At 39.9% G+C, this 72089-nt stretch overlaps 3 protein-coding genes across 9 annotated transcripts in view; all 3 read right to left on the reverse strand.

Moving 5' to 3' along the window:
- Positions 1–2516: 2516 nt before the first annotated feature.
- Positions 2517–40072, reverse strand: arhgap21b (Rho GTPase activating protein 21b). Of its 3 annotated transcripts, none has more exons than XM_023404134.2 (24): positions 39856–40072; positions 38656–38858; positions 31090–31272; positions 30894–30915; positions 25305–25397; positions 24674–24752; positions 24532–24586; positions 18071–19655; positions 14264–14410; positions 13723–13825; positions 13538–13583; positions 12915–13040; positions 12511–12810; positions 11295–11356; positions 11019–11164; positions 10790–10932; positions 10322–10480; positions 10113–10191; positions 9946–10019; positions 9762–9851; positions 9475–9642; positions 8790–8895; positions 5701–5732; positions 2517–5581 (listed from the first exon to the last, which is right to left on the reverse strand). In XM_023404134.2, the coding sequence occupies exons 2-24, from the start codon at positions 38725–38727 to the stop codon at positions 3998–4000; spliced, it is 5454 nt and encodes a 1817-aa protein (XP_023259902.1). In that variant the 5' UTR covers positions 38728–38858; positions 39856–40072; the 3' UTR covers positions 2517–3997. The 3 variants fall into 3 exon arrangements, with proteins under 3 accessions (XP_023259902.1, XP_023259901.1, XP_023259903.1); XM_023404133.2 differs by having other exon boundaries at positions 2517–5584; XM_023404135.2 differs by lacking the exons at positions 24532–24586; positions 24674–24752; positions 25305–25397; ... (2 more) ...; positions 38656–38858; positions 39856–40072 and adding an exon at positions 20968–21350 and having other exon boundaries at positions 2517–5584.
- Positions 40073–41690: 1618 nt separating this feature from the next.
- On the reverse strand, positions 41691–49906 carry prtfdc1b (phosphoribosyl transferase domain containing 1b). Of its 2 annotated transcripts, XM_023404116.2 has the most exons (9): positions 49749–49906; positions 49397–49503; positions 48085–48268; positions 47415–47480; positions 44719–44736; positions 43041–43123; positions 42788–42834; positions 42566–42642; positions 41691–42408 (listed from the first exon to the last, which is right to left on the reverse strand). In XM_023404116.2, the coding sequence occupies exons 1-9, from the start codon at positions 49797–49799 to the stop codon at positions 42361–42363; spliced, it is 681 nt and encodes a 226-aa protein (XP_023259884.1). In that variant the 5' UTR covers positions 49800–49906; the 3' UTR covers positions 41691–42360. The 2 variants fall into 2 exon arrangements, with proteins under 2 accessions (XP_023259884.1, XP_023259885.1); XM_023404117.2 differs by lacking the exon at positions 49397–49503 and having other exon boundaries at positions 49749–49901.
- A 2764-nt stretch (positions 49907–52670) lies between these two features.
- The window catches only part of LOC111653533 (pre-B-cell leukemia transcription factor 1-like), a 48111-nt gene continuing 28692 nt past the window's right edge, over positions 52671–72089 (reverse strand). The window contains exons 3-9 of one of the 4 annotated variants that reach the window (XM_087173441.1): positions 64354–64598; positions 62063–62253; positions 61561–61696; positions 60455–60614; positions 59391–59503; positions 58036–58134; positions 52671–54597 (exon numbers count right to left, since the gene is read on the reverse strand). In XM_087173441.1, coding sequence (XP_087029567.1) covers positions 54505–54597; positions 58036–58134; positions 59391–59503; positions 60455–60614; positions 61561–61696; positions 62063–62253; positions 64354–64598 — 1037 coding nt within the window. In that variant the 3' untranslated portion in view covers positions 52671–54504. The remainder of the gene's footprint in view (positions 54598–58035; positions 58135–59390; positions 59504–60454; positions 60615–61560; positions 61697–62062; positions 62254–64353; positions 64599–72089) is intronic. The other 3 variants (XM_023404136.2, XM_023404137.2, XR_015437120.1) reach the window with 3 other exon arrangements.

Here is a 72089-nt window from a genome sequence, read left to right on the forward strand (position 1 = left end):
CCGTTTTCATGACTATTTATGCCTTACTATACTATGACTTTTTCTGCCTTAATATACTATGTCGTTTTTTATGATTTTTTATGCATTACTGTACTATTACTTATTATGCCTTAGTATACCGTGACTTTTTATGCCTTACTATACTATGACGTTTTTATAACTATTTATGCCTTACTATACTATGACTTTTTATGCCTTACTATACTATGACTTTTTCTGCCTTAATATACTATGTCGTTTTTATGACTTTTCATGCCTTGTTATACTGTGACGTTTTTATGACTATTTATGTCTTACTATACTATGACATTTTCTGCCTTACTATACTATGTCGTTTTTATGACTTTTTATGCATTACTATACTATGACTTTTTATACCTTACTATACTATGACTTTTTATGCCATACTAAACTATGTCGTTTTTATGATTTTTTATGCCTTACTATACTATGACTTTTTCTGCCTTAATATACTATGTCGCTTTTGACTTTTTATGCCTTACTGTACTATGACTTTTTATGCCTTACTATACTATGTCGTTTGTATGACTTTTTATGCCTTACTATACTATGTCGTCTTTATTACTATTTATGCCTTACTATACTATGCCGTTTTTTTGACTATTTATGCCTTACTAAACTATGACTTTTTATGCCTTACTATACCATTACTTTTTTTGACTTTTCATGCCTTACTATACTATGTCGTTTTTATGACTTTTTATGCCTTACTAAACTATGATGTTTTTATGCCTTACTATACTATGACTTTTATCACTTTTTATGCCTTACTATACTATGACGTTATTATGCCTTACTATACTATGACATTTTTATGACTATTTATGCCTTACTATACTATGAGTTTTTATGCCTTACTTTACTATGAGTTTTTATGCCTTACTATACTATGTCATTTTAATGACTTTTCATGCCTCAGTATATTATGATGTTTCTATGACTTTCCATGCTTTACTATACTATGATGTTTTTATGCCTTACTTTACTATGACATTTTTATGATCTTTCATGCTTTACTATACTATGTCGTTTTTCTGACTTTTTATGTCTTACTATAATATGTATATATATTTTTTTAAGCGAAACTTTACTTTCACTTTTATATGCTTTAGTATAGAATGTCTCTTTTAATGCCTAATGCTAGTTTGACTTTTCATGCCTTACTATGCTATGACTTTTATACTCCGTTAACTCGCTCGACAATATTCAAATACAATAAACAAACAGCAACCCACAGTCCATTTCACTTACATTTACATGTCACTATGCTCTTTTTGCGTCAAAACTTAAATGAAAATGCAATCTGTCAGTCTTTTCATCAAGGCAGGTCATTAGTTCAGATGCCACTTTACATTTGTTGCCTTTCCTGGGCAGAGGCAGCTGCTTGTTTTACCAGGGCAAAAATGAAACAAAGATCCACTGTGATATGCAATATTCACTGTTATTGGAAATTTTGTGGCTACGAGGACAAGTTCAACAGAAATCTTTCACAGCAGTTGAACAGCTTCCCCCCACTCTTTGTGATGTCACTCACTCTAGTTGTGAACATTTGCACATACACACTAATGTTAAAATCCTGAAATTTCCAGAAATGAATGGGATTTCTATAGAGGTAGAGTTATCTCAATTTTTGTCTCACAAATAGATTGAATGATTACAATAAATTCAATCGTAAAGAAATGACACCAGTTATCTCTTTACAGGTTGGATGAGTAAATAAATGCGATCTATTTACAATGTATCTTCATCATCATGACAATTTAAAAAATTCCAGCACCTGGCTTTCATTCCCAGTCTGCAACATGAATATTTACTGTACATATTAACAATTAACAATAAAATTGCAATATGTAATTTCTTAAAGCAAATACGAACACCAATAGCCATATTAACAAAGATGGTGACCAGGTCCTGTCACTTCATATCTTACAACCGTTAACGTATTGCACGTTACTTGTCGCCGATTATTTAAGGGAAAACACAACACATAGAAGACTACGTGCTCTTACTTTGAAAAGCGGAAATGGCGTCACCAGCAGGTGACCCAAGTCGATTTTGGTTCAGACTGGCGGAAAGTTTGTTTCAAAACTTCATGTGCGTAAAATTGAAATCCACAAGCATACAATTGAGATCCACAAATTCAAACTCTCTGTTTGAAAGTTGTAAATGTTAGGAAGATATTCACAAATGGTTTTCATTTAATGCTAAATGAATTGAATGTATTTACGGATCATTTTTTATTTGTGGAATTTGTTTGTGTATTTGGAAAATTCGTTTTATATTTGCAAGGTATTTTTTGTGATTTAGCAAATTAGTTTTTTGTATTTGTGGAAGGTGTTTTATATCCAGAGTTTACACATTTACGCATGGATTGTCGATCTGCTCACACAAACAATACTGAACAAATCTACCTCCGTAGTATACCAACAAAGTACAGTATGTAACTGGTATGTAGTGCTTCAACATTTTTGAGGAAGTGACAACATACATGAGAATTTGCCATTGACAAAATTTATTTCCAGTGTTTCAGGAGTCTGTGCACACCCCTCTCACAATTAGAGGAACACAGCATTGGTACAAATGGTCCAGCTCAATGAAGTGTTTCCTCCTGCAGGGACCTCTCTCCACAGAGAAGTACCCGGCTGCCCACACCCACATAGGCCTCACGAGCAACCTCATCTCACAATACTGTACTTAATCCTGCAATCTGATGGAAATGTAAAGCAGCTAAAACATGGCATTTGTATGTACATTTAACTTACTTATTTTACAAGGAATATTTAAAATTCAAGTTCTGTTAAAATCAAAAAAATGAAAAACAGGAGGAGAAAAAAAAAAAGTATAAAACATGTTAAGACCAGAGTGGAATGCCTAAGGAATGGAAGCTCGGCATTTTGTTACATTACCTGTAGAATGACTGAGAGTCGACAATAAAAATGTCATTCACAGTAACATCTTCGTGTATATAAACAAAGACAATATGGCACCCTTAACATTTCATTGTGAGGCACTTCCTATTGTGAAGAAACATGATTTTTTTCTGATGTGATTACCCATTTTCTTTTTCTTTCTCTTTGCCTAACAGATGTGTGAACCACAAACACTAAAACACAGCATAACACTTGCATCAGAGGGATGTTGTTCACTGCTCTTTAAACCACATAGCTGGGATGAATAATAACTCTTGGTTTCCATTTGCATAACTCCAGTGTCTCCTTGTCACCCTTGTACCTTTGGAAAGGCCCCTTTGACGGCAGAGCGCTTGTAAGCAGTCCACACACAGGCTGTACCAAAAACACAATTCAAGTACACAGAAAAATAGGGATATGTACACTTTAGAATGAAACACAAGCATCTAAAGCTTTTAGTCAGTATTACAGCAAGCATGTCTGTACATTCTTCATTTGGTTACTGAGAGACTCACTGACTTTGAACATCATAACTTTCTTTACACAAAAATAATTCCTCTGCAATACTAAAAATCTTTTTTACTACTTCCTATTCATCCTAGAAGTCAGTTCATCCTTAAAGCCACTTAGCTAAACCTTTATAACAATCTTAACTGTGTTCACACCTTCTTGCACATACTTCACAGACTCATTGTTTCATGAGCAACAGGTCCTCTCAATCTTCAGCATAACAGGGATTTGTAGGAGGGAGGAAGTCCTCCTGCTGACCCATCCCAAAGTCATTTGTCATTAAAAAAAAAAGAAAAAAGAATGAAATTAAAAATGGTATAAACAATATTTTGTTCCATGCCTTATATGTGAGCAAGATCAACGATCCCTGTGTGCAGTAATCTTCTTTTCACAAGCACACACACCACTTACAGACACACACTCCAGACATTTTTTTTTTGTGCAACATGCTCATTCACTAACATTGGTCACACAACAGACATTACACTGACAGACTCCCACGTAAGTACACATCTCACAGATGAATAACACACACAGTCACACACGTCCAATACTTCTCACAGGTACTGATAGAATCGTGAATGGACCACCTGGGAACCAGTGAGTTTATGTGGGTGAGCGGTGGCCGAAAGGCTCAGATTTTTGCTTGGGGGGGTGTCCCCATTCAACACCTCAGCTGGACGATGTGGGAGTTCAGAAGAGGACGAGGCTCCGAAGTTTTGGGAGTTTGGGCTGCACAGCCCCCCCTGCTGTTCAGGAAAGTCCAGGCTGACCTCAGGATTGCTTGTGCGGTGGCGCTCGCGGGCAATCCAGTCCCCGATGGAGAAGTCCTGAGAGCTGCACTTCGGCTTCAGTCGGTCCACAGCTGACAGCTCCGACCGAGAGCCTGAACCAATGCCAATCTGCTGCGGCCAGTCTCCCAAAACAGACAGCTCTGCAAAGTCCCTCTGACCGCCCATCGTGTGTCTGCGTCTGATGTTCTTCTTCTTACTGCGGCCCTCTGGGGACCGGCTCCTCTGGCTGCCCACGCCGAACATGTCATCCACAGACATTCGCAGACGCACCTTCAGTCGGTCAGTGATCTTCAGCTTCCATGCAGGCTCCGTCTTATCCAGCTCACTACGAGACGAGGAGCTGAGGCTGCCAGTTGAACGGCCTTTAACTGACCCCAAAACACGTGACAGTCTGTTGGAATCTTTATCGCTCCGAGCTCCATCCAGCGAGGACTCACTGTCGGTTTTCTGTTGGGCAGCTTTCTTTCTGGAGAGTGTATCACATTCGATGAGTCTGTGGGAGGGGAGAGGTCGTGGAGCGTCTTGCAGTTCTCTCTGATCAGCTTTCCCGACAGTAAACACAGACAGGTCGCTCTCGCTGTCCGTCTCCATTGGCCTTCCCTCGCTGATGAGTTCACTTCTCTCATCGTCTGCATCATCTCCACCCCGGCTTTCGGCCACAGACTGCACTTCAGGACTGAGGGTGCTGAGCTCAGCTCCAGTCAGGAACGTCATGGAGGAGGTGGTGGAGTAGTCGGAGGTGATGGAGCAAACCTCTGCTCCCAGCCCGCAGGGGCCCGCTTCTGGCCCCAGAGCCACCATCCTGCCGCGCCTCACTCTGGGCACCGAAGCCTGAGAGCTGGTGCTGTTCATCGTACCGAGGTCGGACACTGTGTCGTCGTAGTTGGAGGGCGGGTCTGACAGAGAGGACTGGTGAGCCATCGGCATGCGGTAGCTGAGATTTGGGGAATGTGTGGGTGAGGCATAGGGGGAGCCAGTTTGAAGGGTGGAGGAAATGTGCTCTGGAGGCAGGGGGGGAGAGGGCTGCGACATCAGGCTGCTGGAGAGAGACTCTTTCCTGTTGGTTTTGTCCAGCTGCTCCTCTGAGCTGTTTCTATGCTTCTCTTTCTCACTGGCTTCATCCGTCTCCTCCTCCTCCTCCTCCTCCTCGGTCCGGCTGTCTGGGGACCAAAGAGGCTGCTGCTGAGTCTCCTCCGGGAGCTCCTTCTTGGGGAACACAGCGTCCAGGTCATCGTCTGAACTGCTTGGATGAGCTTTGTCCTTGGGCTTCTTACGTTTACGGCTTGCAAAGAAGGAGGAGCGCAGCATCTCTTTGCTACACTGATCCTTCCCTGACCCCCACAAGCCCTGCTGAGACAGAACGAAAATAGCTTTAAAAGACTCATCAACGCAAAACGGAAGAATTAAAAAAAAACAGCAAAGACAGAGGAATGAATGTGACCCTTAATGAAACAAGAGGACCATACCTTTGATTTGGAGGAGTCACTACATGCTGAATCTGCATTAAAGAGAAGAGAATCATTAGTAAAAGTCTGTCACCTCTGCAACTTGTTGAAAATAGTCAACAAGATAAAGAAACAATAGAGGCAGATTAAAGGTTTCTTCAGAGTGAAACTGACGGACACGATGATAGTAATGAGAGCAGCTTGATGAGAGCAGATGACACATTTTCGGCTCAGAGAGAGAGAGAGAGAGAGAGAGAGAGAGAGAGAGAGAGAGAGAGAGAGAAACAGGACAACGAGTAACCACACTAAGCAGTATATGGAAAAGTGGACAAAGCAGCAGAAGAGGCCTGAGATGAAGGATGATGAGAGGAAAGGAAGTGAAAACCCGGCAGTAAACCAAGACACAAAAAGCAGCTCATGCTCATGTATCGATGGAACGACGGCACATCACAGACAAACACGCCAGTCACAGAGCATCACATGTAGCCACCAACCAGCTGTGGGCATTCTTTCCCAACTCAAAGACGTCACAGAGGAGAGGGAGTGATGACTGACTGAGAGGGGCCTGAGCTGAACAGATCAGTGAGTGTGTCGTGGTAGATACAGCTGCCGCAGGCAAGCCGTAGTATGACAGACAGATTGCTCTTACTCCAAGCTAGATAAACTCCTGTGGTGCCCTTTAACTTGTAGCCCGTCATTCTCAGCAACATAAAAGGCAAAACAAAGAGTTCACAAAATTTTCTTTTCTCACTTTTCAAAAGAAGAAAACACTCAACCTGCAGCTAATAAAAACAAGCAGACAAATAGCCCTTTTCAACCAAATAGTTTCAGGAACTATGGAACCACAGGAACTAAATTCAGGAACTCAAAGTCCCCTTTGGCCACTTGTGTTTACTTTCCACAGCATCTGAGGATCTGTGAAGATTAGGCAAATCAGATGGATGACGAATTACAATATGACAGCAGTGTTTGAGGAGCAATTTTCACACTTGACAAAACAACACTGAGTCATTGTGTTCTTTGAGTTTACTGAGGCTCTGATATTTAAATGGATGTAATGAAGACCTGCAGAGATGAAAAAAGAGACTGAAAACTCCAGACCATCTCTTCTAAAAGTAGGTGATCTGTTGAGTGTTTAATGGTTGTATATTTGTGCTTCAAAATGTGACCATGATAAACATTCAGCAAACTTTTTTGTTGGGAAATCGCAACATTTGTTTGGAACGTCAGACAAATGTCCAAACTTCATCCTTATACTGTTACAAGTGGGATCCAGAGCTTGCCTATTGTGTGAATGAAGCTGTAAGGCAAGTTGCATGAGCTGTGAGGTTGGCCAATCAACGATCTTAAGCACTGGTAACTCGCTCTGTTGTTCCTGGCCCATTAGAAAGTACTACTCTTGGAAGAAGAAACTGAATTTAGTCGAATCAAATTGTAGGTAAAATTCCTGAAGTTCCTGGGCTCCTGAAAGAGTTCCTGTAGTGGAAATGGGCTATTGAAGATATAATTTAGGTTCAAAATGTGTGTATCAGTGTATATAGCTCTGAGTTGGGTAGGGAGACTGTGATAGACATGTCAGTGATTGATGTAGGTGCTGTACATTATGTGACAGTAGGAGATGAGGAGGTATGTGGCAGTGTTTGTGTGTAGCTGACAATGTGACGTATTTTAATGTTGAATGACAACAAAGATTTTGAAATAAGGACATCACGGACGACAAACCAAACAAAAACACACAAGAGGAGGCACTTGAAAGTTAAAAAAAACTACCTGTTGCGGCAAATACTAGCACAGCTACCTGCTTGGAGCCCCGTCCTCTGCTATGTGTGCCCCTGCATCAGTCACTACATAACTTATCGGTCTGGGACGTGGTTGTATGTGTGGTATTGCTGTTGTGTAAACGGATGTGTGCTGGGGAACATCCAGCTCAGTCCCACCACTACGACCCCACCCTCAGACATCATGACACATTATGCCACATGACCGGGAGAGAACCTGAGGTTGACCGTACCATGCTACTTGTCCTTGCGATCAGCTTAAGAGACAACAAGAGACAGCAGAAGGGCTTTCAGAGAAAGTACAGCAGCATCGCTCTGTATCCCCTCAATTTAGGGTATTGGTTTAAATATGAGACGTGCACACCACAGGAAAAATGACAAACATCGACTTCTCTTTCTTTCTTTTTTATCTTTTTTCCTCCTTTCGCCCAAATTTAAAAGAGCTGCGGGTTTCTGCAGACTAGGCAGCTACACTGGGCACAACACTCGTCCTTCTTCCTACAGTCCCAGCTGTCCATCACTGACAAAACAGAGTCCATCAGTGACATCATCGAGTGATAGACGCCGCCCACTTGGCCTGTGTCAAGATTGGGTAATGTGTGAGTGCTGGACAGGGATAAGGGAGAAAAACAACACACTACACACAGAAGGGCAGAGGTCAGAAGGGTTAAAACTTCCATCGTTTTTTTTTGTTTGTTAGATTTTCTTTGGGAAAGAACATGCCGGGATTATGTGAGAGACGAGGAGGAGGGGAAGAAAAGAACTGAAAGAAAAGGAGTCGTCGTCTCAACACAGGTAAAGCACAGGGAGAAAAAATGACTTGAGCAAGAGAAAATAAAGAGTAAAGCAAAGAAATGAACAAAAATAAAACTTGAGGACAATTTTATCTCTTTGGGCAAAAAAACGTCAACATCCAAACAAAACAGACTTTTATCCAAAAATAGATAAATTAATAAAAAAAAAAAAAAAAAAAAAAAGGCTGAACATACTACAAGGTATTTTTCAACAATTTTCCAATGGTTAAAAAGTATTGATTGAAAAATTACTGAAAAAGCTTGCTTTAACAGAAACACAAATAAAACTCGGCAGACTTGTTTTTGCTCAAAGCATCTAAAATTAAGGAAAACAGGCATGATGCTCTTCATCTTAGCATAAACGACTGAGACACAGCTAACATTTAATTTTATAAGTAAATAAGTCTATACAACACATTTTTTTCACTTTTATCTACTGTGTTAATGACAATTATATACAGTATTGCTGTCATGGTAAAATATTTTCTGTGGTGATGGTGGAGGACTGAGTCCTTAGAGAAAAATCCCAGTTTGTTACCTGAGACTTCGCCTGGTGATGGTGCCGTCCGTCCAATGTTGGAGAGCAGGTGGTCGATATTGGGCACAGGCTGAGACTGCACTGTGCTTTCCTGCTCAGCTGTGGTCTGGAGCAACACATGCAGGGAATAACAGAGAGACCAGAAGGAAGATAAATGACTGCACACAATACATATTTGGGGGGAAAGAGAGAATAACCACAAATAGGGCATAAAGTTGCAATTTATTAAAAGCTGCACTAATCGATCAACTGGACAGATTCATTAAATGATTTAGCTGTCAAAGGGAAAAATATCTGGCTGTCTGGCGGTCTAGTTGCTAAATGTATATGTCTGCCGTTTGGTGCTACATAGGCAGCGTACACTGGGTTCATTAGAGCTTCGTCACTGAAAGGATGGAAGCTAAGAGGGAACCAAAAGTTGTGAGGTGGAAATCCAAAAACAATGAGCTTAACAATGCTAAAATGCTCTGGACTCTGCAGAGTTTGTGATATTTGTCTGAGAGTTAAGAAATACAAGCAACGCCTTTCACCTCATTCACATTACACATAGTCATTTGAGCCATTGCTCATTCAAAAATACTGATTAGTGCAGCTTTGAATAGCCATATGTATAAACTAAACGTCTAGAGATTAGGCATCTATGATAAACATGAATGAAAATGGAAGAAAATGAATTGCCACATACAACAGGGTCCTCATCACCGTCATCAGTGAAGAACCAGTCGTATTGCTGGATTAGATTCTCAACTATCTTGCACTGGTCCGGCATGTGATTGACCATGTTGGTCATGTTGTCCTCAGAGGTTCTGACCAGCGTAGGACCAAACACTATTGCCAGGTTACGAGGCTCCATCTAAACAGATGAGTTTAAAAGAAATCAGACGTAATGAAATAATCCTCAAAGGGATACTGGATTTACATGGGAGAGGAGGTAATGATATTAACACAGACAGATCCTGTTAACAGTTGTACCTTGTTCTTTTCACAGTTGTCAGAAACCTTCTTGAGATGAGCACAGAGGAATTTCAGAGTTTCATAGTGATGAACAGGTAATTCATGGATCTGCAAGAATTGACATTAATGAACAGAGTTTCAGAGTTAATGGTATGCCTAACTGTAATGCTATAAATGCTTCTCATTTTAGATTTTTACTCACCAGCTTCTTAAGCTCCTTTAATCTCTCCACTGAGTCTTCGGTTCTGTTGGCTTCAATGAAATCAGCATACTTTTCTGTTAAATAAAACAGAATAGTTTTTTTTACATACTGTAGTCTTTGTTGGGAAGTTTATTGTACTAATTTTCAGCAACATTACAAGATTTTACCATTTGTAAACAGAGGGTCTGGAAGTTTTCGGAAAAAGGACTTTAGTAAGCTACTGATGACATTAAGGTCCCGCCATTTCTGCAGAGAAGTAAAAGATCGAGACAGCATTATAAGCAGTCCTTACTGTACAAATCAATCACTGCTAAAACATGCTGTCAGTCAATAAAGTGGCACACTGTACTGTGCATCCCAACTGTCAGTCACTCACGTCTTCCTGGATGTCGATGTCAGTCATGCCTTTGCTGTTGAGCTCCTCCTGCATGCTGGAGATGGCGGCATTGTTCCCAGGGACCCTGTATATCCCTGTGTACTCCAGACCTCGCTCCTCCACCACTTTACAGCACACCTCCACGATCAGAGGAACAAACTGCACAGCACACAGCAGAAACACATTACATATGACAAATCAATATGTTAAATCTGAAATTTTTACAGGAACCTACATACTGTGTGAACAAGCACTGATGTGAAGTGCATGGAGTTATGTGTCATATACCTCACTGTCTCCTACAGTTAAAGTGAGCTACCCTTGCAAGAAATAACAACCACTGTCGCTGACAAGTTGATGCAAAAATCTATATTTCATGTGTTTGGAAACAACATGCTACTCACATCATCTGAATGCTAAACTACACAGCATTTTCTCTAAAATACATAAAGAAAGATGGAGACTCACCCTGTTTATCAGGGCAGGTGGACAGTCATCAAGCCGCACCCCGAATGTGACGCCAGCTGGGGTCTTTTTTTCAAAGGGCTTCCTCATGATCCCTGCGATACCAATTTTCCAAGCACCTCTGTCCCTCGGTGGACTGGAGTCATCTAACAAGGTATACATTTACATATATAACTTAGCCAAATGAGACTAGAAAGGTCATCTAACCACACTAAAAGGAACTGGTATCTACCTTTCAGCACCTTCCGCTCCTCTCCTGTTTTGGGTGAATGGGGGCTGTGAATCTTGCCGTCTGTTTTACCTCCCAGGAAGGCTTGTTTGATGCTAAGGGACTGGCGGGAGGTTTTGGGGGAAGGTTCAGACCTGCTGCTGGGCGCACTGATCCACACAAATGGCAAAAATACACATAAAGAAATATCAACATTGGGTTGGCATCAAATTAAACTAGGTAGATATGTGGCTGAGTACTGCGGATAAGCCCTGGGGAACAATGTGTAATCCAGCATACCTCATCATATTGTATTCTCTGATCTTTCGACTGATCAGGTCCTGGCTTGTTACAGTATCATTCTGTAATGACAGAAATATATAGTTAGGAAAGTCTAAGACATAAAGTTCAAATGAATTGCAGGTTAATTGGGATTTTTATTTCTAATATAACTTTCTAAATTATTACTTGACATTCCCTGTAAATCTAACAAAATAGTTTTCTTGAGATACATGAACACAAATCCTTAAACATTTCAGTAATCACTGCAGATCTAAAAACAATCAGGCAATCACGAAGTAGTCACTTGTTTGACATACTGGCTGACAAACAGACCAGGACCAAGCCCAAAGATAAAAACAAAAGGCAAACTGCAGACAGGCCAATAATTTTAGAAATTACATCAGTTTGCCTTCAGGGCTAGGCATCCAGCTATCTTCTTCACCCAAGAGAGAATATAAAACATGATCAACTTTACCAATATGTCCAAAGACAAGTCTGCCTATACTGTATAGCCTTGCAGCAGTATGACTCACAGCATGGTCTGATGTTAAGAGGTATATTATCAGTGAAGTCTTAATATGTACACTAAATTTCCAAAACATTTTGAATCTTACCTAATCGCATGCTGCCAGACATCTATCTCAGATACCAGAGTGAATTATTGCCAGAAGATATCAGCTAACGAGGCCTTGCTGAAAGGCAGCTCACTGATAGGCTCTCTGTCTAAAATGGAATTTCCCCCTCACACCCCAAGAAGTGCCACCTGCTTTTTTGTTCTGCCAGAATAGAGCAAGTTTCCAATGACACCTTATTTCACCTTTTGTTAGGCATTTTTATAAATAAAGGCTATAATCCTCTCCACATCACTGACACAGTCATTGTATTTAACTCAAAAACAGACTTTGGTTCTCTTTGTTATTAACCTGATGGGAGTGCCTGTTTTTTCTTTCAAAACTATAGTGAAGTCTGGTTTAAATGTTCTTGTTTTTCCTGTCACTGTAAGCAACTGACCACAAGTGCTAAGCTCTGCCCTGATGACAATTTACTGGATGGAATGATGACAAAACCCAGAGGGGTTACAGTCCTTTTGAGATTTTAGGACTTCTGACAAATGTCTTCAAATATCTGCAGTCCCTATTCATTTGAGTTGGGGGAGAGCTGGAGGTGATGTGCAGTAGTAATCTTGACTTGGATACTCAGGTAAGCAGACAACGTGAGTCTTACTAAAACTCACCTCTTCATCTGGGTTACTGTTTTCCTGAATGACTCTGATCCAGGTCAGCATGTCGTCCCTCCCTTCTGCCTGGAACAAATACTCGCAGTCTGAAGTGGTTAGTCGCAGCACATTCTTGCGTCTTGTATCGCTATAGGAGATGTCAATCAGACAGGCCTTGATGCTGATTCGTAGTGGGTCCTCGTCAGATTGTGACGAAGCATGAGACAGAGCATCCTTCCTGTCTCTGTAGAGGGTCAGGGTGTGACCTTGTAAAACACCATACATCTGCTTCCATGATCTCATTCCTCCACTAACACGCTGCAGAGACAGAGAGAGACAGAGGAAGAGAAATACTTATATACACATCAAAACATTAATGATATGTATGGCTGGTAAATGGAGACATGACTGTACATGCATACCTTATTTTTATCTGTACTAAGCTGCCTAAAGTGCAGCAACCCTTCTTTGGAAGAATCAGCAAAGATGTCTGAAGAAGAATCCCTTCGAGATCCAGAATCCCCCGATGATTTATGTCCGTCCAGAGCCTGCAAGTGTGACAGATTGTGACGTGAAAAGTGGGGAGATTGAGAGACAAAGACAACAGGAAACAAAGATCTCTCCAAGTGGACTCAGGTGGATTTCACGGTTACATGGTCACCAAGAAACCCTAATATCTAAAATTTTTATCATTTGTGTCTCAAAACACTTCCCAAGGAAGCCAGTGAAGGTAAATTTGAGAGAGGAAAAGAAAGTTGGGATGTTCAGATTGTTCATAAAATATTTCAATTTACAGTTGGCTATCTTCTGGCTTCTATATTTAGGACAATCTTCTAGTGTTACAGACAGATTTTTATTTACACACATGTGAAGAGGTGGCTATGTGGTCAATACACATGCATTTCAATGCCAGGTAAAACAATACTACTGTCACAAAGTACAAAAAACAATGGCATCAATATATGTGAAGACTAGAAAGGAATTCTGAGCTCTATAATGACATAAGAAAAGGGGACACGTTGTGAATAATCCTATAGTTTCTCACCTTTCTCAGGCCCCTGAGACTGGGCATATGCTTACTGGAAGATCTCCTAAAGATGTAGAAGAACAACAGAGAAAAGCTGATTTCAAGTCAGAAAGACAAGACCACACAGACTCATAACTCGATAAAAAGGATAAAAGATTTAAAAAAAAGAGAGCACTGATCTAGTACTGGACATATGCACTCACCCTCTGCCCTCCTCCTGGTAGTTATCTAGACCTTCATCGTAGGATTTTGACCGCTCTGTTTTGCTACCTGATTCAGACTCCAGCAAAGCACTTCTCAGGGACTCTATACAGGGTTAAGAAATAGGAAATTATGCCAAGTTATGAGTGTAAATGAGGGTCACATTAAGCTCCCAGAGGTGGCTTGCCTGTTTAGCTGTGGTCTAAAGAACAATTAAAGAAAACCGGTCAAATATAATATTTCAACAATAACACCATACAGTGAGTTAAGATGATTCATCTCTATTTACTGAGCGTATGAAGGTGGGAGTGCCCAAATAAATGAATTTAAAGACTACATAACACTAAACCCAAAATTCCAAAAGCTACAGGTAAAATTATTAGTTGATTGAAAGATAATCTGTGACAATTTTTTGTGTAATCATTTAGGCAGTTTCATGGAACAAAATAAAACAACCAAAAATGCCAATGACTTGTATAGTGTTCACTCTGTGCCAAGCCTTGACTCACATATCCTTCACCCAACCAACCCAATAATGTTTACCTTGGTCATGTGATAGCTGACGTCGAATGGTGGGGCAAGGTGAGCCTGGACTGGAGGGACCTGTAGCTATGGATGGTGCAACAGATATCACGGCAGAGGGTGGAATAGGAGCGGCCTCCCGGTCGACGCTGGGGCTGACTGGCTCATCTAATGATAATAAAACATTCAGTCTGAGCACAGAGTTGATATATAACTTGTGTCAAAGACGTAACTATATTACATTTGTGACGGGTGTGTTTGTCAAACTATGCAATATTATATTTCCATATAGAGTGTCTCATTAAGAGAAGAAAATTCAGGCCTGCTGTTTTAGGACATCTTTATATCATCTATCATCTGTGAGAACAATTAAAAAACAGTCTTTCTGTGACTCCCATGGCTAACATGCCACAACACAGCTGAGAGTGGGAACAGATCATTTTATGACATGATTTTTTGAGAGAGGGAAGTTCTTTACTCTTGAGTACCGCCCACTCCTGGCACTTCAAGCCAGAAACAGCTCAGAGTACAAAGCTGCTCTCTGCAGCCGAAGGGCATTTGGAGCTAAATTTGAAAGCAACTGTCCTAATTCCAGCCTGTACCCAACTTTGAAATGGGGCAAGGCAAAAGGATGTCACCAATTCCCTAAAAGGCGTGTTTGGCTACCTTACTTAAATTATGTCCATCACTCACAAACATTATTTAGTGGTAACAACTTCAAAGTCTTCCATCTCTATCGACTCTCTCCAAAAATACAAGATGACCAGTTTCCTCCGCTGTAGTCAGCACACATCCAAGTCAATAACATACCCAAAGGGTTTAAACTCAAATACATGCAGTGAACTTTTACGTAAGAGGCACAAGTATATCACAAAGAAAAACACTGGTTTCTTCAGCTGCAGGTTTGACGCTCACACTGACAGGCCTTACATCAGGCAGCCTGGTACAGCAACACCTAAAGGGTACTATCCCAGGCCCAGACTGTTTGTCAGTAACATTCGTTCAAGTGTTCAAGACATGCTCACTTTCTTCATCTGTGAAATGAATCTAAAAAGAGACTGTAAAGCTATAAACATGTATCATAATTAACAAGCAAGGGCCAAATCCCAGGTACACAGCAAAATAGAGCAAGATCATGTCTGTAGATTAGATAAATAAAATGATGATTTGGGTTAAAGGACCAAATGACCTCACGCGACTAAGGCCCAGACCAGTGGGCTTTCAAACAGGTCATTGATGGAGGCCCAGCGATGGTGCTCAATCAGGGCACTGTTCTCCTGGGACAGGGCACCAGTCCCAGAATGGTGGTGTTGCGGCATCATCGCTGTCACTGCATGCTTTGTCTGCACCTGGACTGTTCGGCCTCCTTAACAACCAACATTACACAGACTTCTGAAGGAACAACAGAAACACTGTTGGGAAACCACAAGTGTGGTGACCTCACTGATACTAAATATACTGTACATCTAAGTTGAAACTGTCATTTCCTAAATTCAAGACCATAAACTCAGATCATAAATTTAGTATTTTGTTTAGAGACTTACATGACCTAGAGTTAGGAAAGGTGCAATAAGCATAACTTCAAAAAGCTTAATAAATCCTTGATGAGCACATGGGCACTGACAAGGCTCAGCTTAACAAGATGTTCACACAAAAACACCTGCACTGGCTCACAACTGAGGGTATTCCTCCAGTCTACTCCCATTTAAATGAACAAATGGTAATTCAAATATTGAAAAACAACTCTTAGTATAATGCAATACAAATCAACATCACAGCCTCCAGGACACCGCAAACACAGGTACAATTTCAGAAAATGACGAAGTGATTAGCCGCAGCACCTCCACAGGAACTCCAGAAGACTACTGATTAGAGTAGCAAGTCCTTTGAGCTGGAGTTCAAAAGAATCGAATCATAATCTTCTAGCTGAATTCTCTCTGGGAGGGAGAGCTTGTTGTTAGTCATTGCTACCTGCAGATCCTGTCTCATTGTTCCTGTATTATTGTGAAATATCCCTAATTTTCTTGAAATTTCTTGCCAGTTAAAACCCTAATTCATAAATACTTCAAGTAATGCTGATTCTGCAGGTTTAAGTTGTCCTTAAGCTCAAGACCATACCTCGATTTAAGAAAGTACAATATGCAGTAAGGCCATTTCCAATCCAGCCTCTAAACCTGCTGTCATATTTACAGGGTATGAAGCCAGGGTCACAGGCAAACCATTTGAAGATTTCGACCTCGCCCTTCAGGTGGTGCCATTTAATTATCTCTTTCCATATCTTTTGGGAGTTACTCATCATAGGGTTGTTGGGATCTGAAAGACAGACTGTATAACTTTTAGCTGGTGTACCTATTATAAACTGGCAACTGAGTATAGATTGAAAGTCTAAGATTTATAGAAGTGAACCGGTCTCTGAAGATCTACCTCTGAGATTGTGAATTAATTATCTTGCAACATATGTGAGATTTATCTTACATTGAACCAATACTGAACGGCTATAAAAAAGACCCAAATTTAACTCGAAAACAAACTTCTCTCCCATGGGTCAAACTAAAAGCTTCCAGATCTGATGCTGCCTGTGACCTAGTTCCTCCATACAGTCTACCTGCAAAGTACAAAATGTTTCCTTTATGTCCTTTCCAAAACAAAAGTAGATCAGCTATCAGAGACGGGTTACCTAAGTTAGAACCAAAGCAATATGCTGACTTGGGGCTTTAAGTTTCTTTGTGCAATCAGGAACTGACCATGTCTCTGAAGAATCAGGCTAACATTACAGAAGTAACGCTAAGACTACAAAAAATTAACAAACAAAAATGAACTATGAATAACAGGATATCAACTCTTACAAAGCCCACAGTTTTTCTACATTAATTGGTATCATGGAGAGATTGGTAGTGATAGACACCCAAACATATATAATACATATATGAAAAGTGGCAGATCGCGTAGGAGTGAGACGATACAGAGACATATGTACATAAAATATTTCACACATTTTCTGACAGTAAATCTCAAACAAGAAATCTAAAGAGCCTACCCCCCCATCTGATACGCAGTTTAGCCTCCAGCAATGTAACTATAGCAATGTTCTCATCAAGGCACGCCAATAAACAGAGTTCCTATTAATTATGAATATTTCTCACTGCTGAACTGATTACAACAGATTCTCTATAACAAGCCTGAACATACTGAAAATCTTGGCAGTAAAAGTCCGACCACATTTAGAAATGTGTCTGGTGCCGTTTCCAAAAATCTGACACAAAGCAACTAAAAGCAAAAACATTCTGATAACCTCTCAAAGGTATGAGTTAAAACATTTTTTGGATTCTGCTCTGCAAAACACTTTTTATGTAGATGGTGAGACAGTCGTTTTTGAGATGACAACTAATTAATCACCAGGAAATGCATTATGGGACTACTGAAGCATAATGCAATCCATTCAGAATTCAATGTATTCCAAAAGGCTTAAGCCATCCTTTACTCTGCCCCAATTAAGCCAAACATCCCACACAACCTCTCTGAATGCCACATAACCCAATTAATAATATCTTCCCAGGAAGATTAGTTTATTTGTGAACATCTTCCCAGCACTATATACACACACCAATGATATGCTGAATCAAATTAACAATGAAACTATGAGATCTACAGGCTCCACAGTCAGTTTTTCATCCATCTATTTTAAACTGATTTCCATTAGCATCTATGGTGGAAGCCCTTTAATTAGCTACAGTGGTAGCTCTACCAGTCTGCCTCATGTTACTACTGCCTGCTGTCATTGCCATGGCAACGTGGGCCGACAAGGCTTACAACTGATTATTCTCTTACCGATGAATGGAATGGAGTCCAGAGACTCATCCAGGTTGCTGGAGCAGGAGGTGTGACGTTGTTCCCCAAGGCGGCGTATGTGTATCTCTCGACGTGCATCGTTGGGAAGCCAGCATGCCACCACATCTGCTGTGGAATCTGTTCCTTCGTCGTTTACAGCTAGGATGTAGGAAGGGTGTCGCAGGGGGCTGGGGTTCTTTCCAGAGGGGGGCTTCTCCCTTAGAACCACTCCCGTCTCTGTTGGGCTTCGCCCATTGACCTGACTCTGGGAGTCTGGGTGAGGAGGTTTGAGGATGATAGGCCTCTGCGGCATCTGTTTTGGGGTGGAGCATGAAGATGACCTGTGTCCTACCAATGCTGCATCTCTGCTTGCCTCTACAGGCAGCATGGTTTCTGCCCACATCCTGCTCTGGCCTTGTTGGGTAGTGTGGCCTGAGAGGTTTCCTTTGACTGAAACTCTTGGATCAGCAAACGAATGTTCAGCACTTGTGCTCTTTCCAAAATGTGAGGGTCTGTCTGAGAGCATGGGTGAGGAGCGGGTCTGAAGAGAGTCTGGTCCTTTAGAGTAGAGAGGAGGGTTAGGTGCCCCCCTCATCCCACCGCTGTATCCAACAGAAGGCCTGTGGAGCATGGCGTGTCTGGGGATAGACTGTCTGCTGGGCCTTGTACCTTGGTCTGCCCTTCCATATCCTCCTCTCCTTTCACTGATTCGAGCGAGCTCTGCAGTTTCAACATAGTCTATGGAGTGTGCCCGGGCTTTTTGCACTAGGCCGTCTTGGGATACGCTTCGAGGGGCCCAGTTCCTGGCATGACCCATCCTCTCTGCACCGCTCATGCGGTCCTGCGAGGCACTGCGTGGAGCAATCTGAAAGTGCGGTGGAGGTCCTTGGTATGACCGTTCGTGGGAGGTACTCCTTCGCCGTATCCCCTTAGGGCCCCAGTCTCCCCGGGGAATGTGATGAGTAGCACTAAAGGTGGTCTGACTGGCAGCTCGCAAACTGTCCAGTCTCTCCTGGATAGTCCGACTACCATGGGAATGGATTCCTTTGTTGTCAATGTACTCCCTGTATGTCTGGTAAGTGCGCCAATCAATGTTTTGATGGTTGCCTGGGTAGTGAGGTGCCTGACCTCCATATGGAACTATCCCTGGACCACTGTGGTAGACATCAGCCTTTCGAGGGTGAGGGTACTGGGCCAGTGACCCAGGTCTCCCCCTGACAAAGACAGGGTCCATGTAATCTATCCTGTGAGATGGACCCATGCGCCCCAGATGGGCTGCATCAGGAGGAACCACCACAGTCCTCACACTGTCGTTGCGCATGCACACTGCCATCTGGCTTTTTGGATATGACTGAGGAGGAGGAGGAGGAGGAGGAGACGGGGGCACGGTGATCTCCTTGCGGTATCCATGGTCAGGAGCTGATGTTGGCCCTCGGCAGACCTGCCCCGCTGAGTCTGTCGCCTGGGCCATGCCCGTAGGCTTACAGTCTACTCTGGGGTAGCATACTGGGGGTGGATCAGGAATGTGACAGGCATTTCCGCTGTAGCTGCTTTCGCCACGGAGGTAGGCATCCTGGGAGTAGGCCTAAGGACAGAGCAACAAAGCAGTGTTATAATAGATATAGTACAAACTGCATTTGCAAGCGTGTGTAAAATTCAGCATTGTGCTACTAGATGCTTACAGAGAAGTCAAGCGTGATATTACAAATGCTACTGGATGCATGTGTGTGGGCAGCGCATGTTGCAATATGAGTGTGCGGAGGCGTTAGCAGTTCAGGGGTGTCAGTGGTCTTCATCTGCTCCTTATCTAGAGTTCTCATGGCTATGTTCACTGATCCATTGCTGATGATAGTACACCTTATAAACCAAAAAATATTTTCACTAACACAGACTTAAGATGGTCCTTCATGATAAGATTTTTGTGGTACAGTCTTTCTCAAATATTGCTGCTGTGTTCTCCAAACAGTTTTATGCTATTAAACAACTGTGATTTTGAATATGAAGGAAAAAAAGATTAATCTACAGAAGACAAATACCTACTACAACGGCAAAGACCGTTGACCATAGATAAATGTGGAAAGGTGTTTATTAGTACCAAACTCAATATGTAGCCTGTACTGTGACAGTCTCAGCAAAGATTGTGTAACAATCATTACACAGGTTAGAAATGGCAATCAAGTAATTAACAATCAACATATCTGAACAAACATGATAACATAAAAATGGACATAAATGCGGACCGGTACTCAGTGTTTCCATTTACCCACCTCAGACTGACGGACTGTTACCATCTCTCTGTAGGGTACTCATAAAATCCTTTTTGATGAATACAAAATTAAGGCTAGAGCTTCTTCCAATCCATAAGATATGTGTTTGTAAGGCTCACTACATGTATCGGCTTTGCTCATAACAGACTGTACATACAACAAGTAAGAAACGTGTAAAGGTATGAGGACTTTGATCCTCTCTACAACCTGGTGTCAAATTACAATCTTACATAAAACTGTGTGCAGCTGTGATTAGTGCCAGGCTCTGTCCCTCCCTTTGTAAGCATGAGGAGAGTTCAGAGGTCACTGCCCTTTATCATACTAATAACATATGGCACGGAGGATGAAGAGGGGCGAGGCTTCACTGAGATGCCAGCGGGATGCCAGCTCGAGTGCTCAATCTAACAGGTACCGCAGACACAGTGCATCGGCCATTTCTAGTCTACACATTTGATCCACCAACACAGAGCTCACCATTAAACAGTCATCCAAGGCAACTAAATGGCAATAATATAAAACCTGAAGACCACATCTTATAATGACGATGCTGACATGCATGACATATACAAAATGAGACAGCAAGCACGACATGTCAACGTCAAGTGGCTACACAGTCTGCTGTTTGCTTACCAGATTAGTAGTTTCCCGAGAAAAAGGCTGCCGTTACAGCATGTGAAAACAAGAGCGTTTAGAAATCATGGGAGACAGGGTGAAAGAGAAAAAGATGCCAGCAGAGCAAAATCCAAACATTGCAAAAAAACAGAACAGATTCAGAGAGGACAGAACGTTTAACAGCCACAGCATTGCCTGGGCTTGACATGCTAAAAATATACTAGAGCTGCAGCAGCAGTACAGCGGGATGAAGAAGCAGAGATGTAGCAGGGGTTGCCACGTTACGACCTGCCAGTGACAGTCTGTCCTGGGCGAGGTGGCAGGAGCAGAAGCTTGCCTTTCTTACTGCTGTTATATCTCCATGGTTCTATCCATCTTCAGCCAGAATATTACGCTAACTGAACAAGGTGCCTCCAGTCTATGTCTCTCTCTCTCCCTCCCTCTGCTATTGCTCACATGACAGAAGCAGCAGCTGCTGATTATACATTCAGCTGTGATGGTACAGCTCCCCCTCCCACTCCTTCCTCCTCTCTCCCTTTCCCTCAGCATCAACCTGTTCTAGACACAGGGCAGTCAGCTGATTTTATCTACCGGTTTCAGCCCATCATTCATGCTGTTCCCTCGTTTTTCCCTGCTCAGTATTTCCCTCTGCTTTCCACACGCAGTTCCCTCCCTTTTCTGCTCCCTGAATGTACCCTCTCTCCCATCTCTTTGCCAAGCAACTGCTGCCTGTCTCCAGGCAGTCAGTGTGTGCTGCCTCCTACAGTGTAAAGTCATCTTGCTAGTATCTCTCATAATCCTCTTGTTCTTATGGACAGCCTTCATCAGTCTCCCTGCCTATATTAATATATATTTTTGTGTGGCTGCTGACCATTTACTGTGCAATACTGTAACCAGTGCTATCACAACACACGTGTAAGATACAGTGGATGGGTACAGAGTGAAAAACAGAGTCAGAGAAAGGGAGGACCTAACAGGGCAGAGAGGTGGAGTAACAGTCAATTGGTAATCACAAAGCAGAAAATTAACTGATATTAGATGTAAGAAGAGGGTTAAGTGGATGTGAACAATACTTTATTTTTCTGTGAAATTACAAGTCCAATTTAAATAAACTAAAGAAACTGAGCTAAATAATGCAGAGCATTGGCATTGTTTTAAAAAAAACCACTGCTTGTATATTTTCAGAAGGATGTGCTATTTAAACAGAGAGATGACTGTTTGTTATGACAAAACACATTGATATTGTAGTTCTGGATGCCATACTTAGTGTTTAATTTAATCAAGTTAATTGTGAGGATTCAATGCAGCCAAAAATAATTCACAAGGGAAAATTTCAGGTAAAGCAAACAGCCCGGCTCTTTCATTATACAATTCATAAATAGGCTGTCAAATAACAAGAAGCCCTTGTGAGAGGATTCCTGAGCATCCTGACAAAGCACTTACTGTGATTTTCTATAGATATGGAACAGATGAGTGCACCCTTGCTTTGTCCTGAATGTGCAGAATACATAGTAGCTGCCAACGGCTGCCAGCTGCGTGCATTAAAGGTTAATGATGAGATGTTAAGTGCACACATATATGAAGGCTTATCCCTGCACCTATAATAGTTTTGGGAACATGCAATACTCACAATATTTTATGAAGACACAGCAAAGGAAAAGGTCAAGGAAAGACAAAGCCAATACATGAAGCCTACATTAACCTACTACTATAAGTGCCAAATATCTGAATACTAATTTGTAGGGATGAACACATTGACATTTGTAATTTGACACTTAAGACGCTTTGACATTTAAGGCTAATAATTGAAAAAACACTATACGTTTTACAAAATTCTTTATTGTGCCATAATCATACTAAGACTATTATCTAAGAAAATATTGGACAAGCCAAATTAGACAGAAAACATTTGTGTGAGCTCCAGACTAGAATCTGAAGCTGAATGTTGCATTGTAATGACTTCTGAAGATAAACAGTTAATATGCAGGAAGCCTAAGCCTACATAATTCAGCCTAAAATTTGAAATACAAATTTTCTTCTATAAAGACTCAACTTCAGTACACCTTTTCATATCCCCAAGGACCTCAGTCCATGGTATTTAGACATACTTGACAATTAGCTTCCACCTAAAATGGTGCTTTCTTTTTTATGAAATATATATTTCTTCTGATAAATAATCTATAGCCCTTAGCTTAATAATTTAACTTTCTGTATTTTATGTGCAGATCTTAAGCTATTTTTAAACTGCCATGACATTTAAGTATCATGGCCACTTTTCTTAAACCATTTACTCTACATTACGATATATTACGAACAGCAACTGTATTAGCAAACGGCTTTCTTGAAAGTAGTCACAGTTGCTGCAGTCATAGTGGAAAGAGCACGTCACTACAATATCAACTTACCAAAACATTTGTTTTAAGAAAAGATATCTTTGTTTAATTAAATTCCTAGTTGGGTTTCCATTTAATTAGGTGTGGTAACGGAGATCCATTTAGGGACTTACTGTCTCTGAAAACACATCCAAAAATCAAACAAATGCATATGAACATGACCACACAAATCTGACTCCCTTCAAATTCTGTTGCTTTTTTAATAGTAGTCAACAACCTGCTGCAGGTAACAAACCACCAAGGCTGTCATGTGTAGCGTGTGTGGCAGCGATCTATATTGCCTAAGCATGTTGAGGATGTTTGTCCCTTTTGTTAGTCAAAACATATAATCTATCTGGATGGGGTTGGGTACAAGGTGTTTAAGGTGTGATACTTTTCTTACACCTGATATGCAATGTTAATTGTTTTCTTTGACATTAAATATGTAATTAAGGAGAATTGGGTGCCAGTTGCTGCAATACTGAACCAACACTATTACAAACAGGTTTTGGAAACATTGCAAGAAAGGGTCACTTGAAAGAGGCCACAGCAGTCGGAAAATGGTTTCATCCTTCATCAAAGACAATCCGCCAGCACACTCAGTTTTTTGCTTGAGAAAAGCATTGCAGTAGTTTACCACCCTCCCTATTCACCTGACCTAGCACCATGTGACTTTTTTCTCTTTTGCCCAAAATCAAGCCTGCCCTCAAGGGAACCCGTTTCAAGTCTGTTCCAGAAGAGAAGAAAGTGACAGAGCTTCTGAGACAGCTAACAGACCTGCTGCACTGCTTTGATCAGTGAAAGACCAGAACACAGTGTTGTGTAGTTGCAGAGGGGGAATATATTGAGGGGGAAAGAAATGTAACTTTTCTTCAACAAAATGAATGAATTACAGCATTTGTCTCATTATTTAATAGCCACACCTCATATATTACTCCATAAAATGTTTGTATATGAAATTTTAGGTCATTTTTACTACTTCAATTAGGCCATTTCAGCAGCGGTGTCAGCAGCAGTTTTGGAGGACAGAAATGCTGCTCTGGCCTGATTAGGAGGCCTAGATAGAGAGCTCTGATGGGAAAGGCAGGCTGCCTGCATCTTATGACTACTGTCCCAACATGTACACCTTAAACTAGAGCAGCTCAGCATGGGTGGTAAAAGTATTTAGTTGAATCCCATTTATAAAACGGGATAGTAAAGGGAAACTTACCAGCTGAAGTATATCCTCATCTTTTGGCATCACACAAAGTTCAAGAAAGTCACCGCTGTTGGGGAACAAAGAATGGACTTAAAGTAGAAAAAAATCACCAATTGACCAAGAATGAACAATAAAAATTCTGATTAAATCTCACCTGTCTTGGATCAAGGATATAACCTCACAATAGGCTTTCCCAATGATGCTTGCTCCATTCACCTTCACTATGCGATCACCTAATAGGCAATAAAAAAGCAGTAGTAATGACATCAGTAACAGAGAGGGGTAGTAAAACACTATAAGCTATTTGTCTTTACAAAAAAAGATCCTATGCTAATGACAAAAAAAGGAAGTGTGCCTTCAGACAGATGGTGAAAAAAGCAAATAGCCCAAAGTCAATCACCTGATGTTGAGGTTTCCAGTAACTATATTGAAGGTTCCCGCTAGTCACCAGACCATAAAATCACTACGCTAGCGACTAAATAAAAAAGCAGAAAAAACGAGAACTTCCCTACAACTACATGTCCTTGCTAATGTTTTGCGTCACATCAAGAATACTGTCAGGCCACTGGTGAAAACTGCACTCCTTGGATTTTCCCCTTTCGCTTGCAACACTCATAACATCAGTGCAGCAGTTTAGAGGAAGTTTTCTGCTCTGTATCATATCACTTACAGGATTATGCCTCCTTTGTTGTAATGTTATTACTTCCGAGTTCTTATGCTCCCAAGCGATCACAGATAGGTTTTGGTTAAAGAAGGAGACTGATTGATTGATGATTGATTATTACCTGTGCAAAGCCCAGCTCCATGAGCAGGGCCACCTTCCTTGACTTGCTTCACGAAAATGGTGTCCATTGGTTCTAGCCTATTCCGTTGTCTCCCTGATGATAGTAAAGAAAGAAATATAAATTACACAAACAAGACAAAATGTAAACACATAAAAGCATATCAACTGCAATGTAGGTCAGTTTTATACATGTTCATCTGGTTTCCAAAAGGTTAACCAACTAAAGACTTCCCATGACAAAGTGTCATTGCTAAATTCTTAAAATGTAACAAAACCAAAAAACTCCAAAAACCTAACATCGATTACCAGACATCAAATTGTTTCATGACATTTATGTGAGAGGAGAGAATGGCTATGTATGAGAATGAAAGAGAAACTGGGAGGTTTGGCACAAGATTTGGAGGCAAAGTGAATCAACATTATGACAGCAGAACAGGATGTGTTCTGGCCAGTGCTTGCCCACATTACAACAGTTTTGAATAGTCTTGATCATTAATTGGTTCAGAGAAAAAAAATCTCAATAGAGGGAAATTGTGTGGCTTTGGAGAAGAGGATAAAAGCAGCTAAAGAAAGGAAAACCTGTTTGCTCATGCTGCTCTTGTCTCCTAGCAGCTGCATGGCTGCAGAAAAAAAGAAGGAAAGAAAAGAAAGAGGGAGGGTGTGAGAGAAAAAGAGACTAAGAGAAGGTAGAGTGACAGTGTGCTCAGCTGCACAACTCCCACTCTTTCCTTATAAACTGAGAAATAGCTCTGGGCATAGCCAAAGAGCAGCTGAAACGCTTCCCCAGTAGTTAACATTCTGGTTGTGAGTCAGTGCACGATGGCTCACAATCCACACTGGGCAGCATGAGAACAGGCATGATAGTTTAAAAAAAAAAAAATGTAGTACAAGTTGTTAAAAATCCTGGCTTGGTCAATGAAAGAGGTTAAATACTCTTACTATCACCAAAACATGTGAATTAATGAGAAACATGACTTTTGGCCCTATGAAAGTCACAATATTACCAGTTACTTTAAAAAGTTTTGTATTGGTACTGGAAAAAAAGGACACAGGAAAACAAGTGGTTTAATATCACTTAATGGTCAATTAATCTCTTGAACCAATCATTTAAAAAACCTTTTGAGAACCGAAAACCTCATGAACACAGACACACTTAAGCCTCCATTTTTCTTTCTTCCACAATTAAAAATTACTCATGCAGAATCACATTCTGGAGACTCGCATTTACGTAACACTGCAACAGGAGTCCCATATAACTACAGCCCTGAGACAAGCTCCCTCTGGTGGTATACTGTGGTACGCTACATCTCCATTTTCACAATGAAGCTGTTCATGAAGTCATATGAGCCACCTTATAAATCTAAATGTATGGTGAAGTTTAGTTATTTTCCTCTGAAGTAGATAACTCACTGTTTTTGCCTTGGCCACCTTATAGGACATGAGATAATATACAGAGAGACTCAAATGTCTGTGCATTAATAATTTGTATTCTTAAACGTATACTTATTAACTTAACAAGAAATAACTGTACATTGCGTTTTGGGAAATGCGTTTTGTTTTCTGTATTACCAAAGTTTTGACATATAGATTAATATCAACTTCACCTCTGTGCATTCAGCACAGAGCCAAAACATGTTCCTTTTAAAACACAGAAAATCCTCTCTGAAAAAATGAAACATTGCCAGGTTTCATTTGAACCATTTTATTCACTTGGTGAATGGAGGGAGAGATGTTTGGTGGAGAACATGATTTGCCTGAATTGCCTACAGTTGGCTCATGTTTATTCTCATTCACTGTAAAGTTAATGAACACTATTTCAAAAAATATATATCGCAGAACGATTTCTAAGTAAAAAAAACAACAAAAAACTAAATGACAGCTGTGATTGTGGTAAAAGATTTTCTAAATGTGGAGAAAAAAAAAAAAAAAAAAAAAAAGAGTTGAGAGTTGACAAAGGAACATTAGATCACAAGTTCACCCAAACTTGACCCAGGCGTTGTGACAGAAGAGCTTAGTCTTGGGAAGCACCAGACTCTAATACAATAAGTGAATTGATGGTGGTTTGGCACTGTGGAGGGACGAGAGCAGTTTATGTGATGCAATGTTTTCATGCTTAAATCCATATTTTAGCGCATATTACGTCAAAGCCAACTACACTTCTTTTGAATGATCAGTTGATTCAGTGGGCAATCGGAACAATGACATCACTGATCTTTGCAGCAACCAATGGTCAAAGCAGGAGGTCAAGATTTTGTTCCCAATTTTGTTGGCTAAGACTGTAGATTATATAATACAGATAAAGCTGTTCAAAGTTGTTTAGTGGATACAATAATTTTTCTATTAAATAAATTCTATATTTCCTTTGGGAAACTTGTTGAGAGTGTTTTTTATATGATAAACACCTACTAATTCTTGTTTTCCCCACAAGTGGCTATGAGTTTATAACAATCCCCAAATACCACCTGGGGATCGTATAGGCACTGCTATTGACCATTTGAAAATCTGACTCATCATATGAAAAAGATTTAGATGATTTTTTCAAGCCTTCAGTCTTCCAAATGTTCAATTTCCAAGAGGTATATCAAAGATACCCATGTATCCATGTTTTTGTTTATTCATTTTAAGATGCTTTGTAAAGTATACTTTTATTCTGAAGAGGGCTTTAGGTGGCAAAAGATTTACTTTATGAATAAACAAAACGGCATTAGAGGCACAACAGTGCAGCTCACTCCTTCCCCTTTTTGCTGTCCGCCTGTTGCTAGCCAGTATTTCTGTTTTTTTGGTGTGGTATTGTGACCAGGCTAGCCCAGCCTGGACTGAAATCATACCAGGTTGTCTTTTCTTTTTCTTCAGTTCTGGCCTCATGCCTTCAAGCTCCTGCCAGCATTATGCAACTGCCAGGATTCTTTAATATTCTCTTTGCTTACACAGTCCGGCAAGGCTCCTCACAAAAAAGTCTGTCTTTTACAGTATTTCTGTTTTTGGGTGAAACATAAATCATGACTACTTTAATGGGAGCTGGCTCTTCTATACAGTTATATGACATTTAAACAGTGACAGTGAGCAAGCTCTGTGTAGGCTTTCCAGCACTTCTTTGTTGATGTAGAAATCACAAAGGGGATCACAGAAAGAGTAGTAGAAACAATAAATTTAAGTCATCTGCAATTTAGACCAGTCTCTGTCAAGAGAGCCCGGTATGTTTATGCAGTGATATTTAACTGCATGTCTGTGCACATCTACATGATTCAATGTGTACATGCATCACATACAGTCCATTCAGGATTTCAATTGGATGAAAGCATAATTATCATTTGTACAGGACTGCAAACTAATTCAAGCATGTGTGCGATTATGTCCAGATGACCATGTGACTGTGTATTCTGCTTTCTAATGAATGGTGTCTCCATGTCATATTACATGATCAGCTGCACCATAGAGTTCATTAACCTACATCTATAGCTGGGTAATACAGTGTTACAACATCAATACTGTGCTATGACACAAAATAAAATCATGTTTAGTCATTGTAATACTTCTTAGCGTTCATTATTAAAAGGTAAAGGTTCCGAATTGTTCAGTTGCCCATATGATCATTAAATCTGGTTTTGCTTGCTTTAATCTTTCTTCCTGTTCATTCTGGCCATTAAAATATCAATTCCTAACCTAATGCTAATATAAATGATGGTAGACAGTACCCACAGTCCTGTCTGTGAAAAAAAGTTTATATCAAGTTACAATAGGCCTCAGCAGTCTGAGTTAATTAAATCAAGTGGGTATTTTCCAAAATTAAAGCCTTTTTAGTATGAAATTCACTCTTTTTGTTTCGCTAGACTGTTTCCTTGATGAGCTGCAGTAACACAAAGGGAAAATTTTGTATTAAAAAGACTAACTTTAGAAGATACAGACTTTATTTGATCTTAGTCTGCTGAGATCTCATTTTAACTTAAGATAAACTTTGGAATGTATTTTTTACAAAGAACAAGGACTGTGTGTCTCCCATCACTTTCATTGGAAGCACATAAAGAAGGGATCTTTGAATGGCCAATATGAGCAAGAGGAATGATTACAGCTAGCTAAAACTGTTTCAGTGTAGATGCACACACCTGACTATAGTTTTAAGACAAACTTGAAAAACTGTATAGCCATCCCTTAAAAGGATGCTTTATAATCATGTGACATAAATATTTGAGCTTGACAGATTGTCGCATTGTGTATGAGACCTATGACAAAATTATGTCAGGTATATAGATGTTGTTGTATTAGGTTAAACATATTGCGATACTAGGCAAACACTTTCACAAGCAGACAAGCGCTGAGGAATGTTGAAAACAGGTTCATGGGGTATTTAGTAGTGCCTATTTTAATTACTTCTCAAAATGTGCAAGATGAATTACCATGTTGGTTTTCTACAATAACTATTCTCTCTGGCGAATATACTTTTCAAATGGAAATCCTGATGTCCACCTGTACGAATTCCAGTCACAGCAACCTCTTCATGGGCAACACATGGCAGCAGACTAAACAGAGAGCCCAGAAACAAGCTACTGGGATATCAACTCACAGTGATCACAACAGGATGGGACAGGCAGTCACACAGCTAACTCAATCAAAGAGAATTCCTATCAGGAAATTATAAATGAAATATAGTCTAGTTGGGGAATCCCAAACAAGTACAGTACATCTTTTTTCTCATGTAAAATTTCAAAGGTTTTAATTGCCTTCTTGGCAACCCTACAGGGTTAAAAATTAAATTCAGACTTTCAAATGAGTTACATGTGAGTGAATGCTTGCATGATAAAATTCAGAGAGTTAAATTGTATTGTTTTGGCTTAAGACATGACACTGGTCAAAAACATGATGTAAACTGCTTAAAATGAAACTGGAGAGTCGAGATGTCTTCAGCAAAAGCAAAGGCATGATAAATGCAGGTGTTATTTTTATCTTCAATGTTCAGTATTTGATTTCAAAACCCATTAGGGACATACTATTTTTTTTCCAAAATCTACAAACTTTAACGTGTTTTCTCTGCACCTGCAAATAACAGCTGGCTCCCACCTTTGCATGTGTTTTTGATTAAAAATGACAAGGGAGTAATGACGAAAATTTTGCTTTAAATTCATGACCATAAGATTTAGGAACTATGTTGGAGTTAAGTTGGATAAGGTATGAGAAGTAATAAATCAACACTCATGCCACAGATTTGATATCAGTTGTCTACCTTCTACCCTCTACAGAAGGTAAGTATTGATGCTAACATGAAGAAAGAGGGCCAGACTGACATAACCCAGTAAAAAATTGAGGCCATCTCTTTCTGACAGCCTTTTTATGGTGAGACTGAAAATCAGCAAGTACAACAAAGTGAAACAATATGAAGAGGTGGGTCAGTGCAGGACAGAAACAGGTGGTGCTGACCAAACCTTTCATGCCTCCACAAAGGTCAGTGACACACAGGCACTACATTGTTCTCATCACATAAGGAAGCAAAAAGAGCCAAAGAGTGAATGGATTAAGAGTCATTAGGAGTCAGAGGCACTGCTTTGACTCAGCAGTGTTGAAGGGCAGACATGAAGAAGAAAAATTTTCTGCTTACCTCTGCGGCCATAATCTTCCTCCTGTAAAAACATAGAAATACTCAAGTGACTTTGTTGCTTATGGTCGCAGAAATTAGGTATCAGGCTTTTAGTTGACTCAGTGTTATCTTACAAGATAAGCAAACAATACTCAGGTGCATGAAACTCATGAAAGCTTCTGACAAGTTTAATAATAGCAACAATACTGAAATTTACCGGGAACAAGTGCATGGTTGATTCCGGTGGGTATACAATGAAGTGCCGCAGGGTGAAGCCAAACCCTTGGGAAGTGCGACGTAAGCGCACGGTTTTAGGTCTTGGCCATGAGAACGGCTCTTCCTCTGTTGGGTTTTGCACTGCAGGAGAATCAGCCAAGCTTCTCCAATCTGGACAGTCATTCTGCAAGAACAGAAGGGTGGAGGACAAATTTAAAATGAATTAGTCCTAATTTCACTTTGACACACACAAAGATATCAAATAGATTTTTGCAAAAAAAAAAAAAAACATTTAGCTATGAAATCCCCCAAATGCTACAATCCAAAAACAATGTTACTAAAAGTACAATTCATTTGAAAGCCATCCCCAATTTAGACATATCAACAGATTACCTTTTCAGTCAAGTTACTGCACATTAACACTAAGTGTCAATCAATCATTCATTAAAGTTACACATGGTTTCAAGGAGAATGAGGTTTTGAAAAACATTAGTGGCTTTCCTGTGTTTACAGTCAAGTTGTCGTATCCCATTTTCACAGCTGGAGTAGAGCATGTCAGGCTTCAGGGCTTTGGACACCCACTCCTGTGTTTACTGACTATTTATAGCCTGACACCTTTGTGGTATCATGTGTGCAGCAACACCCCCGCTTTACTCAGATCTCCCCATATCACATTTCCTTGTCCCAGTGCAAATTTCAGGAATGCCTCTTTTCAAACAATCTTGTATTTCCACACCGAAAAACGTATTTTTCTGCATCCTGTCTCAAACAAACCCTCCCCTTTCCCCCGAAGCATAGACTTTCCCCCACAACATGAGGAATTTGATGAGCATGCATTTGCACTATCTCTGCCTGGACAAATATGTTGAGTAAAATGTCAGAAAATCAGAGTGAATTATCTGTAAGTTATCACAATAACATGAGTAACATAATAACATAAGTATTTATACGAGGTTTGTCTACTTGTGTAGGTAAAAATTCTGCATATCAGAATTGTGTTTTAAACAAAAGAGAAATAAATAAATCTGAACAGCTTGTTTACTTGGTCCAGCTGTTGAAGGGAGTAGTGAAAGAGCCAAACCATATTTCAAAGAACAAACATAAGCAACAGTTTGTTCACACCAACTTAAAACCACCACCATCCCATTCAACTGCTTAGAGTATTTCACAGTATGAACATACAGCCTTGTACTCAATGGCTCATTAGAAATATATTGTGTGCCTGGAGGTGTGTACCAAGTCAAAGCATGTTTCACTGTGCTCTTTGTAGAATCTTTTGCCGCTTCTCTGCAACCAAGCTTCTCTGCTTTTCAACCATATATTTTATTTTTGAAAGATACAATAACATAAACCACTCCAATCTAAGCATATTTCAAGTGGAAACCTGAGTTGATGAACCCATAAAAGGAGTTTAAATGATCTTACTATAGAGAGTAAGGACCCAAAGCACTACTTTGGCTGGCTGGGAAACAGAGCTGCAGGTGCAGCTGACACGCATGTATTTTGATGAAACTAGCAAAACAGGTTTTACTGTGTATAACCAAGCTTTGGCTGTTCTCTGATACCTGCACTTTCATGTTGAAGTCTGTGTCTGTATGAGCCTTGGGTGCCTTCACACAACTAGAAAACATGCAAATCCATACCCAGAGAAGCGCTTGTGGTGATGACAATAGATCAACTGAATGTTTGAAATGCCTGCATTGCTCCCATCATGTCTCCAGAGCAAGGCAAATCCAGTCTACTGGCTCTGATTTAGCAGCCAGTGCACAGGGCAATTTCCAAGCCTCTGATCTTTAGATGTAGACGACAGAAGGGGGTGTGGGCCTCCTGACAGACACATGCCAAGCAGTGTTATCATTGCCACTTGCATAGTTAATACTGCTGTGACATTCCAAGTCAATAAATTCCAGACCCACATTTGCCCCCAAGGTTTCCTTTTCCTCTTATTTAAAGGAGCTATGTGTAAGTTTTGCTATTGCTACACAGCGAACGTTAGCATTAACAGCTGTTTACTTGCCAGTCTAGAAGAAATGTTGCAAGTTCAGCATCAAACTTCATTCCTTTGTTTGCCAACAGCTGTCTCCAGCGGTAGGAAGCAGTGCCAATGTTAACTCTTGTTTTGCTTCTACTCCCATCACTTATGTTAGCATGCTAATCAGCTAGGCGGACCGTCTCGTCACTTTCTGATAGCGAGTCACAGTAGCGTCCAGGCTACCCTGAAGAAGTAGCGCTGCTCAGAGGGTGTATTAAATAACCTCTTGTATTGTGAACACAATAATGGCTAAAGCTCTTGGCAAGACTGGTAAGTAAACAACTGTTAATGTTAACAGTGGCTATGTATCGATAGCAAAACTTAAAAAATAGCTTGTTTAATGAAAATTTTAAAAAGCTATTATTAAGAACAGAGAAAAAAGCAAGACTCTGGTGCAAACCTGATAGATCAGATGATTTATGCATTCAAATAACCATTACAAGAGGTCAAAAGAGAATCAGCATAAAAGGAACAAATTATGAGATTACTTGTCATAAAAAGAGGCTACCACATGACAAAAACACCCACATCATGCCTGTCCTCTCCCGCCCACAAATGAATGACTGTCACCTATTTATGAATCACTAGAATGCCAAACTGATATTTGTACTGGGTGAGGCAGCTGGGAGAGAGTTTTCAGCAGGTATTTGGTATTTGAGCAATGACTATGCCTGTGTCTCAGAGCAGGAATACTGATTTCAACCACTAGATTACAGTTAGCCTAGTTATTGTAAAATAATCCCATATAAACACCCAAACCAAAAATAAACAGATCTTTCTAACAAGTACTGCCTGCATAAAGCTTATTCCTCTGTGGCATGGACCTCAATTGTTGTCCAATAGTTAGTAAAAACACATCAATTAGCCACAATGTTGCACTGGCTGAAATTTTCCTTCATTATGATGAACAAGGGCACTGTCATTTATTTTGAGTAGTTCCCCAAGAGAGTAACATACTGTTTGTTTTGGTCTTTTCCTGGGTATTTGTTTAGCATCCTTCTTTCAATAAAGCCCAAAATCATGAATGAACAATTAAAAACATCAGTACAACAAAAAAAAAAAAAACCTTTTTCAATTTCTGTTGCTCTATATTCATAGATACCATACATAAGGCAAAAGATGCCAGTCATGGAGCTTTGGTTATTTCACTGAAATAACCATGGAAAGCTCCTCAAATTTCTTTTCTTGCTTAACAAATGGTACACTTTGTATCTGTGTGCATGTGGTCATTTTCAGAGATGCTGTAAAGTGAGACTACATCAGTGGTTCCACTACCACAGAGATTAGAGGGCAGTCCTACCAATACCACCCACTAACATCAGAAACTTTAGCGGAAACACTGTACATGCACAGCTGTTTACACACCACAAAGGCTCGAATCTGCAGGCTAGTAACACACTGAAAAAGAAACTGGAATTTCCACCTTGTTCATTTTTAACAAATATTATGAAACCACACTGCATGGCCTGTAAGTTTAAAAACCTCTGCTGACATCACTAAATGACACATTTCAAGCACCAAATGACATCAGCTCTAAAAACATCAGACAAGTACACAGGCTTAAAATGTGAAGAAACCTCGTTCTCTGTGGGCTGCTAAATTCTACACCACATCCCGTCCAAACCAAGCACTTAACTGTGAAAAGCCTAAGATAATGATACAGAGGGCCACTGGTGAGCCCTGGGCGTTACAGTCTTATGGTGCAGGGCAAAGTTAGAAGTATCATTACTCAGCCTATATAGACACGTGATGTGTTTTGTGCATGCCACACTTCTAGCTGTGACATACACATGGCCCTGGTATAGTCTTGTGGGCTACTGTTCATACTGGATGGCTCTAAATTATCGGTAATTTCTTATTACAATATTTCTAATATCATTGTCTAAAAAGGGCAAAAACATGACTGTTAAACATAGTTAGTTATTCTGTAACACTGGAGAGTGTGGCATGTATTTTGCCACTTGGGCTGAGCAATAAACACATTTCATACTATAACTAATATTTACATTCATAAATTGTATATCACAAATGTTGGTACAGAAAGTAAACCTCAATACCTTTGGTGAATGAAGCTAATAAGATTAACACCTGCCCAACATTGTGTAATCATATGCATTCGCCCTGAGATATTACCTTTGTGAAGCTAGTAATGTACCTTTATAATATTATAAACACTGATTCAACTGTATAAATATTTTTAGGTAGTACATTGTGGAGATGCTGTACTGGACAAAAACTTACCTCCAAACTGCGCATCCAAACAGTCAAATATGGAAAGTACACTTCCTAGACTAACCAGGAAAGACACACCAGAAGCTAATGAATAAAACATATGGATGCCACATGGTATGTCTTGGATGAAGTATCACTGAAACAATTTAGGCTGTGCATCACCCTTGCAAAAGTCTAAACGCAGAGTAAAAAACAACAACAAAAAACAGGCCAACAACTATGCCTTCTTAAAGAGCATTAATGTTGTAGACGAGTCAGTTGTCTGTAACAGCATTTAGCAATCAGACTGGACTGCTTATACATCCCACTCTCATCTGTGGGATAAAATAACTGTTTCCTGTGGGAACTGATTTCAAAAATACAGTTGTCAAGCTATTTCTCTCACAAAGCTTTGCCAAAGCTGTACACTGAACACATACATTTTTGTCAATATGTTATAATTATATATATGTTAATATGTTTTGCTTGTGTGAAATGATGATGATGATGAAAATGTATGAATAAAATCATTGGGACTGTTGTTTTTGCCTACAGCACATATCTCTAACCTGCCATTTGCTTGTAAAAAACAGATTAAGTTTGTACTTGCTCTTACAAAAAGGAAAACAGCTGTCAGCTCACTAAAATATGGTGAGCTATTTAAACAAGACATAAAAAATGTCACAGGCTTTTCCACCTAATATGACATGGATCTTTTCACCAAACACTGCACAGAAATCGGGAAAAACTGAATCACATAGCCAATCTCTTATGTTTTCCCCTGAGACACCGCAGACCCAACTATAAGGCAACAGGAAGTAACAGACTTCTTCTATCCAATTTAAGGCCAATTTTCCCTTCCGATTGCCATCAGTTAGCCATATGATGCCTGTGCATGGTTCTGTAAAAGGCAGCCAGGCTAAATCAGATAGACACTGAGCTTTAATGAAGACTGTGGGAACAGGGGGGTCTGTTTGTCAATAGCTCCCTACAGTGCTAAATATGGATCATGCTTCAGCATCAATAATACATTTCACCCCACTGTAATTTCTGTTGTTCTACTGGAGCATAAAAAGCAGAAATGCAGGTAGTAAGAATCATGAAAAAAGCTACAAGTCTACTCATCAAAGCTATGGTATAGTTTGATACAATAAAGACCCTAGGCTCACATAGAAAATCCTACCACAGACACACAAGAATGATCAGCACCCAATCTAAAAACTCAATATCTAACCAGAGGAATCCAAGTAGAGAAAGGAGACATTAAGCCAACTCTGTCTGTCATTTAGATTCAGATACAATGTTTGAATATCATGCAGTATTCAGCTGATAAAGCAGACAAACACGCCAGTGTGCAAGAAATAAAGACAAAAATCTTGATTCAAATAACAAATTATTCCTCTATTAAGTTATTAAGTTATTTCCACCTCAAGAACAAGCTCCTTGGGTTATGGTCATAATGGTTGTGAAAAGGTCAGACAAAGAGCAAAGAGAAGAGAAAAAATAACATGAAACATATTCACTAAGTCTTATGTTCTGTGATACAGCACAATGAGGTTGTGATTATTGTAAGATCTCTGTTTCATTTGTTTAAGCAATTAAGGTAATTGCTAAGAGTCTAGAAATGTGCTTCACTTTGCCTGTCTGGGATAGTAATCCATCCTCTTTTTTTATAATCCCTACTGCTTGTTTACAGCAGCAACAGGGCTATGCTCTCTCTGAATAAAAACAAAAGGCACACAACCATTTATCATCTACATCCTTTGACCAATCTTTGTCAGCGGAGACAATCACAAGTTGCTTTTGTGCAAATTACACATTTAGAAAGAGATTTTAAAACATTCATTGAATCCACAGTGTCATCATTTCCAGAAAATCCCAGGACCAGAGACTCCAGGGGGTTTCCGGCTCAAAATTAGCACATGAATTGGTTTGTGTGGTAGCCTTATTAGAAGGACTGGTAAAAGAAGGATTTCCACTGACTGCACTTTACTGAGGCTTACCCTCACCCCCAACCAACATTTTTGGCACTATAAAATACTTAAACATGTTTTTTTTTACATATAATGTAATAATTGTATTTTGTGAAAATGTGAAAATTGAACATGTCTCACAATATATATTGGCACCTCTATATTGCCTGTAGAGATTTTCTGTACCAGAATTGTTATGTGACATCAGATTCACTCATTAAACTCATTTAGAAGTGTGCAGAAGTCAGACGGTGTATCCAGATGGTCATAATGACAAAGGTAAGCACATCATCTCAGTTTGTTTTTTAGCTGTGACAGTGAAAAAGAGAGGGATGCAACACAAGCTGTGTGTGCTTTAGTGTGTTGTTTGCATAGAGTTAACTGGTATATGGTAAAATATAATTTTGCTTGTTTTTTTCAGTTTCAATGAAAATTAGTTATTTTCGTTTTATGCTCTTCTAGACCTCCCCAAATATTATTTTCAGGGTTATTAAACATTTATCATTAAAAAACATATGACACGAAATAAATTAAGAATAAACTGTGCACCATTATGCCTGTTACTGGCTTACTAAAGGGTCCTTTACTCCCATGTGCTTTGTCTAATGATCTAAAAATCAAATTCAGTACATCTAGCCTGTTAAAGATGACAACATAAGGGGCTTTACAGCCCTCATTTACAGACTATTCACATAGAAGCAGGGAGTTTTAAGTGAGGAATGAATATTAAATTAAAGGCAGTGGAACAAATGAAAGAAAACTACAGATTCTATAAATAGGTGCCCTTTCATTTCAAAGAGTACAAGGTTGCTACTTCATTTACCATGAAGGTCTTCATTCAGGCACCAAGCTTTCAGAGGAGCAGATGGTGTCCTGTCTGGTATTATAGGGGTCACAGCTTAAAAATCTAAGAGACAGGGCTTGAATAAACTACTTCAATGCCAATGCCTCCTCCCACTTCCACCAGTGAAGAGTTTGATTAAATTTCAAATCTAATTATATGCTGTTTTGCAACCAAAACCTGTCTTTCTGTCTCTGTCTCTCATCTACAATGATCAACCCTAGCCCTCACAAGAAAAAATAGGAAGCACTCAGACAACCTTGTGACATAAATCTGATGGCGGTAATTACCAAAACAACCAAAATAATAAAGCACTGGTGAGATAAAGAGCAAAACAACCCCACAAGAGCTGTTACAAGCACAAACAGCTGGGCCAAAGTGTCAAACACATTACTCCCCCTCCACACCAGGTTGAATGTGGGGGAGGGGGGCATTGAAACCAGAGTCAGCCAAAACCACTTTCATGATCACCATTTAAAAAAATCTAAGGTTTGATGTGGTTGTCTTTACCTCACAGAAAGAAGATCTTGCTTGTTGTCTCTCATCATCTTCACAAGAATTAACCCAACGTGATGCCATCATTCAACTTCACTTAAAATCGTGTTATCTGTGAACGCCCACATCGAACACACAGCTCCAGCAGGATGCAACAAAATGTTATGCTCCACTTTGTCCAATTTATACCTCCATTCTTGCTTGATTATTTAGTCCATCTGTAGGAGAGAGGAGGGTAGAGACGTTATTACATCATATTTTATTGTTTGATAACAGGCACATTTGTGAATTAACTGCTTAGATATGGCATCTCACACTGTTCAAGAGTCTGTCAAACAACATGACTCAATACCTCAGTTGTTTAAGGCACATAATAGTAGACCATCCGTGTTTAATTTTGGACCACCAACATTATGCAACAGGTCCTAATGCTATTTTCTACCTGGTGTTTTTGTGCCTTGTCTTAACAAAGTTTTACACTCAGACAAGCTGACTTGGTATAATAATACATATAACATATAGCACAGTTTGATCAATTGTTAGTTAGAAAAGTTTGCGAACTGTTGCAAAAGTAGTCCAAGCAAAATGTTCACAGAACTGAGTAAGTTTTTCACACATGTAGGAGACAGTGATGTGACACATGACATCATCGCCGCATTATTCATGCAACAACAATTTGGGCTTGTTGTCATCAGCTTGAAACAACAACGTGGATAGTCAACACTGCATAATGAATGACCAGCAACAAGTGGACTACAGACGGAAGGCAGGGCAAAATAAACGTCCGTCCATTTGAAATTATGTTATAACAAACCCTTTGAACCGGGGTTACACAGTTCATTTCGCTTAAGTTCACTATATTGTTTGTATTTCGATAATGAAACCACAGGGTTTGTGACTTCGAGAGGGTGAATTTAAATTCCTCTTTTTAGAGATCGATGGTCAACTGAGGCACGAACAGAGCGTGGCGAGCTGTTGTTCTCCACCGACAAAATAAAGTAGCTTTTTTCTTTGTTATTTTAATGAAACACCAGCACAAAAAAGTCGAAAGGGGGACATGGGACGTTGTAGGCACTCTCCACGTCATATACTTTGTGAACGTCGCCTGTAAAGCATGTAAAGTAGGCAAAAGCAACAACCAAACCAACTGCGGCAACAGGCTGCTAACACTGCGGTTAGCATCCATGCTAACGGCTAGAGTTTAAACAAAGTTACCTGTGTAGTTGAGAAGCGTCAGTACAGGCGGGCAACGGGTGCGACAGTTGTCCATAAAAGCGAATAGACAAAGTAAAAACATAGCGTGGGAGCTTCGAGATAGTCAGGCGTTGTCATAATTTAATATATTTTGAGTACAAACGGCTTCCCGGTGATTATTCCGATCCCACTCAGGGGTGGCGCATGGTGCAGTTTGGTAGCTGGAATTTTTTGCTTCCAGCGTTCCCAACGCTCTGGGAGTCCACCTTCGGGCAACAGGACACTCTGAGCCAATCAGAGGCGGCGTTGTATTTGACGGGACCAATCAGTTGCCAGTTTACAAAAAGTCGCCGCTGCTCTGGTAAAAGGTGGGTTTTTTTTTTTTTTACGTTCAACGTTAGAGAGCACCGAGTCAATCTCAGAAGGAGCAAGTAGAGGAAACATATACTCACCGGCTACGGTTTTCAGTTCCTTGTTTTCACAATCCTACCCACTTTCGTTTCACATACACAACAACGCTGAACTGGGGGTCACATGTCCTGGTTCAATGTGAGGTCGAGCAGGGCTGGCATGTGGATGGCGGTGGATGAGGAATGTGAGTTCACACATACCACACGGCATATAATCTTTGCTCTCATCGTGCTGCCATTATATACTCATCAGAGCAGATAATTCATATTACATGATTCACGCCGATACACCTGTACTATACACGCAGTCTGAAACAGACTGGGGCATTAGACTAAGATAAATGCTTAGATTCTCAGGCCCCCGACAAATGTCCCCTTTATTCCTCTCCAACATAAGGGGCCACCTGTTCTTGGGATTGGCAGCTTTTGTTGCAGAGGTCAGTTTAGGGAGGAGACTTTCACAAAGCTGTCCTGTCCTGCCAGTTCTACTTTCAGTGTCTGGACTGTGGATATAAGCCTAGAAAAATAAACAAAGTAGCCAACATTTAACCACTGTACCTTTTTGTACAATTTTGAGATACTTGTACTTTACTTGAGTGTTTCGATTTGTGCTACTTTACAGCTATTTGCAGGGTAAGATTTCATTTTTTGTGATCAGCTAATAAAAATGCAGGATTTTTACATTTAATGTAGTACTTTTATACTGTTGTAGTGTTTACTTTAGTAAAAGATCTGAATACTTCTTCCTTTCCTGTCAGAAAGTATTGACTAAAATGGTAATAATGTAATCCTTTTGTAGTTTTTCATGACATTATTGTTGGAGCTAAGTTCTGTTAAAGGTCATAGAGTCAAGTCACTGTGATCCCCAGCAGACCTCAGAGCCAAGAGAAAAACGGTTTTGCCTCACAGAAAGACTTGGAGTCATATGTCAGGTGTGTACAAAGAGCACAGCAGCTCAACACAACAAACTCTCTTTTGTTCCTTTTACTAGTTCATTTACACATAACCAAGTTCTTTTTTAACCTAACAATGGTAACCTGATGTTTCAGGATGCGGCTTTGGCCTTAAATTCAGATAGAAACAATCACAAACCAGTTAAGAAAAGAGTTTTTGTGGGACAATTGAGAAGTCTATGAAGGAGCCAGTTTTCTGTAACAACAGGATCATCAATACAAAGTCCCAGCAGCGTAACACCCGGTAATTCCATAAAACATGCTGTACATAAAAACAAATGATTATAACACACTATTCAACATGCTTCAATAACCCAAAGCCCTCCTTTGTATATCATAGGCCTGAGAAAAACATTATGTACACAAGGTTTTTTTTTTATCTTGTGAACTGCAAAGAAACCACTTTAAACAAATTCTAAACTAAATGCATTTTGTGAATCAACAGAGAATGTGAGAATAATGCAGTGATAGATAATACTTATAGAACACATAACAATGTTAAAAATACTTTATTGTATGTTAAATAAAAAAAACTAACTGACCAGAGCACCCTTCTACACCTCAAATGCTACAGAGACAGAGGTAGTTAATGCACTTAGTGTTTCAAGCTCTACTTTGTTTGCCCCTGAGCATTAAAAGTGACAGCAGGAGACCTACCCAATGAAAGGTCAAAATGGCAATGCGAAGAAAATTGTCACTAATTTCCAAACAAAAGACAACTCCTTTGATTTTAAAAGGAGGTAACACCTTGTTTCCACGGTTAACTCATCACACAGTGGCCTAAAATAAATCTATCGCATTCGTACATGTCATGATTATCAAGTCCTTTGCATTGAATACAAAAAGAAGGTGAGACTGTGATGGCATTTGCATTGGAAACAAGCACACTAACCATAGCATTGAACGTATTACATGCGAGTCAGTGTTGTAAACCTAAAATATGAGGCTGCAGCTTTAAAAAGTACTTGCTTTGCTAAAACCAGTTAAATGTCATTGTCTAAAACTGATAAACATTTCAGAGGAGGAATGTTATAACAAAACAGGGATGTTTGAGATCAAATGTCACCGATAGCAGCTGTAAGTGTGTGGCATCTCGAGGAAAATGTTTAGGGTTGCTCCGTGATGACATCTGTGTGACAGTCGCCTCTTTTGCAGTCCTCTCTTTAAATCTTGTATTTCATCTTCCCGCTTTCGCTGATCACACAGATATGCTAAAAATGGGGAAGACAACCAACAGTCAAAATGGAGGATAAGAGAGAATTGTACAATATTCAATGCAAAAAGAAATAAATGATTTGAGGCATGACAGTCAGTGCATTCAGACACTTATTGTGAGTCACTGAGTCACTCAAAAAGGCACTGACTTACATTGAGGTCTCTAAAATACTCATTGTAGTCTAAGGCATACCCGACCACAAAACGATTGGGTATCTCAAAGCCAACATCTGAAATCAAAGACAAAGAGCAACATTACTTGCAAGTTTTTTTTTCCACAGCCCACTGACTCTCTGACTAACAAGCTGCAACAATTGTTTTAAATGTGAACCAACTACTGACTCATAAACATAAATGGGGTGGTCAAGTACATACAGTCAGGAAGACACGCTGAGTTGTGTGGCACTCTCTTCACAAGCAATCTGGGGAAAACACAAGCAGACATTATTATATGATATCCATTCCTACATGTCGTGTTGTGTCAAAGGGCAGTATTCATTTTAAAAGAATAGCACCTGAAACCTTTTTCTCTTTGTCTCTCTTTCTCTGTCTAGACTGGAAAGTGGAAATAGTGATCACAAAGCAAGACAACTGGGCTGGTTTTGATGCCTGTACAGCCATAACTTACCCTGCTACTTTGATCATTTTGGGCCTGAAGGCTTCAACATGCTTGAGGAGAGTTTTCATTGTCTTTCCAGTGCCTACAATGGCCTGTAAAGGAAAGATAGAAAAACTGGACTGAGAAAGCAGGAGAATGCCAATGAGGAAATGGGGACAAATAAAAAAAAAAATTAAAAAAAAGACATTCATATTTGACTGGAGAAGTGAAAAGGAAGAAGTTGGTCACACTGCACTCACATTACATAACTGTTTGAGTGTTCTCTAAAAAATACTTAAAGTGAAAAAGGAATCTTAAAAACCAACATGTGAAGTTTTACCCAAAATGACTTTTTGCGTCGGGAAGAGGGAAAACTTGGTGGTGGATTGAAACCACAGAAATATGCTCTATCATGTTTGTCACATAGATAAAGGTCAACTTGCCCTACATACAGAATGGACTGTCCTTACGCACTTACACATAACATTTTTCAGGAGTGAATGGATATGAACCGTGTAAAAATAGGTTTGATTTTGCCTTTCATTTTAAATTCTGTTCTCAGCAATTCCTTTGCCTCAAGTAGAGAACTGTAAATTAATAAAAATTTAAAGATATTCCACACATAAACCTGCCTTATATATATGGGAACCATTTTAGAACCAGTTAGTAATCCTGTGCTCTACCCTATGTCCCACTGAAACATTGTTGCTCTCTTTTTTTTACATTTACATTATGCGGAGAAAATGTTTTGATAAAAAGCACCCCAATTTTGACGTGTAGTTCTTGCCCATTCAAATACAGATAAGTTTAATACCTCCATCAAAAAAAAATAAAATTTAATATTATTTTGGAGTGGGGTCTTTGTCATCTGATGAAATATTCACTCTCTACTTTGGTTTCCTGAGAGATATATCTGGCTCTTTGGCTGCTCCGACCAGCTAGTCACTCCTGTTTGGTGCTGGGCATGTATCATAGAGTGGGTTTATCAGAGCTCTTTTAGCCGAAATCCGCCGCTTCCTGCTGTCAAGAATGATGTAGAGAGAATGAACCGAAACAGTCCTGGTGCAAGGCTGTGGAACCAAAACAATGAGCTGAAAGATGCTAAAGAGCTCCATAGCAGTGTCGAGTGAAAATTATCTGTGGGTTCATATACTATGAGCAACTGCTTTCACATTATATGTAGTAATTGTTATCATAAAAGCTACTATCAAATCCTTGGTAAAAGACATCTGTGATACTGACTAACTAAATAAAGAATCAAAGAAACACTATAGTCACTTGAAAATACAAACTTTCTTATTGCAATAGTGGCCACAGTCAAAAATGACTACAAGGACATATTCACTGATATTTGAGCACTGACTAATGACTGCAGTTTCAAAATGTTAAATCATGCAATATCTACATACAGTAAGTAATTGTTACTCACTGGCCAATTTCCTTTCCTGTAAATGTCATTTTTTCCCCAGTGCACCTATTCCCTCAACAGGACTAAAGTTTATGATCATATTCGAAAAAACGGCTCTCTTATTTCCCAAATATAGGTCAGCCAATTAAGTTTCATCATGTTGAACTCAGGTCCTCTACAAGAAAAATGAAAAACTTTAAATGGCTCCTCCTGACCTGGATAACCAACCACGGCAAGAAATATAATAGGCCCATTTGGTGGAGAGGGAAAAATAGAGAAGCAAAAACATGTTTGACTCACCTCCACAATCAGTACGTTCTTATGAGAGTAATGTTGGGGCGGGAAAAGAGGAGAAGAAAACAATCATTCTTGGTTAGAAACATAACAAAGCTACAGTGTCTTCTGTAGTCTTACACACTACACACATTTCACCACAATATGCACAATGTAAAAAATCTATGTAGTTTATGATCTGAACAGCGACAAATTATACATCCGAAGTAAAAATAAATACATGTACTGCAAGCTTTATGTTGTAGAGCAACAGAGAAGTAAATGAAAAACAAATGAAAATCTATGAGCATCTTACTTTGGAGATATGTAAAGGGAGGATTGTTGAAACACAGGCTATCAACCGAGCCATACCCAGCCACATTTATTAAAGCAAGAGCTCTATCAGTAAGGCTTTTATTACATTTTATGATATCAGTGATTACGCAAGGAAATGAGCACAGCAGAAAAATGTCAGCCTCATCCAGACTGGAAATCTGTGTTCCTTCAGTCCTGCATTGAATGTCACACTGAAATAGCTGAAATTCTGCAAATGTTTGTCTAATCAACTGGAGACAACTGGGCACTATTTATATGAGGAGACACAATCTAAGCTTCACTTATGTTTAGATAGGTCAAGATAAAAAACTTTAACTGCCGTGTAACTGTTCGAACTTTACTCCACTTCTCAAACAAAGGATTCATCCAAGCATGTAGTCATGCTTTGTTTCGTCCTCATTATTCATACACATTTATCCGGAGTGCAGTAAACCCTGGAGAAATATAAAAAGAATGAACTATAAATTAATGTCCAAGAAAGGGGAAGCTACCGTCTGTTGACCACACTGTAGGGAGGCGAAGGCGTAACTGTGAACTATGTAATATATTCCTTGTCACACAATTAGTTCACTTCTTCCAGCAAAACATTGCAACATTCAGTGACAAACAGACGATAAAATTTAGTTGTACATCACAGGGAGCTCAGGGATTTCACAAGCACACTTTAAATATTGGGAGCAAAGAAGCTGGCAATGACTCAAGCTTACGACCTCATATCCTATTCATGTTTCAGGCATGCCACGCCTGGTTACAGGACGTATTAGTGTGTGAGTGTGTGAGTGTGTTTGTGTGTGTGTGTGGGTGGGTGGGTGTTTGACTGTGAGTGTTCAGATCAGCTGATTTATATTACCTACAAAAACACAAGCTGACTTATGACGTCTGTAGTAGTGGCTGAGTAATTCATCCCTATGCACACAAGCACACAAACACACACACACACACACACACACACACACACATGCAGATGATGCACAGATGTGTGGAGAGAAAAACATGCACGCTCGGCAAACAAGCTTTTTTGCATTATTTCATTATGTCTACATTAACATGGACAAAAACTACAAATCTCAACTAATGTGAAATTGTGCACCCCAGTTGTAGGTGACAGTTGTGCTCATAAAGGACGGAAACAATCGATTAATTTAGGAGAGTTCTGTTTTAAATTCTGTTGTATAAGCTGCTGTTGCATGTGTGCAAATAAAAAACAAACAAATTGACTATTCACACACTTGATTAATTATTTAAGTATTTTTCTTTCAAGCCAAAAGGCCAAACATTATCTGTGTCCAGTGTCTCAAATACTGATTTTCTGTTTTAAGTGACAGTAAAATGAGGGTCATTGTCAAACAAAGCTAGCAATTTCAAAGCGTCATCTCTGGGCTACATAATGTTGTGAAGCATATTTTTTCACCATTTAGGATATTTAATGCCCCCATATTTAGATATATCTTATTTTATAGAACAAATAATTCATCGATAAAATAATTGGCAGATTAATCATTTATGTAAATAATCCCTACTTGTTTGGAATCTCATACTTTGCAGACGCTTGACTTTCAATATTTGTTTTTGTGTCATGTTCTGACTGTTATGTTATGACTCATAAATATGAAGCAAAGTCTGCTTTCTCTTGTCTATGAGTTGTGAGAGGTTAAGTTGGAGAGTGATTTTCCGTCTTTCATTTGAATGATTTTTTGTGGCCTAAAGAAAATACAGCAAAAGCAAGGTTTAGAGAAAAGGCTGAAAAAAAGATCACTTTGTATAACAGAGTTTTTGTCGTTGTCATTTCCAACACCTTCAGTGTCTCTTGACCCCTGAGCATCACTTCTCTACACTGTCTCGTTGAGACTTTCAGTAAATAGTACACACTATCAGTGCTGGGAAACAGCCAGCACATACACACAAACACGTTTCAGTTCGCCGAGGTACTGATTTTGATTATGTGATAACAAGACAAGCAGATGAGCAGTGAGCCTATGAGAACTAGACCACTGTCATCATCCTGATCTACTCTGATAGCAACTCGGCAAATCCTCCCATTTACGCAGATTTTACATTTTGCCTCTGCTAAGATAAAGTGGAAGAAGCCTTAAAACAATTATATTACAACATTTGGTATCTGATCACCGCTGCATTTGTCAGTAACTGCCATCTTTGATCTCCTGCACGGAAGCACTGAACCATTTCCTCGGGATGGAGAGATAGATAGCAGGCAAGAGGGAAGGCTGCCCTCTTGAGGCTGCCGTCTATCAGTGCCCACCATCTCTTTGCCATTTGTGTGTGTTTGTTTTATTGTAATGGAGCTCATGATGATGTTTTATTGGACTACGATGCTGTTATTTATTAAAAAAGCTGTTTCCAATGATGCAGATAAGAAGAACTGTTACCTTTCCAGCTAAAAATGACAAGTCCTCTGCTCCAACTATGTGAAGATCCTCTGTCGACTGGTCATTCTGCAAAAATAATGATCCAAGAGAAACATGTTTTTTTTTCCATAATGTTTTGATGTGTCAGACAAAGTTGCAATAATACGAGCGAAGAATGCAAAGTACGGAAACATGTGGACCAAATTCTAATTTAAAAGAAGTGTTTTTCTACTTTGATACAGTGTCAGATAGAAAGGTATAGCAAACGATTTGATCAGATTACATTATTTTGCCTTTCCCTAATATTTCTCATAAAGATTGCCACATTTATGGACAGAAATCATCACTAAACATGAAACAAATGAAGACTTTCAGGTTAAAGTGTATTTTATAGCACAGGACAATCACATAATATCATCAATGTACTCATATCTCAATGTTTTTCTCGTCTGCTGAGGCTGTGGTGGGCCGCATGGAAACAGCATGTTCAAGGCACACTTACACAAAGATACCACTGTCATAATGTTGTATAAAATATAACACACACATCTTCTGACTAAGTCATAGGATTCATCATGACGGATAATAACAATCTTAAGCATGAAGAGTGCCTCTACATATTCACACATGCCACCTAAGTGAAGTGGTCAGCGTCTGAGGGCTCTCTGTATAGCAGTGGGCAGAGGCTCACCAGGTAGCTCTTCAGACGGATGAAGTGGACCCTCATTGGGATTGTGCGATTGGAGTTGCAGCTAAGAGCCTTGATCCTGTCCACCAGGTCGGCACAGAACTGGTATCCTCCTTTAAGCACACACAGCACCACGATGTCATGGTCCCCCAGGTCATCCATGATGTTTCGAGCAAGACGTTCTGTCCTGCAAACGATTTAAAAAAAAAAACATTTTTTTTTAAAATTTAAAAGTGAATTTCCTCTTCAACACTCTAAAGAAAAGCTGTGGTTTGTCTGTCCAGGAAAATAAGTGGTTACACCCATGTTTTCACTCCTGCTTGTTGTTTGTCTGCTTATACGTAAGCTAGCATGATATGTGAAAAACATAAACAAATTTTAATAAAGTTTGGTGAAAGGTTAGGTCACAGGCTGAAAACAAGTTTTATGTGCGGTTTTATGCATTTTTGAACAATTTTACTTTGCAACAATTAGCTGTAGCTATAGATTTACTTAAGTACAGCTGGACAAATTTCAACTTTCAATGAATATTATCGTATGAATGTTCTGTGTTGTTGTTTCACATACTAATGTAGGCCTTATGAATGATTCTTAGTAGACCAGCGACAATTAGTCGTTCAACAGAAAATTAATCTGCGACTTGGGGTGTAATGATTAAGAATTAGTAAATGGTATTTTTCCCTATTTGCTCACATTCCACAGTCAAAACAACTAGTCCTTTAATCCAGAAAATAATCAACAGATTAATCGATAATGATTATCGTAAATTGCAGCACTTCTAACTAAGAAATTAGTTGTTTTTGTTTGACAAGTCATTCTTTCAGTTCATTGCTTTGGACTTTGATTTGATTATATGTGATTTGGCAAACATGTCCATGATAGGTCACAGTATTGATATTTTCATATTGATTTCAGTGTTATCACCAAGCCCTTTACAGCATTTGATTGAACGCCAGTGTTGTCTTTTAGATGAAGAGTATGATTTATTCAGATTCCCACTAAAATTTCTATACAGTTTCTATTATCAAAATTCTCATAATGTTTAATAATTGTCTGTTTGTAAGTTGTTTGTTTTGTGGGTTTGTTTCAGCTTTGCAACGATCATTTTATATATGATACACCAAAACCCAGTTTTAGAGTATAGAATACACAACATCCCCTAAGTCTTTCTAGAGTCTCTCAGATCTGCTAAAAACCACAAACACTTCTGAGGAATCGTAACAGAAACATCTGAAGCTCACAGTGTTAGACAGCAGGGTTTTTGTAAGAAAACACCCAAAAATCAAGATTCTTCTTCGTTTGTTTTGTGTCGTACCTATCCATAATCACGCCATGTGGAATGACGACACAGTCTAAATCTCCGGAGTAGTGAGCTGGGAAGCTGAAGAGGTCTAAACTGTAGCCTGGCCAGTCATCGTTAATCTGGGAGGGAAAAGATGAACGCAAACATTAGGTCACAGTGGCAAAACACCAGACTAACGTGCAAGCTTCTTGGCTGCGCGAGGTCAGCCTGAGAGACACATGTGACTCTAAAGGAAATCCATCTGTAAGGTGTGCAATGTTGTCTGAATGCGCAACGACCACCGAGTCTGTGCATCCACGAAGGACTAAACTTTTTTCTGCGCTGTTTGAAAACCATGCAGACACTTGACTCATTATTTAATTACCACAATGCCGCCGCTTCGCCCATCGTCTGCCATGTTGTTTTCCGCCGACATACACAAAAAAAGTTGTCTTTCCAGGAAAAAAGAAACTGGTACAGCAAGCTTTCAAGGGGATTTGGCACCGTGAAGAGAGAGGAGGAGCATCGTGGTGGAGGAATGTCTCCTCTAACCACCACCAAACTGTTTGCACCCCTCCGTGTACCGTGTCATACAACACTGCTGCCGCCGGGGGCGCTCTAACATAACATTTACTTGTTACTTTGCACAGGGCTGCTGCTGCTGTGAAGAAGGAGGCCGCAATTTAATGTTCGTCCAGGGGCCTGTGGGAATAAAAGGGGGCTGAGTTGCAAAATCCATGACAATTATTTATATTTTGTATAAGTTGATTTGTTTTATATGCAAAATCTTTATTTACACCTACTACCTTAAAACTCTTTCTTGTCAGACTTGTATTAATAGATCATTCATTTATCAATATTTGAAAGACAGGAACATATGCCACAATGTTAGAATGAGAATGGTCTGCATCACTCACTCATTCACTCACTCATAGACAGAATAAGACAGAAAGAGAGATAAGCAGGACTATGTCATCACCAATACAAGACATAAGGGATGTTTTAGAGTTTTGCAAGGGCAACTGAAAACAGGGAAGAAGTGAAAAGCATAATACTGGCAGAATCGTTTCATTTCTGTTCCAATGAAAGTGATTGTTTGGTTATTGCAATCACAAAATTCCCAGTAGGCAAAAGGAGAACTTCAATTTCACACCTTTGTCACAAGGTTTTTCACAGATGTGTTAACATCGCCATCTTGTGGAGAGAGACAGACACCTCTGGCCCTCCTGTACACTGCTTTTGTTCTGATCAAATCATTTTGTTCCTAATCTCATGTAATATTTCCATTTTTTTGACACATAGAGCCTCTTGAACATTCTCAAACGTTGCCACACCTTCACTTCCAAAACAAGAGAAAAAAAAAAGATTTGCAGGACTGTAATTTAAGAAATCTAGATGCCACACCCAGTCTCACATGCACAACATAATCTGTGTCTGTGTGACAGTGTGTGAATGAGTGAATTCTAGATGAACCACCCAGGGACTCATGTGGTCAGTTAGTCCGGCAGCAGCAGCGGGGTCTGGGCTGTTGTGTCACTGCACATTAGAGCAGTCTGCTGGGCTCTGTTGAGAGGGGGAGACAAGGTGTCTGGGCCACCCACCCATGCTCCTCTACGGCAGCTGTAATTATAAACAGTGGTACAATGACAGCTGGGGAGGCAGATGTCAACAGCAACATTAGATTTCAATCAGCCTGCACAGTGCCATCACCTCAGAGGAATGAGGAGGTGTTGTAACAACACTGCATGATTTTTTTTATTTTTTTCTGAAAGCAGTTATTCTCTGTACAACTTATTTTAAAAGATGTTTTTATTTTGCATGATAACGCAGCAGGCATGATGCTGGGATAATCACTGAGAAATGCTCCACAAGCCAGAAGATGTTTTTAGATGAAGTCTTGTCAGATTGTTTTTGATGCCCTCTCTGTTGGTGAGAGCAGGCTGGCTCCTTTGCTGCCCTCAGGGTGCAGGGGAGCAGTCTGGCTTTGGCATTTCACACTCGCTCAACAGTCAAGGCCTGTGACCGTCCGCAGACTTTACCGCCAACTGCTCCCTTATACCCTCGCCCCTGTTGTTTGTCCAATTATGAATATTCACTTGCTGTGAAAGTAATTCTGTCAGACATGTAACTGTCCAGCCAGATAACGTCAGGGGTGTCGTTTGCAGTATTTCAGGGGAGGATCTTACAAAGACATGACAATTCTTCTTTTCTATCAGATTTTGATATTTGAAAAAAAAAGTGTAAGAAGACCTAAATTTTAGTATTTCTTTCTTTCCTTTTTCCTTTTGTGTTTCCAGAATCATTCCTTTGTGCCATAGACCTGCATTGTTAACCAAAAAAAAACACATCAATGAGCCACACCGTCGCACTGGGCAACATTCATTAGTAAGAATAATGGCACTGTAGTTTATTTTGAATTAATCCCACATATACCATCATGCTGCCAACAAGAGCACCAAATGACATTTTTAGTTTTTTTTTTATTTTTTTTATTTTAGAAATGCATATCTTTATGTTTATTATAAAGATATGCATATTATGCATTATTATAGATTTGCATTGTCAGCGGGAATGAATAGGCTTGGGTCAGAATGCCAGACAGAAAGTCTGAAAGTGTTGAGAGACAGAACAACACAATTTTTCTTTGTGTCTTTTTGTGGCATTTTTTGACAGTAATGTAAAGAATATCACTAGCATTATCTTTTAATTAAAATGAATAGGTGGGGGAATATATCACTATGACCATGTGTTGCTTTATAAAACTATTCAGAATGTAAAAAAACAGCCTCAGTTTCAGATGGAGGTGGTTTTGAGTAGATTTAATTGGTAGTAAAAGTAAAAAAGAAAAAAAAAACAGACCACATAAGTCCTAAATTTAAACGCAATGATGAAAGTTGCCAATCTCCCCAAAAAACAAAACAGTGATGTCTGTCAGTCAACACAAAAAAAATGGACTAACACTGTTTTGAAGTGACTTCCTCTCTTTTTTCTTTCTTTGGGCGATGGTAATGTTGCAAAAGACAACATCCTTTCAACGTTACCTAAACCTGATATTAACATAGTGTGTATGTATGTGTTTTTTTTGTGTGTTTGTCTCAGTGCATATACACTATGCTTGACAACAGCCATTCTGGAAGAAAAATCACACACAGCTGTAAAAGGGGGGATGTCTGCTGGCGGTCACTAACCTTGGTTGACTTTCAGTTATCACTACAGTGACGGTGATTACCGTCGTGCCACTGTTGCATTCGTGTGATGGTGAGTTTTTGCCCTCTCGTAAACTCCACAAAAAAAAACTCTGCTGATGTATGGTCTCGCTGTATGACATATCATTTTTAATGTGTTGAAAACCCTTTCCAACAAAGCAAGTCAAGCACAATGGTGCACATAAACACATGTTGAAAGTTCATGAGCTAATTCACAAGAGTAGGAAAGCAAAAAGTAATAGCCTACATTAAGCATAACAATAAAAAAAACAACAAAATACAAAAAACAAATAGGCCACACAACATAAAAAGTGTCTATAAACAAGGTTAGACTGCTCAGAAAACACATTATTTGACATAATGACTTGTCCCTTTTTTAGTGCTTAATGGTTAACATTTACAATCTTCATAAATGTTTGATACTGAAAAAAAATCAGTCTGATAGTACTGAGACAAGCATGAATTCAAATGTCTACATTTGTTTTGGTGTCAAGTCTAGGGTAACTAAAGCAGTACCAGCAGAATAACATATTGATTTATATGTAAATAAACACCCAGAAGAGGACACGATTCAACAAAATGTGGAACGTAACATTATCTTTACATTTACAAGTGTCCTCAGCTGAGCAGCAGTTCAGGTGCATCCAGATGCGTCTTTCATGGCGATGATCAGTGACTCAATGCTACAGGATCCACTGTGTAAGCACGTAAAACTCTATTAACATAATGACTTCCCTGTTTAAGTGGATTGTGGTTCATGTACTGTAAAACAAACTCAGTTACAGATGTCCTTGACAAACTTTCTTTTTTGTAGAAAGTGATATTTCTTCTCATATTTCTTTCAGTGAGACAGCATCATTCACTTGATTGTAGCACCAGAGCTAAATGACAAAGGATGGTGGTTTAAATGAGTGGAAAAAGAAATAATGTTGTTTATATGTGATGAAATTATATATTAAACCTGGCTCCATGTTGACACACTTTCCTTGACAGACATGTTTTGGTTACATCAGCATTTTGGCATTGTCAAAAACCTTTCTTCTGCAGTGGTGATGGTGGAAAAACGATGAAAATATCGTTAAGGATTCAAGTAAATTAAAAACAGAAAAAGACAAAATTCCTGTTTTTCTCATTGCAATTCGGTGACTGTCACTCTACCAATATGCTGTAGAACCAAAACCAACAAGGTGTAAAATAATTAGTTTAAAGTTGATATATCCTCCGTCTTAATGAATGATGTCAAGCTTGTCCGATTTGATGACAAGTATTTATTTATTGTTTTACAGATAACATACTTCACAGGGTTACCTTAGAGGTAAAATCTCCTGACAGAACTCTGTTTTGACTCGTCGGACACAGAGGGGAAGATGAACATACTTTTATCAAGCACACATTGTAAACAACTGAGCAATATTTAAGTCTAAATGGCGTACCATAGAATAGGTGAGAGACAACAAAATGTAAGTAGGAAGATGTGCCTCTTGCTTGCAAAGACAAAAGTTTCATTTTTACAAAACAAATAATGGTCGCTGACATTTTTTCTACTTTTTTTTTTAAGTGGCTGAGAGGTAGAATGAAGTATTTTCAGTTAAAACCAATGATTTGATTTTCATTACTTTATCATATCATTTCATCATAATGAGTGAAAACATTATGAGTGAATAAGTAACCCCAGCCCTCTGAATATAATGTGAAATCTGTACAAATGTTGCCATTGTTCACGGTATTGTTTTGATTTTTATTGTGAAACTCTTTGTTTGTATCCCAAATGTCCAACGTTATAAGCAGAGGAAATATTTTAAATTTTTTTTAGTTAGGATTTCACAGTAACTCTCCAAACCGTGAGACAGTGAATTCCTTTTTTAATACTGTGAATAGCAAGGTCAGTCCATGTTTTTTTGTGTGTGTGTGGATGAGGTGTAGAGATGGATATATTCAGTTGGAAGTATCCGAATGAACGCTTCCGGGTCCTTCTGTGGGCGATGTCACTGACGAAGGAGTCGGAGCATCTTGCCAGCCACCATTTGTCTGTGGAGGTAAGACAGGAAATAGTTAGCTTAATGCTAACATAGTGTACGCTCTGATACAACGTGCACATAGACGTATATTTAATGATAAGGCATTGATATTATTTCATACAAATCACATGAAAAGACTAAATCCAACAATCAATGCTTATTCTTCTGTGCCACAGGCCTCCACTGCTGCCCCAAAAACCTATTAAAAATACATCAATGAGCCGCACTATTCCTTCATTATGATAAACATGGGCACTGTAGTTTATTCAAACCAATCGAACATATACCATCCTGCAGCTGTAAATCCTCACTAGAGCACCAAATGTCCAATCCATGGCTAAAAATAGTCACCAACAAATGTGCTATTTACTCCTATTTAAGTAACATTTCAGTGTCCTGCTGTTGTAGGACAATACTGAGTTATTTCTTATAGAATATCACCATTACTTGAAGGAACAGCTCAACCTTTTGGGAAATACAGTCTCCAGAAGTTTGATGCCACTTTAATGTCTGCACACTGAATATGAAGCTGGAGCCAGGACAGTTTTAGCTTAGCATAAAACAAAAGGCAAAAACAAAGAGGGCAACAGCCAGCCTAGCTCTGTCCAAAATGTAAAGAAATCTACTCACCAGCACCTCTAAAGCTCACTAATTAGCATGGTATATCTCGTTTGTTTGATACCAACAAAAAACCTCATGGTGTGAATAAAATGAATATTAGTGATCTTTAGAGGTTTGGTATGTTTTTTTTTTTTTTTTTTTTTACTTGTGGACAGAACCAAGCTATCTATCTCCTGGCTCTTGCTTCATATTTAACAGACATATATGAGAGTGGTATTGATGTTCTCAATGAACTCTGAGAGAGCGTATATATACAGTATATATACAGTATATAAACAGTATCACTGTGGTCAAATGTTGCTGTATGTATTACTTTTTTTTTCTTCCAATATTCACAATGTAGAAAATAGTTCCAATTTAAATTCAGGGTCAGACTCAGTAGATTTATTCAGTCCTTAAAGTAAAATGAGACCACATAGATACTAAATTCAAATGCAAATATGAAAGATACCGGGCTTCTTCTCCAACAGCAGTGATGTCCAACAGCTACTTTAACAGTCAACACTAAAAACTGACAAAACACTCTTTTTTCATGAGACTGTTCATTAAAAAATATTCTTGTGCCACTTCCCTCACTTCTCCCTCCAAACGGCTGACATAATGTGAGATAAACAGAAGAGATGAAACACAGAACACGCAGACCTTTCATATATCTCAGAATATACCCCAGAGATGGTTGATAAAAGAATAAATTATCACAATAAAAAAATAGCTCTTTAAAATGGATGCCTTCTCAAATCATGATAAAAGGTTGACTAAAGACCATTAAGGCCATTAATTGCAATTTCCACGCTATAAGTGAGAGCTGGGAATGTGCTTTGGCAGCCTCTTATTTCCAAACCCTGTTATTTCGCGTAAAGACTGTCTGTCATCTTATTCTTATTCAAACATTTCCAGCCTCTGAGAGAGACAACACCCACCAGCAATTTCAGGGGTGTAATTGCTGTTCAGTGATAAAGAAGGAGAGGTGAACCACAAGAGTTCAGTCAGTAGATCTTAGAAAGAAAAAAATATATCATCTGGGCTCCTGGAAATTTTGTTTTAAGTGTGTTATTACTATAAAAAATACTATAAAAGCCTCATATCATCATCAACAATATCCTCTGTAGTTGTTACTTTCATTGTTTATATAAAAATTGAATCATAAAAAGTTAAGTATTCCTACTGGATGATGTGACCCAAAATCTATTTCACAATGAACTATCACACTGTATAGTACAACGATAAGTGTAAAGTATTCTTTTTAATACATCACTGCCTGATGTTTTAATTGCTCACAATGGCTCATTTTCATTTTCAAGGTTTACAGTATAATCACTCAGAGACCTGGACTGGACTTTAGGTTTCTGGTTGTATACCACTGGTTGATGTGGCTATTTTTAGTTTAATTATAGAAATTCAGACAATTTCTTACTGACAAATTACACATTTACCATAAAAATGGATGGGTAGGAACTTCATTAGCCTCATCTTTACTGTTTTCATGTATAACTATTACATTAAAGTCCTCAAAGACTCTTCCAACCATCTGAATGAAGAAATATTCTCTTTGTGCAAAAACAAAAAACGATTTTTAACCTGGTTCTCAAGTTGCTGTTGTATTTCCTAATTTAAGAAGCTGGAAATTAAACTATTTTTTAACGTGACCAAAATATTAGTTTATATGAAAATACTACGTATTGTAAACATGTAGTATATCACTATAAACATAAACATAGTAAACGTAATAATACATGTTTTACATTTTTAAATTTTGGTTGATGTTTTCAAATTCGAATTGTGCATTCAGATGGTTCTAAGAGTCTTTTAAAGCTCACAGGGTTTTTAATTTTTTGGGGAAAATTGGATGCTTAGTTCTGTGACTCCCATGTAAAGCTAATAACATGAGAGGCAAACTGGCACTGGAGATTTGTAATTGGTTCATAATGTTGATAATTCAATACATTTGGTTTAGAGCCACGACCAAATCCCTGCTAGCACTTAGTTTGGAACTTAGTCACGGCTTTTGCACATTTTATGAAAATATTTTGTCTGCTTTCATTTGTCCCACTGTCTAACACCCCAGCACAGTGTATTGAACACCTATTTCCAGTTGAGCCTGTTGCATGTTGTAACTGGCTTGATACATCCGTTCTTATTTTAGCACAAGGGGTGTTGCAGGCTTGGCTGTCAGTGTCGCTGTTCCTGTGGATGAATGATCTGACCAATGTGCTTGGACTGTTAGCCCAAAGCCCCGCTCTTTCTGTCCCTGTGACTGTCGTATTGATTCTGTTCAGCCCTGCGCAGCCTGTCGCTATGGATCTACATGCTAACACACTGCCTCCAGTGTTGCCTGTCCCACCCTGCCCAGGCCCAGCCCAGCAAGGAGACCTAGAAAACTGGCCCAGCCTTTGACAGGCTAGCTAAGGAGTTATTTTAAGAATTAGCAACTGGGAACTTTTTTTTTTGTGAAGTCAGTCTCGGAGGGGACGAGAGGTATGACTTGTCCTATGGTGCCAATGTGAGAGCAGCGTTGGGAGGGAGGATGACACCTGTGTCCTTGTTCCTGTCGACTGCAGGTGCCTCGCTAACGCTAATATCATCCGACAGACTAGGAGCGTGTCCAGCTACTCAGCCCGGTAGCTGCCTCATTGCCTGCCACCTAGGGCACGACTGGAGCAGGGGGGGCAACTGGCTGGACAACAGCCCAACCCCGGCAAACTCTGCTAAGTGGCATCCCAGCATGCATACAGAATGAAACAATATTATACACATCCTGCAACTGGGGAATCGTTGCAAAGTAAGACAGCAAAGAAAACGTTGAGAAGGACAGAAGGAGATTGTTTACAGGTCTTACGTTGATGCCCTGTGGACTGTACATCTGGCTGGCTGCGAGGCTGTCACTGTATCCTCCGGTCTGGCTGATAACATGGCGAAGGGTATCCACCTGGAACAGCGGGGACACACAGACAAAAGGCCTGGTCAGACAAAAGCTCTGGATAACAAAGACAGCCATGCACAAAGGAAAGGTCAGTCTGATAGTAAAAGGGTACCATAAACAAGAAAAGGTTACAAACAGCGAATCAGAATGATTTGGCTGCTACTACAAGCTTGATAACAGACATCGCAAAAGGACAAAAATAAAAGAAAAAGGACAAGAACTAATTATGAATGCATTTGTAGTTGTAGTGAAATAATACATCAAAATCAGACGTTAAACACAACGCTCTGCAGCTCATTGTCCTAAATGTAGCTGCGCACTCCTGACAATATGACAGTGGAGCAAACGCTCTGATGAAGTTTCACATCCAAAAACATTTACCTGACAAGGCTGCCAATAAAAATCTGGTGTAACTGAGGTCACATCTTACATTATTTGGTAATAAAAGTTATTACTGGAATACAGCCTTTTCCGTGTTCTTCATAGATTCATTGGAAGCTGCTTTGTAGCTTTTGGCAGAGCAGCCAAGCCAGGTGAAAACACGCCTGCCATGTGGATTACACAACAAATCAGACTACTCTATTCAAGAGGGCCAATTTTAGTCAAAGTTGTACTTTCTCTTTTCTTTTTTTTTGCCTTCTTTTAATTGTGCACCTCTGGGAGTGAAGCCATTCTGACATGATCAGAAAAATAACCCTTTTAAAGGAACATGAGTTTCAATAATTTAAGGCCAACCCCGAAGACCTCTTTACCTCCTATAATGGTCATCTCATTTGCATATTCATTAACAACCTAAAGCATTTGGGGAGCTGATGTGAATAGAAAAGCGGGGATGGAAGGATAAAGAAATGATGCCGAAAGCTCTGAAACTAAATGAAAATATAACTGCGGGTGGTGATTCCTTAATCTATGGCGAGAGTTATAACACTCAGAAACACTACGTTGGTCATCACTGTCCACTGGGGCAAGGTCAGGGAGCTACAGTGCACCAGTGGCTATGTGAACTCTTGTCAGGAGCGCTGATGAGTGTTGCACCGTTTCCAAAACTGTCTGCAGTCGTCTACTCAACTGTGGGTTGACAATGGCTTCTACATTAATGTAAAGCTTCAGGCTAAGTGTAACCTCTGTTTCACTGTGTAGGGCAAGTAATTGTGTGCATCTGCATTCACAGAGTGGTCAGTGGTCGAACAAAAGTATGAGTGAGCTCAAGAGTTTGTGCAAATTTTAGTCATGTCAGACACTAAACTTAGAGAGGCGCCTACCTGGGATTGTATGTTGGCCCCAACCTGCCCCCCTTGGTACGAGTCCCCATTGAGGGACTGCACACTCATGAACAAGTCTCCGGAGTTTGACATGTTAAAAGAGCCAGCAGAACCTGAGAATACACAGAGGCAGAGAAGAAGAAAGAGAGCAAGAGAAAAGGAGAAAGAGAAGAGAGAGAGAAAAAAGTAACAGGGAAGAAGATAGGGACAGAAAAGGAGTTAAAATGATCATGCATTAGCAAAAGTGCATTAAGTGAGTTAGTTTGGGAGGGCGGCGGGCAACATGAAAAACCTGCATGCTACAGATGCTGTAGGCACACATTTAAATATCACTGAACCATAATCTAAAAAGGAAAAATCCACCAACAAGAACCATAAGACAGAAAATCATCATAAAACTGTTTAAGTCCACTTAAAACAGGGTTTATGGATTATATTGTTGTTAAATGTCCGTGCTGCTAGTGTTTCATTAAGGAAGTAATAATTGATCTGCAGGAAGACCCAAAGAATTGTCTTCGTCCTTTAATGGACCCCAGCTCCCCAGATGTAAAGAGACCATCGCGTAACTTGATTTCAACACCCGGTCCTAATCCAATACAGTTGCGAAGTCTCTATATGACAAAAGACTCCGCTTGCCCTCTGAGCAGCTTAATGGCATGCACGAGGTCAACCGGACAAGAGGCAGGAAAAATTAACGTCCACAAGACCAAGAGGTCAATAACAGAGAGAGGGAGAAAGGGAGAGAGAGAGAGAGAGAGAAAGAGAGAAGAGAAAGAAAATGAGTGAGAGAGACTGACAGCAAAGGCAGAGAAGAAAGAGAAAAAACGGAACAAGAAGAAGCAAGAAAGCTGTACCATATAACTGGGTTAGTTAAGGAGAAGGAGGGATTTCTGTTAGTCTAAATGAAACAGCACCAGAGACTGAATTCTTGAGTTGCAACTCAGGTATGAGAGCATCTCTATGTTGTGCTTCCTGGCATCATACAATTCTTTACTGATTCTTCTATCCATATAGAGCTTGAAGTGAAGCACCTGAACAATTTTTAACCTGGGTGTGAAACTCACCTGCTGAGTTGGGAGTTGATGGGGAGTTTGCCTGACTGCCGTGGGCAGACACGCTGGTTGCATTGACCGCAGTCCTTGCTGCGTACATGTTGGCCTCTTCTTGAAACTTGCCGATGTTTTTCTTGTATCGGATTCTCTTGTTCCCAAACCAGTTTGATACCTGACACAACAATCGGTGACAAGATAAACTAGCTGAATTATAATTTATTAAAGCTGATTATCTATGCAAGGAAGGCAACAAAAGACAAACTGTACAAATACATTTTGATAGCACCTTTTCGTGGAGTGTTAAATATCAACACCCAGCCTATACCTGGATTGTGATTCAATCAGCACACCACCTTTTAGCACCAGCTTTTGTGACTGCTGTGACATATTTGTACTTCCACACAGATACAGTATGTGCCTAGAAAACCTTGAATCATTGCAGGCTGCATACACACCTTCTGCACATGGCTAATTATTCGTAGTTTTTAGTGTGTGCTATGCAAATTTGGCTCCTTAAAAATGCCTTATTGGATGTGTTGTGTAATATTCCTGTTGCTGAAGCACAAAAATACAATGGAGATCACTCTAATATGTGCTCATTGTGCTCCACATGTTTTTATTTATTTCCTCTCTGGTTATTTAATCTTATACAGATAACCTCTCCAGTCATTTTTATGAGTAGAATTTATATTCATCTCCGTCAGGATGACAATTATCGCACACATATGGTAAGATTTTATGTGAGTTGCTGCTTGGAATGAACCCATAATCAAACTTACAAAAATAAGCATCCGTGATAATTTAAAGGTTATTCAGAGATTCAGATGTTTTAGAAAATAATAGACGAGGCTCTGAAAACTAACTTGTATTGCATAAATACAAAAATATCTGTCAAGCATATAACAAGGTTTGGTATCATTATCTAATTAAGTTAGCTGTGTGCATAGCATTAGCTTGTTCATTGTTAATAATAGTTGGTATCAACTGACTAACAAGTGTTAGGATTGGCGTTATTTGTAAAACCGAGCTTATATTCTGTTTATGTTTAGATACTATTACCAACTCCAAATTAAATCGATCTATTTTTCTTATTTTTGACCTTTGTTGATTCTGGTTACCTGTGACACTGTGATGCCGCATTTCTTGGCCAGTTCTTCTTTGGCCTCCTCGCTGGGATAGGGGTTACTGAGGTGGGAGTAAAAGTACTCGTTCAGGATCTCTGTCGCCTGTTTGTTGAAGTTCCTCCTCTTTCGTCTGGACAGAAAGCATAAAATATACTTAGTAAATATACTTCATAAACAAATAAATGCAATCAATTCCTCTCTTGCACCTCCATTCAACCAAGATGGCTTAGTTTGACTGAACAGTGCTTAAAAGCTGGTAAAATGAAATAGGAACAAAAACAAAAAGAAAGAAAATAAATTTAAAAAAATCTAATTGAAAGATAAAGACACAATTGGATCCGTCTGACCGATGACAATGAAAATGAAAATAAGGAAAAACTTTTAATGAAAATAGAGTACACTTTGGAGCAAAATACATTAAAACAGAGGGATTGGTTTTGTTGCACCAAGTCACATGGACACACACACACACACACACACACACACAGACACAGACCTGGCATCGAGGAAGCGTGAGCGCAGGATCATGACGGCCTCGCAGGTGCTCTGTTTCAGCTGCATCTGGATGGAGCTGAACTTGCGGTGGATGATGCTGACCATGCGCTCGATCTCTTTGGGCGAGATGGGTCGTGTTCGAGACTGCTCCCTCAGCAGGTTCATCACATGGGTGGTGAACTCATTGCACGCCTGGACGCACAGACAGACAGGATTCATAAAAAGAATAACTATCACAGAGGCTCGACAGCTTCAGACAGAACAAAAGGATGAAATTGGATTCTGGAGAGGCTGCACCTTCGCTGGTAGGCCTCGGCCTTGTAGAAACAGCGCTGACAGTATAACAGCAGCAGTGTTAGAGGTAATAAGAACAGTCTAGATTAAAGCAGCAGACGCAGCGCGATGTTTCACGCCAAACAAATATAGTCATACAGTGGAGGCAGCGAGACTCGCAGCGCTGTGAATATTAAAAAGACTTCTCTTCAATGGAAGAGAAAATGTGACAAGTGAGGAGAAATTTAAAATGACAGCAGGCTTTCAGTCCCGTTCACGTTCAAGAGGTTTAAACTGTCTCCCTCTCTTTTCACTCCATCTTTCAGTCTACCTCGTTCTCTCTCTGTCTGAATCAGTCACTGGATATGACTGCATTCAGAGTCAAGGTGTCTGTTGCTTGTCAACACCAGGGTTATGTCAGTCAAAGTGATGCACGGAGCAGCCGTTCTGCTTGCACACACACGCCAGACACTACTCACTCATACACGCGCGAGGTGTACGTAGCGTGGTGACACAAAAATGCTCAGGTGTATATTGACTGTGACAGTTAGTGATGACTAGCCTTCCTCGGAGAAGATGACAAACCCAGAACGTTTTCACTTCCGAGGGAATGACAAGAAGTTACAGTCTTTGGATAAGAGCTGGTGTGTGACTGATATAATGGCTGCTTGCCTGCTGAAGGCAACATCTCTGAAAGCTTGGCTCGTCATGGGTTGACCTGTGAGAGCTGATTTCAAGAGCATTACACTTAGTTAAAAAATGTCTCATTCATCCCTTAGACCAGCTTATTCCTATTTAAGGTTCACTCACAAATGGAGCTTATCTCAGCATGAATTGGCCAAAGGAATAAAAAAAAAAAGTCCTGGACACAATGCCAGGTGGTTATGGTGTGAAACACAATTTTCACTCTCTAGGATGGGCAATCCAAAGTCTTTAATTCAATTCAGCTGTTTTTCACCATAGAAGGAAACTATTGAAGGAAAAATATAAAGTCTGTACAGAAAGCCATGTCTCAAATTATTCACTTCATTATTTTTACTTTATTTATTTGTTTTCTTTTTGGTATTCAATGGAAAAAAATAGGGAGAGGTTGGGGTCAGCTATTGAACACTATCCCTACAAGTGAATCTTCAAATCTACAGTGTAGTATAAACTATGGAGTCCTCATCAAAAACACTAAAAGATAATTCAGCAACCAAGTCACACGTTTGTTTATGTGAAATATAATCCTAAAACATAAATCACTTATACCCATTGAAACTTTTGCCTCTGCCCATGTTCACCATCAGTCAAGATAATGATCAATGTTTTCAGCTGCATTGACCACTACAATAAATAAACAAGTTACACAATTGGCTAGATTTGGCACCTGACCAGGCTCCATTAGTGGGAGGCTGCAGAGCAGAGAGAACACTGATATGAACTTTCTGTAGTGAAAGAGAAAATAAATAGAACATTTCTGGGGCTTGGTGGCCTAGAGGCAAACTGCGATGTCCCCTGTTCACGTCTAGCCTGAGACTTTTATTGCATGTCTCTCTCCGTCTTTCTCTAGCATAATTTCTCTTCTGTATCTTTCTAATAAAGGTATAAAATGCCCTAAAGTTCTGTAATGAAGGGGGGGGGGGTCAACACACTGAGGTGCAGTGCTACAGATGATTCCCTCGAGTGTGGACTGTTAAGGGAACATAAAATACTCAAATATTTGATCCACACACTATCTCGCTTTTGGGTATGATAACAGGGCAGGTGCTTCCAATAGTGGGGACCATTTTTAGTAGGGATGTTTTCCAAGTGATAAAAATGCCCCCTGGTTGTTTTATCACCTTGATGGCCAAAATGTGTGGCGGGCTGTAATTCTACCAATGCATTTTTGCATTCACTGATAAAATATATTTCCAATAAAATGACAGAATAAATATCTGTTACAAGAGTAGGGACTGAGCTGAATAATCAGCTATGATATACTAAAGCTGAGGAAAAGCTGGTGCAGAGCCAATGTTACAAAAACAATATTCCCACCTGTTCATACTTCTCCAGCTCCGTATGGTAAATTTGTCGGATTTGAGACAGCTTGGCCCGGTAGTCGGAGTGTTCTGCTGAGTTGTCGGCACCAACACCACCAGTGGCCGCTGCGGCAGCTGCTGCAGCTGCCGACCCGCCACCTTTTTCCGGCCCGGCCACACCCTCCGCCAGCAGCATGTTGTCCAGTCGCATCAGCTGGGGATCCGGAGGCTCCTCCTCCTGGGCGCCGCGGATACTGAGCACTGTGGAGGAGAGGAGGAGAAGGACATCAATATAATGGTACTCAACAGTCTAATATGTGTCCTTAATGATTCACTTTTAAGGTGAACAAAGTGACTGAATAACAAGGCAGAGCAATTTAACAATGGCTGAAAGAGATTCTTAACTATTTCTTCCGCTCCAGCCTGAAATATGGCCGTTGCTTTAATAGTTCAAGCCTGCGCCATAAAAACCTGCAGCCTCACAGAGGCTGGCAGCTACGTAGGACCATAAAACTATCATTTCATCGATTTTGACTATCATTTCATGTGAAAAAAATGAACACAGCCTTCCACCACAGTTCATCTTTCATTGCTTCCCTTATGCTCAGACTATGTTTAGTTTCTGGCTGATGGCTTTATTATCTTGTCAGATGTTGTCTACAAAGCAAACCAAACTAATGATGCAAAGTGTAACACAGTATGTTAATGCAAAGATACGTTGTCTCAAATGAATGAGTCATGGAGATTAAAGAATTTGAACTAAATCAAACAGTTCCGCTACATGAAGAAGCACAAATTGGAAATCTGATGACTACTTATATAAAAATAGCAAAGAATAGAAAAGCTTAAAAGGTTCTGAATTCACTGTCATTGGATTTTTAATCATTTGGATTATGTATTTTAACACTCATGACATTAGTAAAACACTGAGCATTAATATTTTTTTCTCATCTCAGCATCAGGCTGGATGTGCAGGATTTTGGATCGTCTCTCCACATATCTTACAAATAACAACTGAATCAGCGTTCTGCTGCCACACCTGTGGTCCCAGGGCAGCATTCACAGTGTTGTAATCTTACATTTAACAGGACTAAGGATGTTTTTACAACTGATAGTAAGGTGTGTTTGAACGCTTGTTTGGGGATTTGAACCTACACTGAGTCTTCACACACCTACATGGGATCTGCTCCCATGGTGTAAAGAGTGGAGTGTAAACATAACACAGACAGGCCTGCTGAGATGGACATGCACAAACAAAGTACACACAAAACCAGACTCATCCGTGCACACGTTCACACACAAATGCGTTCATGCCAAAACTATACACTGTTGACACTTTCAATAATACTATTTTTTAAACTATATTCTAGTGTATAAAACATACGGATGTTTCACCATGATTTTTTATCTAGGATCAGCTGTACTGCCCTGCCTCTTTCTGCCACCAGAAGGCTCCCTCGGTAAAGCAGCAGAGCGTCCTGCTTTTCTCAGAGGTGCTGAAAACAGCCGACCAGGTGCAGCCCTCCATTCCATCCACTGTCTTCAAGGACAAAGACAAAGCTCACACTGCCACCACATTTTTCATACACGTTTTAATCTACGTGTCTATCAAAATGTTTCAGGGGGGGACAATCCAATAGTGCATACTGTGTGTGTCTCTTTCATGATGACTGTAGACAGTGAGGGTAAATGACAGGTTGTGTGACAGAGCAGTAAAGCCATATTGCAGCCCCACAGTCTCCGGTCACGGCGACGGCTCTTTTGTAATGAGGATGTAAGGTTGAGTCGCCCTGTGACCTTTCTGGTGAGCAGGGGGTCCAGATGGATTCCTGGGGCAGCGTGGGGAGCTTGTCTACCCTAGTCCTCCTCTTTTCAACCCCACCACCCCCAACCCCCCACCCCATCCCTTTTCCTTTCCTCTCTTTTTCTCCTCCTGCAATAACATCATCCATTCCCATCAGCTCCAACACGTGAGCAAGCTCAGCTCAAGAGGCAAATGTCAATGGCTATCAGACGGCTGGAAAAGGTCAGGAGTTCAGATGGGGAGCAGATGCATGTGCATGTGTGTGTGTGTGTGTGTGTGTATGTGTGTGTGGGCGCATGTGCACATGTGCAGGTAGATGAATATGTGGATATTTGTCATGTGAATCACACCAGCGGGAAATTATAACACTCACCAATTTGATACTGACAAAATAGTGGCACATCCCAACCAGAGGGGGAATCTAATGAGCCTAAGAGTGATTTATTCATTCCCTCCAAGTCCCCGAGTGCACAACTAAAAGCATGAAATGGATTAAATAAATACAATTAATAAGGAAAATCAAACAAATTCACTGTGCTGTGGCATAATTACCCTAACCACAGCCATCAGCTTTATTTATTTCTGTTCAGTAATAGCAATGAAATTGATTAGACCTCAATGCCAGTCGTTGTGAACTCTGCAACCATGGACTATACATTAACATAATCACCTGACAGAGGGAAGTGCCCTCTATTACAATACATCACATGCTCCCAACAATTGTACAATAACACCAAAAACCTTTTATACACACTTTCTAGTCTATTGCTGCAACAAAGGCATGGAGTCCATACTGCTCTGCGATTCTCTTATTCCATGGACAGTCACAGATTAGTATCTATAAAAGGAAGATGGCCATCATCTCATCTTGATCATTACCGACAGACTTAATTGAACAATGAGAGGACACAATTCCCCTCTCTGTCGCTTCCTCCCTCCCTCCCTCCTTCCCTCCCTCCCTCCTTCCTCCTCTCTTCTTCTTTCCTTTCCTTTGTGCACACTCTTGTATAATTCCTTCCCTGAGATGTGGGGCACTAAACCCAAAAAGGCAAGGCATAAAAAATGAATACGTATCATAAACAATCCTTGAGCTGTTTCCTGAATAATAAATGGGATTCTAAGAATAAGCCTTTGTTTTGGTTATTGACAAAATTAATTTCTGCTGTTTTACTTCCTTAAGAGCTGGCTCATGCCCATCGCCACACTGCCTGCTGTTTGCAGACAACTGCAGTGTAAATAAACACGACGATTAAGCCACCCACTCGTACAGGGAGAATCAAGGTGCGCACACACAAACACACAGCACAAACATGCACTTTGTGCACAAATGTAAGCACTCATATAGGCGCACACACACAGGAAAAATACACAGCTATGCATATTGGCAGACTACCCTGAGCACCCAGCCTGGCGCCCTGCGAGTGCTTTTAAATGAAAACATGTTTAATTAATGATGTTGAAGTATTCTGTCACAATTAGGAAGATTTACGGTCAAACAAGGCAGCAGCGATGTCCCTGACAGCCATGATGAAAGTTTACCCTTCTTGCCTCTGACTGGCAGCTAGCAGCCAACACTGGACTGGATCCATTTCCCATCAATACAGTAATGCAATACACTCCGCAGCACTGTGGTCTATATATATGTGTTTGTGTGTGCGTGCACGCACGTGTCCTTTCTTGCCTTGCTCTTGTCCACATCACATGACCCCAGAGAGGGCCTGGCAGTGGTTGTGCCCTCTATTGATTGTGTGGGCACACGTCATCTAGGGTTTCAGCAGTTAATAAATCAGGCCTGCTCCTGACACAACCATGGATGTGTGTATACATCTATGTGTGTGTGTGTGTGTGTGTGTGTGTGTGTGGGTGTGTGTGTGTGTGTGTGTGTGTGTGGGCCTGTCACAGACCAGTCAGCAGGAGTGAAAGCGACAGCCACATGATAATGTAACATCACCACCATTCATCCCTGCCACACAGCATTCTGAGACAAAACAACAACAACCAGGAACCTGAAAAAAGCAGCGTGATTTACAGCAGACATGACAAGTATCACTAATACAAATCCTCCCCTCCCCGCTCCTTCAAGGAGTTCAGCATCCAGCTCTCATCTGCATTTGATACAAGCCCAATAAAGCAGTCTTCATAAGATGCAGCACTGTTCCATATTTCACACTGACCCAGACGGTAGGGGTAAACTACAGTACTAAGCAATGCTATCATCATTACTGAGAGCACTAAATGAATATTATGTTGCGTTATATCCAGTTTACTGTATATGTGCTCATTTCTACTGAATTAAATCAGGGCTTCAATAAAGAGAATACAATCATTATGAAATTTGTAATTGGAGATCTCTATAAAGTCTATACTGTCAAAATAATTGCTATATTCTAAATATTGTGTTATTTTAAAAAGTAAAATGGTCTTTACTGTTTTTTTTTAATTAACTGTAGCTGAAAGCTGAATTTGTGGTCAATCCATGAACTCATGGAGGCCTAAATTATTCTCTCAAGCACCAGATAATGAAAAGCTGTTAAAGGAGTACTCAACCACATTACCAACAGCCCAACTCGGTCAGCGACAGTTCAGTCAGAGGCAGGTTTTTATGCCAGTAGCAGCTAACACAGCAGCAGAGATGAGGATTGATTCTGCAGAGGTCTGGTAAATTCACTTCTTTGAAACTCCACACTCCCTCATTTATTTATTTTTTTCATTTTCAAACTTGTAGTCTTCGGCACCAACCACCACTGACATAAGTGACATCACTTGAGTCAATTTATCAGATTTTACTCAGCTCCCTTTAGGCTTCATGCAACTTTTTTCACACATGCAGTAGTACTCCCCAACATCTGTGAACACACACCGAAGTATTAAATTGGTTGAGTTTACCCTTTAAATGTTTTCCAGACACAAGCAGCCAAACAAGAACTTTATCTAAATAAAATTAAACCTAAAAATGGCTCAAGTTGGGATATAACAATTTCTTAATTTGCGTATGTAAACACACACTGAGTTGGAGTGAGCTTCGAAATTAAAACATGTCACATAACTCTCTAGTACAAGATGTAATCCAGAAACTGTCTGTTCAAAAAGAATGAGGCCTCATTTAATGATTATTTCCATATTGATTAATCATTCAATTACTTTCCTGATTAATCAGTCAATTGTTTAGTCTATAAATTGTAAGAAAATGGTGGAAAATGTATATCACATTTAACTAAAGCCTAAACCGATTGTCTTATATTGTATAGTTTGTTTGGTTTTTTTTTGGTCTTTTTTGCAAATACCAGTCCCAAACCTGAAAATATTCCATTTATTATCACATAAGACAATGAAAAGCAGTCAGTTGGGAAGTTGGAGCAAGGTCACATTTGCTTTAAAAAATAACAATCAATTAACTAGTTATTTGAGCTCTTAAGAGGAGTATGAATCTTCCAGCTTCCGATGTTTTCAATTTTAAATGGTGTTAGGGACATATTTTGGTTGAAACCAAAAAAGTACTGAGATTCAAAACTCAGCCCTACCAAAGAAGCAATCATCATAATGCCGCACTGTGCCATATTTCATGCTGACCCACACAGTAGGGGTAAACGACAGTGCTAAACAACGCTATTATCATTACTGAGAACGCTGAATGACTATTATGTTGCATTATATCCAATTTACTGTATACCTGCTCATTTCTACTGAATTGAATCTGGGCTTTTATAAAGAAAGCACAATTATTATGATATTTCTAATCATAGCTCACTATGAAATCTGTGTCACGAAATCTGTTATTATATTCTCAACATTGTATAGTTTAAATTGTCTTAAAATGTTCTGTACTGTGAGCTGAGAGCTAAATTTGTGGTCTATCTATGAACTCATGGGAAACTTTCTCAGGCCCAAAATGTTCTCTCCATCACCAGATAATGGGAAGCTGTACAGCCTCAGTACACAAGGGCATAGTCATAAAGTACCTCTAAAACAGCTTTATGTTTTATCAGCCATCTCGAGTATCATGTGCAGAAAGGGGGCAGAGCAGGAGTGTCGTATCTGACACTGGGTGGGGGGATGGGGGATACCAAGGACAAGGAAAAACACCAAAGAAATACTGGAGGGACAGGCAGAGACGAGGAGATGTGGATGGTACAGGCAAGGAGGGAAGAGAGTGATGGAGGAAGAATGAAAGGCGAAAAATAGAAATGGAATAGGAAAGCGAGGTGTCAATTAAAAAAATGAACCCCAGTGCATTTGGAAGGTGACAGCTGGTGGGAGACGAGCTGACAGGCGTCACATTAGGCGGATTTGGTGGCCGCTCCCCTCGTCCCCTCCTTTTTTTTTATCATTTTTTTCCCTCCTCTCCCTCTGTCTCTCTCCCTCTCTGGCTTTCTCCACTGGCGATCGGTAGTTTCTCATGCGGCAGTGGTGGCGGCGGCGGCAAGCGAGGCAAGAACTCAGCTTGGTGTTTTTCAGAACAAGTTCCCCCTGCAGCTACTCCTAATAACGGTAATTATCGTCATCATCTGAGGCTTAAGCAGGCCAGTTTGAGGCCTGAGGGGCTGGCCTGATAATGAGGCAGCCAGCACCAGAGGAGAAGACCATTCAGAGCACCGCCCTGCCACCAAAGCAGAGCACTCCCATTTAAAAGCCTTCATTAAAATAATTCATTATTCAAAACAGACAATACATTAGCCCCCTGGCTGTCAGTCTTTCTTAAGGTGTCTTAAAATATATATCTTCTTGATTGAATCAAACTCATGCTCAGCCCATGCAGTTCCAACAGCTCCAGGCTGCATCAGAAACCACGTTGGCTGAATAACTGAGGAGAAGTCACAAGCTTGTGGAGCAGCGAGCCGCACAGTTGGCCCGCTAGCCCGAGAGACAAAGACAGCTCTATGGAGAGAGGACCACGCGTGGGAAAACACAGAGTAAACAAATGACCGATCACACAGACTTTTAGATGAAGCTGGGGCAGTTGACAGTGAACAGGTGACAGGAAGGTCCCCAGGATATGAATCTGGGATGTTGCAGCTACATAGTCAGGATCTCAAGCGGCTAGTATTCCTCAGCAGAACACTGGAGAGTTTCAGCTCTCCTTTCAACTCTCCAATGGCCTGTAACTTTCCAAAATCAACTGTCTAAAATTCACACCCATTTCAGCCATAGAAACACTTTTGTTTGGCGGTAAGACCCGTCACATGAAATTCTTTTTGAGCACTGCCAGACTTAGAGCTTAGTTTTATTTTTTGCAAATAGCCAAATAATTGGACAAACAGTAGCCAATCTTGGCCAAAAAAAACAGAGTACAAACCTATCCAGCTGGTGTGTGTATGTGTGTGTGTGTGACTGCACACACTAGATTAGTAAAAAAGTGTAATCCATGACAATATACCTCACACTCCTCACACAGGAATCTTTATTAAAAGTTATGATTTAGATCAGGAAATATTTGATGAAAGAATAAGTAAACAAGATGAGAATCTGGACATTCAATGCCCAGTCCAAAGCTCTGGAGGTTAGTTGTAGAAGTGTTTAGTCATTTGCCATAGAAAAAAAACCCCTCAGATATTATTGCAGATAATCTTAACAAGACTTCCTTAGCGTATCAAATTTGTCATCTACTTTTCCACAAATAAATGCCAGCCTCTAATAATCAAATGACAGCGAGCGTAGTGATGCTGTCCCGGGCAACAGTTGGTGAGGAGGTGACGTGTGAAGCCTTCGGAGTCAGGAGGAGATGGTCCGTGACAGTGAGCGTCCTGCCCTAACTGTTACCCTACAAGCCCTCCCTACGCACCAGGACAAGACATGAAACAAGAGGTCCGTTAACACAATCCTCCTCAAGTCCCCGTGGTGTGTATTCCTGTGCATGGCACATTTCATAAGGCTCCGCTCTTTGACTGGTGATGAGTTTATGCGAAGGTAATTAACAGTAATTAATCCTTAATTACAGCAATTAGCAGAGT

This window comes from Seriola lalandi, unplaced genomic scaffold, assembly GCF_002814215.2.
Source record: "Seriola lalandi dorsalis isolate HSWRI2012SDOR001 ecotype SW California unplaced genomic scaffold, Sedor1 jcf7180002054223, whole genome shotgun sequence".
In the NCBI taxonomy this organism is placed as follows: Eukaryota; Metazoa; Chordata; class Actinopteri; order Carangiformes; family Carangidae; genus Seriola; species Seriola lalandi.

What these genes read in the sequence shown, in the direction of transcription:
- arhgap21b (XM_023404133.2), bottom strand. Translation starts at nt 38,727, where the DNA reads ATGATGGCATCACGTTGGGTTAATTCTTGTGAAGATGATGAGAGACAA. An exon ending in GGACTCCATTCCATTCATCG is followed by an intron (nt 14,411 to 18,070) that starts GTAAGAGAATAA and finishes TATTATCATTAG; the next exon opens with ATGAGCCAGTCAGCCCCAGC. An exon ending in CACCTGCCCTGATAAACAGG is followed by an intron (nt 10,481 to 10,789) that starts GTGAGTCTCCAT and finishes TGTGCTGTGCAG; the next exon opens with TTTGTTCCTCTGATCGTGGA.
- prtfdc1b (XM_023404116.2), bottom strand. Translation starts at nt 49,799, where the DNA reads ATGTCGGCGGAAAACAACATGGCAGACGATGGGCGAAGCGGCGGCATT. An exon ending in CATGGCGTGATTATGGATAG is followed by an intron (nt 48,269 to 49,396) that starts GTACGACACAAA and finishes AATCGTTTGCAG; the next exon opens with GACAGAACGTCTTGCTCGAA. An exon ending in TCCGTCTGAAGAGCTACCTG is followed by an intron (nt 47,481 to 48,084) that starts GTGAGCCTCTGC and finishes TTATTTTTGCAG; the next exon opens with AATGACCAGTCGACAGAGGA.